At 50.3% G+C, this 67815-nt stretch overlaps 5 protein-coding genes and 1 long non-coding RNA gene across 11 annotated transcripts; 2 read left to right on the top strand and 4 right to left on the bottom strand.

Moving 5' to 3' along the window:
* Window positions 1-14884: 14884 nt before the first annotated feature.
* LOC127671692 (uncharacterized) lies at window positions 14885-25048 on the bottom strand. Of its 3 annotated transcripts, none has more exons than XR_007974782.1 (4): window positions 24401-25048; window positions 21807-22743; window positions 18749-18991; window positions 14885-15569 (listed from the first exon to the last, which is right to left on the bottom strand). It is a non-coding gene; the product is annotated as an uncharacterized LOC127671692 (long non-coding RNA). The 3 variants fall into 3 exon arrangements; XR_007974780.1 differs by having other exon boundaries at window positions 18806-18991; XR_007974781.1 differs by lacking the exon at window positions 21807-22743 and having other exon boundaries at window positions 18806-18991.
* Window positions 25049-25091: 43 nt separating this feature from the next.
* Window positions 25092-28357, top strand: Tyrobp (transmembrane immune signaling adaptor TYROBP). Its single transcript, XM_052166573.1, has 5 exons — window positions 25092-25241; window positions 25700-25726; window positions 25862-26008; window positions 26516-26559; window positions 28104-28357. Exons 1-5 carry the CDS (start codon window positions 25181-25183, stop codon window positions 28167-28169), a joined length of 345 nt encoding a protein of 114 aa, XP_052022533.1. The 5' UTR covers window positions 25092-25180; the 3' UTR covers window positions 28170-28357.
* A 117-nt stretch (window positions 28358-28474) lies between these two features.
* Hcst (hematopoietic cell signal transducer) lies at window positions 28475-30926 on the bottom strand. Of its 2 annotated transcripts, none has more exons than XM_052166564.1 (5): window positions 30770-30926; window positions 30295-30494; window positions 29385-29408; window positions 28879-29010; window positions 28475-28643 (listed from the first exon to the last, which is right to left on the bottom strand). In XM_052166564.1, exons 1-5 carry the CDS (start codon window positions 30841-30843, stop codon window positions 28606-28608), a joined length of 468 nt encoding a protein of 155 aa, XP_052022524.1. In that variant the 5' UTR covers window positions 30844-30926; the 3' UTR covers window positions 28475-28605. The 2 variants fall into 2 exon arrangements, with proteins under 2 accessions (XP_052022524.1, XP_052022521.1); XM_052166561.1 differs by having other exon boundaries at window positions 28475-28646; window positions 30770-30894.
* Window positions 30927-32408: 1482 nt separating this feature from the next.
* On the top strand, window positions 32409-41405 carry Nfkbid (NFKB inhibitor delta). 2 transcript variants are annotated; one of them, XM_052166540.1, is made up of 12 exons: window positions 32409-32561; window positions 34137-34237; window positions 34389-34449; window positions 34998-35212; window positions 35971-36167; window positions 36259-36364; window positions 36466-36612; window positions 36727-36778; window positions 36873-37021; window positions 39563-39679; window positions 39918-40082; window positions 40744-41405. In XM_052166540.1, the coding sequence occupies exons 4-12, from the start codon at window positions 35207-35209 to the stop codon at window positions 40795-40797; spliced, it is 993 nt and encodes a 330-aa protein (XP_052022500.1). In that variant the 5' UTR covers window positions 32409-32561; window positions 34137-34237; window positions 34389-34449; window positions 34998-35206; the 3' UTR covers window positions 40798-41405. The 2 variants fall into 2 exon arrangements, with proteins under 2 accessions (XP_052022500.1, XP_052022510.1); XM_052166550.1 differs by lacking the exon at window positions 32409-32561 and adding an exon at window positions 33202-33336.
* A 4165-nt stretch (window positions 41406-45570) lies between these two features.
* Aplp1 (amyloid beta precursor like protein 1) lies at window positions 45571-55624 on the bottom strand. Of its 2 annotated transcripts, none has more exons than XM_052166518.1 (17): window positions 55397-55624; window positions 54425-54568; window positions 52991-53123; window positions 52701-52813; window positions 52425-52558; window positions 52101-52291; window positions 51571-51701; window positions 51009-51083; window positions 50114-50272; window positions 49905-50033; window positions 48770-48869; window positions 47409-47516; window positions 46760-46786; window positions 46563-46633; window positions 46336-46398; window positions 46067-46210; window positions 45571-45977 (listed from the first exon to the last, which is right to left on the bottom strand). In XM_052166518.1, the coding sequence occupies exons 1-17, from the start codon at window positions 55541-55543 to the stop codon at window positions 45879-45881; spliced, it is 1968 nt and encodes a 655-aa protein (XP_052022478.1). In that variant the 5' UTR covers window positions 55544-55624; the 3' UTR covers window positions 45571-45878. The 2 variants fall into 2 exon arrangements, with proteins under 2 accessions (XP_052022478.1, XP_052022487.1); XM_052166527.1 differs by having other exon boundaries at window positions 46760-46783.
* Window positions 55625-57643: 2019 nt separating this feature from the next.
* On the bottom strand, window positions 57644-66278 carry Kirrel2 (kirre like nephrin family adhesion molecule 2). Its single transcript, XM_052179583.1, has 15 exons — window positions 66044-66278; window positions 65648-65797; window positions 64642-64791; window positions 64341-64501; window positions 63738-63888; window positions 63472-63577; window positions 63247-63395; window positions 62871-62998; window positions 62647-62779; window positions 62281-62381; window positions 61919-62138; window positions 60731-60829; window positions 60292-60392; window positions 59745-59810; window positions 57644-58415 (listed from the first exon to the last, which is right to left on the bottom strand). The coding sequence occupies exons 1-15, from the start codon at window positions 66093-66095 to the stop codon at window positions 58080-58082; spliced, it is 2103 nt and encodes a 700-aa protein (XP_052035543.1). The 5' UTR covers window positions 66096-66278; the 3' UTR covers window positions 57644-58079.
* Window positions 66279-67815: the final 1537 nt, after the last annotated feature.

Here is a 67815-nt window from a genome sequence, read left to right as displayed (position 1 = left end):
GCTTACAGTTAAAAACCTATGCACAGGTGATCTTAATTTGCTATAAAGTGCTATATATGTGATTCAACTCTGACTTGGTGTGTGCTGTAGATGTAACTTTAATTCTACTCTTGTTTGAAAATTTTGATCTGGTAGGAAAACATGTTTTAAACAGCACTCGTGTGGCTCTCCCCCATCTTGGTGTCAAGATGGAAGCAACCACGTGACTGGCAGCCATCTTTATTGAGAATGCCATGTGACTTCACTATCTTAAGATGACCATGTTTAAGTATTGTTATGGGGTCTAGATTTCTGCCTCATAACAGACTACTCTATCTCAAATAGCTTCCAAATAGATGACTCAAAAACCTGATGTTTTATTTGCAAGTTCCATGTGAGTCTTCAAGGTGAGCTTCTCTTTCCCACGTGCTCATGGTCCATCCTGTCTCATGGTGACCCTCTTCTTCCTTGTTCTTTTTAAACCCTTCTCCTCATGGTCTCTACCTGAGACCCCCTAGTCCATCTCAAGTCCCGCCTTCCTCTCTCCCCTACCCAGTCACAGGCTCTAGCCTTTTATTACCCAATCAGAGATCATCAGGGAGCATTCTTTGCAGCGCATTGGTCAATACAATGCCCACGTCCAGACTGCATAGACTCGGCTTCTGAAGTGCGCAAGACCAACCCAAACATGACCATGTGGCATAAAGCAACAATTACAAAACTTCTCAGCCCCACTGAGCTGTAAATCTATCGTTGGCTCTCTTTTAGACTAAGAAAGCAACAAGTCTTTAAATTATTTTGATTGGTATGGATTTCTGTAAGATGATAAAAATTTAAGGTTATAAAAGTCTACTCAGATTAACAAAAGCTGATTTAAGAAGTATGACTTGCCGGGCAGTGGTGGCACATGCCTGTAATCCCAGCACTTGGGAGGCAGAGGCAGGCGAATTTCTGAGTTCAAGGCCAGCCTGGTCTGCAGAGTGAGTTCCAGGATAGCCAGGGCTACACAGAGAAACCCTGTCTCAAAAAAAACAACAACAACAAAAAAAATGTATGTCTAACTACATGTCTTTGTTAAGTGTTCAACACCAGGCTTCTAGAAAATTTAGAAAAGTTACAGCATATGTTTGAAAAATAAGATTTATGAATTCCTAGGGTCTACTCAGGTTCACAGTAATATTTTTCTAGTATCTTTGTCTTTGCTTGCTTTGTTAAGCTTTATATATTTGGATAAACAAAGTCATTTTTAAAAACTGTTATGTTCTATGATGATACACTATGATTAATAGTTTTATTATGATACAAAAGAGTTTCAATTCAAAGGTAGTTATTTTTAAAGATGAAACAAAATGAGGATAGAATGTAAAGTTCTAGTCTTATAAAAAGACTACTAACTTATTGTAAACTGTTAATGATAATTGCAACATGCAAGTTGATCAAATTCTTTAAAGTATGTAGAACCATACATGTAGTCATGTTAAGTAGTAATGTAATTAATTACAAGAATAAGGTTTATATAGCCTCCTGTGTATGTTTTTAAAGCTAAGCCTAAAACAAGTAATTAACAAAGTCTGTTTTGTTTTGTTTGGATATATGTAACAAGTAAGGTTCTCAAAACATTTCAGAGATCTATGGACTGCAGCAATTAAGGCGATTAGTGGGAAGGGGAGCAGGGAAAGATAGAAATGAGATGTGCTAGCTCCGGGCAGCACCCCTAATCTTCTCCAAAGAAGATGAGGGTACAGAAGAACTCCACCTAGAACTTGCTTTAAATGTGGCAAAGGCAGCCACTGGGTGAAGAACTGCCCTCCACCTTGTCACTGCCAGGACCCTGTCCAAGCTGTGGACAAGGACACTGGGAGCTGACTGGGCCTCTGTCTAGACAGGTAGGCAGATCCCCAAGTTCCTCCTCCACAGGGATGTCTGTTGGATCTTCTGAGCCTGAAGGCCGAAGCCTGCCCTGCCCTGCGACCTCTGCCCACACTGAAATCAAAACGACCACGAAGGAGCACCTGAACAGCAAGCAAAACAGCCTGTTGCTTTCAGACATGGCCGGAGTTCCAGCCTTTTGGGGCCCCAACAAGGACGTCCCGTCCTCAGCCGGGAAGAAGTCATAGAGGAGTTGGAATCATTGATTGAGAAACAACAAAAGGCTAGGATGTTAAGTCCCAAACCCTGAGACAAAAGCCACAGGTACATATTGAACAAATCAAAGTGGACCTGGCCTCCCTGGTTCTCCTATCCCTCAGTCCCTACAGGGTGTGGCTACAGGGTATGGCTGGCACACCTCGGCCTGTCCCCTACCCTAAACTTCTCCAGCTCAGAGGCTAAGCTTCCCTCCCCTACATAATCCAGCCATTTTGGATTCCACCCTTCTCCCTCCCTCCCTCCCTCCCTCCCTCCTTCCCTTCCTCCCTCCCCCTCAGGCCTTCTGGGTGCTGCATCTAGTTCCCCTGTCTTCCCTCTCCCCCAGTCCCCCACATGGCCTGGCTCAGGGTCATGGCCACACTGTACTCTTTCAGATGTGTCTGAAATGCCTCTGGCTATGCTCTCCCTTTTATCTACAATAAATATTCTCTACACTATACCCAAGAGCAGTCATGTTCTTTCCTCCCTCCCTCCCTCCCTCCCTCTCTCTCTCTCTCTCTCTCTCTCTCTATCTCTCATTGAACTACATGTACACGCCTAGTGCCTTCAGAGGCCAGAAGAAGGCAGTGGATCCCTACAGCTGGAGTTACAGACCATTATGAGCTACCACATGGGTTCTGGGGATTGAACCACGTCCTCTGGAAAAGTAGCCAGTGCTCTTGAGTGCTGAGCCGTCCCTCCATCCCCTTCGCCTTATTTCTGAGGCAGGTTCTTTCCCTGAGCCGAGAGCTCACTGTTTTGGGAAGCCTGGCTGACCAGTGAGCCCGTGGTTCTGCCTGTCTCTGTCTCTCCGGTGCTAGGGCTACAGGCACACGTGCTGCCCCCAACTTTTTAACTGACACTGGGGATCCGAACTCAGAACCTACTCAGAACTACCACAGTCCCCCTGTCCTCCAGAACTGCCTCCCTCCCTCCCTTCATCTCAGACCTGCCTTTGTGTTGCTAATCAAGGCTCAGCACCCCACAGCTGTTCACATAGGCACCCCCCCCCATGTTTCTCAACTGTTTGCTTTGTTTTATTTTTGAGTCAGAGTTTCATATAGCCCAGACTAGCCTTTATAGCTGAGGGTAGCCTCAAACTCTTGATCCTTTGGCCTGCAGCTGCCGAGCACTGGGTTTACCGGACTGCACCACCACACCCAGCTAGGGCGTGTAAATTTAATTAACCTTACATTCAGCATAGAGCTCTTTCCCAGAGAGTAAAGTTGGGAGAAATCTACCACAGCAAGAGGCTTTTATTGAAGAAGGGTAAGTCTTAGAGCAGAGACAAAACAGGGTAACTGAAGACCGAGGACTGCGCGATAAAAAAACGCATGGAGAGAATTTAGCAGATCCCTGATGCCTGGTTCTGAGTTGATTAAAAATTGTCTCTGGTAAAGGAGGATTTATGTTCTGCCTTGAGGCAGACAGATGACAAGGACAATGAGGAAAGTCCCTCCGCAGTCTAACCTTCCTCAGCTCTGCCAGCCTCAGCGTTTGAGGGAGAAATATTACCATTTCCTTTGGGCCAAGTAGGAGCCGGTGAAGTAATCGGAAATGAACAGTCACAGGAAATTGCTGCCACCAGGGCTGGAGGAGCAAAGAGGTATGTCACAAGAGACCGGAGAGGAAGTCACCCAGGAGAAGCTGAAATGCGCGCGTGCGCGTGCAGACAGACAGACAGACACACACACACACACACATTCACACTCACCACACACACACTCACCACACACACACTCACACACGTACTTACACTCACCACACACTCACACATACCACACACACTCACGCATACACACACTCACCACACACACCATACACGCTCACACACACATACTCACACACTCACACACACACACACAGTCACCATGGCCACCCACTTCCTCATCCTCCTATGCTTCCCAGCTGAGGGATAAACTGTAGCCTGTGACACAAGAGGGGCTGAGGCCAGGTCTCAGGCAGATGCAGCCCAGGGTGGCCCAGGACCATTCCCTGATAAGCCAGAGGTCCGACTACATCTGCTCTCCCAAACCAGGTTCCCGATTTACATCCTCTTGTCGGCTCCCCCCTTTAGGATTAAGTTAGGTTTGCAATCACAGTCTGTGGTTGCCTATGGCAACTGAGCAATTTGTCCCCCAAAGTAGCATCTTGAGACCTGCTTTTATTTTCCTCTTATTAAAAAAAAAGTTTTTATTTTATCTTTAAAATATCTTATTTATTTTTATTTTGTGAATATGAATATTTTTGCCTGAATGTATGTGGTACATGTGGTATCCATAGAGGCCAAAAGAGGGCATCTAATATCTTGGGATTTTGAGTCAATGTGTGGGTTCTGGGGAGCAAACCCTGGGCCTCTGAAAGAGCAGTGAGTTCTCTTAACCACTGAGTTGAGTGATTGATTGATTCATAATTGATTGATTGATTGATTGATTGAGACAATATAGCATGTAATCCAGGCTGGCCACAAACTTGATATATAGCCAAGGGTGATGGTTTATATATGCTTGGCCCAGGGAGTGGCGCTATTTCGATGTGTGGCCTTGTTGGAGTAGGTGTGTCACTGTGGATGTGGGCTTTAATACCCTAGTCCTAGCTGCCTGGAAGCCAGTATTCTGCTAGCAGCCTTCAGATGAAGATGCAGAACTCTCAGCTCCTCCTGTGCCATGCCTGCCTTATCCACCATGATGATAATGGACTCAACCTCTGAAGCCAGCCCCAAATAAAATGCTGTCCTTATAAGAGTTGCCTTGGTCATGGTATCTGTTCACAGCAATAAAACCGTAACTAAGACACCAAGCATGATAATTAACAGAATTAATTACCTCCCAGAGTCCTGGAATGACAAACACGTACCAACATACTCTTCCCACCCGCCATTACTACTCCAAGGCTCAAAAATGTTGTCAGTCTCTTTGTGCTCTGGTGTCAAATGCCAGCACTAGGCTGAGGTTCACAGTGGCTTGCTCACATGACTGACACATGTGACTAGCTGCTGCTTGAGAGCTCTATTGACCACTACACTCGGCCGCTCCAGCATGAAGAGCCTGCACAGCGGCTGGCTTTCCCAAGCATGTGTCCCCAGTCCAGGCAGAAGTGCTCGGAGCTTTGTCTGGTGTAGCCTCGGACTCATGTGGTGTCAGTTAGCTTCTTTCAGATGGACAGCTGTGAACTCACCCAGGACGAAGCGTCACAAGATATGTCAGTGTGGGGGATGCTTGGCCACATCCTGCTAGGAAAATGGTGTCGTCATACATGTAAAAGTTCTCCATACTATTGCCTGGGCTCTCCTGGAACTCAAGGCAATTCTTTGGCCTCTGCCTCCCAAGTCCTGGGGTTTACAAGTGTGGGCCATAAAACTTTTTTTTAAAAAAAAAAGATATTTATTGAGCTGCTAGAATAAATTATTTTTCTCTGTTGATACTAGACATTGTCTTCAGATGATCTTTTCCATAATTGTTGTTTCCTTTTTAGAAAATTATGCTGGGGATCAAATCCAGGGTCTTAGACAGGATAAGCAAGTACTCTCCCCAGAGGCATAACCAGCCCCTCACTGGGGGAATCTAAGCAGGGGCTCTACCACTGAGCCACACCCAAGCCCCTCACTGGGCGGGGGTGTCTAGGCAGGGCTCTACCACTGAGCCATGCCCCCAGCCCCATTCTTAGAGCTCTGATGAATGTTTACTAATCATACAACTATAATTCCCAGCTCTGTTCTCATTCTACTATGCCTTCCTACACTATCTAACTGGTCTCTGCTGATATATTTTGCATGTGCCTTCCACTTAAAAATGTTATTAATTTTCAATTTCTTTGTGATGATTGTCTTGTCTGCATGTGTCAGTGCACCAGGTCTGTGCTTGGTGGCCATGGAGGCCAGAGAGGAGCGTCAGATCCCTTGGAACTGTAGTTGCAAGCTATGATCCACCTTGTACATATGCTGGGAACTGAATCTGGGTCCTCTGCAATAATAACAAATATTTTTAACTGATGAGCCATATCTTGAGTCTTCTCTTTATCTTCCACTTGAAGAGATTTCTCGTTTTAAAACCCGTATGAGGGGCCTGGCACGCTAGGCTACTACTGAACCACACCTCCAGGCTCCAAATTCTTGAAACACAGCTGTGGTGGTTTGAATAGACCCATGTGTCTGAATAGGTTTGCCCGTAGGGAGTGGCACTGTTAGGAGACGAGGCCTTACTGGAGGAAGAGTGGCTTTGCTGGACACAGTGTGTCACTATGTCGGGGACTCCTATGCTCAAGCTCTGCCAAGGTGACATCAGAGTCTCCTCTTAGCTGCCTTTGGATCAAGATGTCGAGCCCTCGGCTGCTCCAGCACCATGTCTGCCTGCAGGCCACCATGCTTGTCACCAGGATGATCATGGATGAACCTCAAACTGTAAGCCAGCCCCAATTAAATATTTTCCTTTATAAGAGTTGCCTTGGTCATGGTGTCTCTTCACAGCAGTAAAACCTTAACTAAGGCAACAGGATAGTGAACCAAAAAAAAAAAAAACAAAAAAACAAAAAAACAAAAAAACATGTATACTATTTTTTTTAATTTTGGGGCAAAACAAAAAACAAACAACAAAAAATTCAAACAAACAAAAATGTTGGGGCAAATGACTTAACCTCTGGAGCCATCTCACTGGCCCATGGACGCTGTTTAAACCACGTGTTTTTGAGTATTTCAGAATGTATCAAAAGCCACCTGATACAGGAGGAGTAAACTGTTTTTATCTTTATCTGTGAACTTCACAGAAGGGGAAGACATATTTTTAAGATTTGTTTTCTAATTTTATGTATATATGAGTACACTGTGGCTGTCTTCAGCTATACCAAAAGAGGCCGTCAGATCCCATCACAGATGGTTGTGAGCCACCATGTGGATGCTGGGAATTGAACTCAGGACCTCTGGAAGAGCAGTCAGTGCTCTTAACTGCTGAGCCATCTCTCCAGCCCCAAGACTGTCTTTCTTAACACGAGTATGATCATCACCCATATCAAGGCTAAGATGCTGTAGTCCTTTGTTTGCTGATTTATCCATTCCTTCACCTATCCATCCATCCATTCATTCCTCTATCTATCCTTTCCTTCATCTATCTATCCACCCATCCATCCCTTCATCTGTCTATCCATTCATCCATTCATTTATCTATCCATCCTTCCCTTCATCTGCCCATCCATCCATCATCCATCCATCCATTCATCTACCATCCATTCATTCATCTACCATCCATTCATTCATCTATGCATTCCTTCATCTATCCATCCATCCCTTCATCTGTCTATCCATTCATCCATTCATCTATCCATCCATCCCTTCATCTGCCCATCCATCCATCCATTCATCTATCCATCCATCCCTTCATCTGCCCATCCATCCATCATCCATCCATCCATTCATCTACCATCCATTCATTCATCTATGCATTCCTTCATCTATCCATCCATCCCTTCATCTGCCCATCCATCCATCATCCATCCATCCATCCATCATCCATCCATCCATTCATCTACCATCCATTCATTCATCTATGCATTCCTTCATCTATCCATCCATCCCTTCATCTGCCCGTCCATCCATCCATTCATCTATCCATCCATCCTTTTTTTTCACCACCCATTACTTAGGCTCTCAGTGCCATACATATACACACAGGTTGTAAGACAGTGAAATCAAGAAACTCAGCTAGACATAGTAGCACATATCTGTAGTTCCGTTTACTCAAGAGGCTGAGACAGTAAGATTGCTTGAGACCAGGAGTATGAGGTCAGCATAGGCAGTACACCCAGACTTTATTGGGAGGGGGGGCTGGAGAGATGGTTAATTGGTTAATTAATTAAGAGCACTATTTGCTTTTGGAGAGGACTCAGGTTCAGTTCCCAGGACCCACATAGCTGCTCACAATTGTCTAATTCCAGCTCCAGGAGATCTGATGCCTCTGCTGGCCCCTTTGGGCACTACACACATATGGTGCACAGACATACAGGAAGGCAAACGCTTATACACGTAACATAGAAACACATAAATTTAAAAAACAAAAAGATCTCATCCAAAACAAGATGGATCTCATATAACCTAAAGTGCAGTTTTAGCGTTGGAATAGCCGTTCTTGATAATAAGGTACGGAGAAGAATGCACTGCCATGCCAGTTGGATTTATGTCTGAGCCGTTTGGGAGAACAGTATCAATTTGGAGCTTCATCTTAACATGATAAATGAAAATAAATTCCAGATGGACTTGGGTAAAATGTGGGTAGAATATTGCACAATAAAAGCACTGAAGATGAAATAAATATTTAATAACCTCTGGGTACAGAAAGAGTTTCTGTACTACAAAGTGTGAGAATGAATTGCTAAAAAAAAGATGGATGCATTGGACTGTGTGAAGAGCTGACTCTTCCAAATGTCTAAGAAGAACATGCTTAACAATATAAAGTTAATAAATAATAGGAAAACAAGATAGGAAAAAATGATTAACCCTCTAAGTATAATGAAGATGTTAATAAATTGATGTGAAATTAATAAAAAAAAAAAAACCACTAACCCAAAATAAAAATGGACAAAGGTAGGAGATCACAAAAGAAATAAATAATTTTCCCATGCCCAGATCTTCAAAATAGTGATTGCTTGGATAGAGCATAGACCAGGGTTGTCAACCCTTGGGTCGCGACCCCTCAGGGTCCAGGAGCCCTTTCACAGGGGTCGCATATCAAATATCCTGCATACTAGATATTTACATTACAGCTCATGACAATAGCAAAAATATTATTACAAAGCAGCAATAGAATAATTTTATGGTGTGTGGGGAGGGTCATCACAATGTGAGGAACTGGATTAAAGGGTCCCAGCATTAGGAAGGCTGAGAACCACAGACATAGATGAAAAGGTCGAAATTGAGTGTAACCCTCTGTGATATTCAAATAAGGGTTACACAGATACTGAGATAATCCTTTGTCACTGGCAATGTGGTTCCCGAAGCCCAGGTTGCAAGATACTTCTTATCCATTCACACGGAGGCAGTGAAAGGCCAGTGATTGGAGGGGAGAGAGGAGGAGGAGCTAAGGGAAGCGAGGGGCAGAGAGAGAAAGAGGGAAAGGGCTGGGTGGACCAGACAAGCCAGGCTGAGAAGGAGGCGCAGATATCCAGATGGCTTCAGACTTATTTCTGGTGTTTTGGAGAGGTTAGAAAATTAGGATAAGACTTTATCATTGTAAATTGGCATTATGTAATTTGGAGTTTTATATACATAAAGATATTTGGTTAACTATTGAGGTTTAAGAGTCACGCTTTACCGGATACTTGGAAGGAGTGGTGCAGAGGCCTGGTGGGGTGGAACTCTTTAACTATTACCCACTACACTGCCGAGAGTGAGACCCTGCTCCCACGGCTGGGTATGAGTGGGCTGTTTAAGAGAAAGACAACAAAGACTAAAGATGTGTGCACCTGTCACTCTGTTGTTCGTGTTTGCAGGAAGCCAGTCTCTGGGAGCAATTTCCACACAAATGGAAAGATCTCATTCAAAGACGTTCATATATCATTTTAAAATGAAAATATTTGATATGCTAAAAATACAATATGATTTTTAAAACAACGTATTTGGACAGAACAGGACCCAGAGCATGTGTTTACATATAGTGTGCATATAATATATCATAAAAGGAGATTTATTCAACAGTAGCCATTTCCACACAAATGAGGCAAGAACCAGGCGGCTATTCTGTCCAGGGAGCCGGCGATTTAGGAGTCCTAATCCGGAACTGAAGGCTTGGATCCCCGGAGAGTCACTGCCTTCGAGTCTGAGCTGGAAGCTGACTGAACTGGAATCAAATGGCAACAACAACAGATGCGATCACTCAGGGAAAAGAAGAGGCGGCCAGGACGCGCCGCTTCCTTTAGGACCTCTCTAGAGTGGGCTGCCCGCCCGTGGGTGCTGCTGACCGAGACGGCGATCCTCCAGCTTGTCCCACTTTGATCCTGTTGCTGAGATAAGCACCATGACCAAAAGCAGCTTGGGGAAGGAAAGATTTACTCGGCTTGTGCGTCCTGATCAGTCTGCCATACAGGAAGGTCAAGGCAGAAACTCAGGTAGGAGCAGGCAGAGGTTGGACCACGGAGGGAAGTTGCTTGCCGGCTTGTGGCTTGTCCGCAGGCTCACAGACTGCCCGCCCACCCAACAGTGCGCCTACAGTGGGCTGGGCCCTCTCTCATCAACCATTAATCAAGAGGTTTTCTCTTCCCAGGTATCCCCATACACTCACAGACACACTCACTGATACACTCTCAGACACACACACACACACACACACACACACACACACACACACACACGGGGGCGGGGGGGAGGAGGAAAGATTACATAAACTGCAGAGTTTAATACTATTTCAGTTTCCAGGCATCTACTGGGGACTTGGAAAGTGTCCCCACATAGACAAGAGAGACAGCTTCAGGGCAGTCGAAGCATTCGATAGGAAGTCCACGGAGTCAGTGGTCTGCCTGGTCTGTGTCCCTCTCTGGCCCTGCCATCCCTAGCGGAGTGTCCAGGCCGGTCTGGTCTGGTCTGGTCTGGTCTGGTGTAGGATGGCTCTCACCGTGTCTGTGTTGCGGGAAGTAGAAAGCGAAGAGAGAAAGTGGATCCAATCAACTCTACCGCTTTTCTAAATACAGATGAACTGAGAAATGAAATCTTAGCCTTAAGTGTATTCTGCCCCAAGGACTGAAAGGGTTGCCTCTCTGGTGACTTTCCAAGACAGAACCAATGTAGGACAGAGACGTCGGCTCATGGAGGAACTCCGAAGAGGATGAAGCTGTATTTTCAGGTTAGCACAGTTGGTCCGGGGGGGGGGGTGTGAAATACAAAAACAAAACAAAAGAAAACAACAAAACAACAAAACAAAAACAACAAACTCAAGCCTCAGTAGATAATGTTGCGCGCCCCAGTGTGCACCTGTAATGCCAGTCGCCTGCACTAGGGAGACCCAGGAAGGACAATGATGAATTTGAAGCCTTTCTGGGATCTATTCAGTGAGAGCCCAGCTTAAAAAACTAAACCAAACAACCAAAATGGAGGTGGTGGTGCTGATGGTGGGTTTTGTTTTGTTTTGTTTTGTTTTTAACCAGGATTCTCTGTGGAGCCCTGGCTGCTCTGGAACTCATGCTGTAGACCAGGGTGGCCTCAGTCTCACAGAGATCTGCCTGTCTCTGTCTCCTGAGTGCTGGGATCAAAGGCATGTGCCACCACCTCCTGGCCTAAAGTCTGCTTTCATTCAACATTACCTTGGAGAGGTAAATCCAGTGCTCCATTGTGCGACTCTATCACAGCATGTCGTCATCCTGCAATGGTTGTTGGACTGGACGTCCCGTCTGCAGCCGTCCGTAGCGTCCGTGTATCTCGGGTACAGAAGAGGCAGAAGCACAATGTCAAGTTGGCTTTGAAAGTGGCAGGGGGTTGGGGAGATGGCCCAGTCAGCAAACTGCTTCCTGTGCAAGGCTGACGACCTGAGTTCGGATCTCCAGCATCCACAGAAAAGCAAGGTCTGGGGGCGCACGCATGAAAGTCTAGTGCTGAGCAAGTGGGGACAGACAGATCTCTGTGGCTTAACGACTAGCCAGGCAAGTGCCAGGTTCAGTGAGAGACTGCCTCAAAAAATAAGGAGACATCTGACATCAACCTCTGCTTCCACATGCATGGGAGCATGTGCACACACACATACATGCATACACATATATACATGTACACACATATGTATGTGCACATATATACACATGCATATACACATGTATACCCACATACACATGTGCATGTGCATATACATATACATACACACATACACATGTGAGAGTGAACATATACATGAGTGAGTACACACATGCATAGATACATATACACATGTACACAGATGTATACACAAACACACATGTGCATGTGTACACACATGGGTGAGTGCACATATACACACATACACACATGCAGATACACTTATGCACATATACACATGTACATACATGTACATACTCACATGTATACACAATCACACATATGCATGTGCATACACATATATACACATGGGTGAGTGCACATATACACACATATACACATGACACATGTACATACACACATATACATGTGCACATGCACACATGGGTGAGTGTACACATACATACATTCATGAGTACACATGACACACATACACAGATCTGCTCAAGTGTACATACACACATGCACACACCTGCTCGAGTGTACATACACACATACCCACACGGGTGAGTGCACACACATATATACACATACACATATACACACATGCACACATGCATACACATGTGCATGAGTGCACATTCACACACAAACTTGTAAGTGCACACATACACACACATGTGCTAAGCTACTGATGCTCTTCAGCCTTTTGTGGCTGTTCTGTCTTTGCATCTTTATCACACCTGATGTTATCAGACCACACAATCTGCCATCTGTAGGGGTAGAAGGAAGGGTGGGACTGGTTCTGTTTTCCACTGAAGTCAAGCCTCTTTTAAAAAATCATTTGAATTCATACTTTGTGTGCATACTTTTTAATAATACACACTGGGATTAAAAATACTTATTTTTATTATTTTAAATCAGATGTGTGTGTGTGTGTGTGTGTGTGTGTGTGTGTGTGAGAGAGAGAGAGAGAGAGAGAGAGAGAGAGAGAGAGAGAGAGAGAGTATATGCATGAGTATAAGTGGCCCAGGAGTCTAGAAGAAAGTGTTAAATCACAGGAAATAGAGTTACCGGTAGTTCAGAAGCCTCCTGATGTGGGGCTTGAATTCAGACCCTCTGCAAGAGTGGTATGTTCTCTTAACTGCAGAGCCATCTCTCCAGCCTGGAAAGATTAAGTTTTGAGGCTGCTCAATTGATAGCGTGTATCTAGCATGTGCCAAGCCCTGGGACTGATTCCCAGCCACATATAAAGTTAAGCATGGTGCTGCCCCCTTGTAATCTCAGCACCCGGGACAGAGAGGCAGGTGGATCTCTGTGAGTTTGATGATGGCTTGGTGGACATAGAGAGTTCCAGGCTAACAAGTGCTACAGAGTGACACCTTGGCTCAATAAATAAAAATAATAAAATGATTGGGACACATGGTTCAGGGGCGGAGCCCTTGCCTGGCGTCCAGAAGTGGAACTCCCATAGACTTGACAGGAGCTGCAGTAACTCCTGGCCATTTGTTTTTTGAGACACAGTTTCACTATGGATCCCAGGCTGTCCTCAGACTCACAGCAATCCTCCTGCTTCTGCTGGGGTTATAGGCATGTATATAATCCTGGCCAGCATAGAAATAATTTTTAAAATTACATTTATTTTAAAATATTTATGTATCGTGGGGTAGGGTGTTAGCATGCGCGTGAAGGCTCATGGGAGTGTGCATGCTCCAGCACGTATGTGGAGGCCAGAAAACTGCTGGAGTCAGTTCATATCCACTCTGTGAGCCTTGAAGCTTGGACTCTGGTTGTCAGGACTTTCTCTCTCTCTCTCTCTCTCTCTCTCTCTCTCTCTCTCTCTCTCTCTCTTTCAATTTCTTTTTCTTTTTTTTTTTCCTGAGGCGGGATCTGGTAGCCCTAGGTGTTCTGAAACTTGCCTTGTAGACCAGGTGGACCTCCAAACCGGAGGTCCGCTTGTGCTGTGGTTAGAGGCATGCACCAGTACACCCATCTGTGAATTCCCAATGCTAGTCAATGTATCGATTATCACTTTATTATAATCAGTATGGCGGGGAGTTGACTCAGAACTGATTTTCTTCCTTAATGTATTCTACATTATCCTTAATTGCTTCCCTGTCATGTCCGGGGACATGAATACAATCCACCTATAATTAATGTATGTTTTAGATGCACATTGGCCACAGTACATGCATGGAAGCAGAGGACAGCTTGCAGGAGCTGGTTCCCCTTTCCACTGTGTGGGTCCTGGGATTGAACTCAGGTCCAGATCCTCAGACTTGGTAGCGAGTGCCTCTACCTGTTGAGCCATCTTGCCAGCCCCAGAGTCATTTTTAACCATTTGTCCAAATTAGATTAGCCCACTGTGGTGGTTTCAATATGCTTGACCCACAGGAAGTGACACTATTAGGAGGTGTGGCCTTGTTGGGATAGGTGTGGCCTTGTTGGAGGAAGTGTGTGACTGTGTAGGCCGGCAGAAGAGTCAGTTTCCTGCTGCTGCCTTCAGATCAAAGTATAGAACTCTCGACCTCTCTACATCTGCTTGCACACTACCATGTGCACACACACATTTCCCGCCAACATGGTAATGGACTAAACCTCTGAAACTGTGAGCCAGCCGCAGTTAAATGTTTTCTTATATAAGAATTACCTTGGTCATGGTATCTCTGCACAACAACAAAACCCTAACTAAGACACTTACTTACTGAGAAGACCATCTTCCCCCCCCCAGGTCAGGTGGCCAAGTATGTGTAGAGAGACTTCTAGACTTTATTCTGTTCAAGGTCACCCACAACCATGTTAATTCCCATAGCTTTACAGTAGGCTTTTTTTTCTTCTTTTTGTGAATGTGTGTGTGTTTGTGTATGATACATGTATGTGTGTGTTCATGCATGTAAATGCCCTAGGCATACACACACTACAGCACACATGTGAAAGTCAGAGAGTAACACTGGGTGTCAGTCTTTGCTTTCTATCTTAAGACAGCATTTTTGTTTGTTTGTTTGTTTGTTTGTTTGTTTGTTTGTTTGAGACAGGGTTTCTCTGTGTAGCCCTGGCTGTCCTGGAACTCACTCTGTAGACCAGGCTGGCCTCGAACTCAGAAATTCACCTGCCTCTGCTTCCCAAGTGCTGGGATTAAAGGTGTGCGCCACCACTGCCCAGCCAAGATGGCATTTTTAAAGATGTATTTATTATTATATGTAAGTACACACAGCTGTCTTTGGACACACCAGAAGAGGGTGTCAGATATCATTATGGATGGTTGTGAGCCACCATGTGGTTGCTGGGATTTGAACTCAGGACCTTTGGAGATTGTTTTATTGTTAAGTATGTATCTATGTGTGGGTGTGTGCATGGGAGTACAGGTCCCTACAGAGGCCAGAGATGTTGGGTCCCCAGGTCCTAGATTTACAATTGGTTGTGATGTGGATTCTTGGACATGACCACTGGTCTTCCACAAGAGCAGTCCACAGCTGAGCAGTCTCTCCATCCCCCTGCTTTCTTGTCTATAGACTTCAGGGTCTCTTCTGCCTCTGTCTTCCATGCCTCCGTAGGAGACCTGGGATTGGGGATGCATGCTGCCTCAGCCGGCTTTACATGGGTGTGTGGGGGGTCTGACCCCAGGTCTTCACACTTGCGCGCCATGATTTTCCGCCAAGGAGTCTTCTCCCCAGCCCTCCAGAAGGTCTTGATATCAGGTAGCCTGAGACCTCCCGCCTTGTTCTTTCTTCCAAGCGTCTTTGTTTCACTTGACTCTGTATTTCTGTGTAAAATACAAGTTCCAAAGAGAGAGGAGAAAAGTTTTCTCATTTGGATTACAAAGCCACCAAGTACATAGATTGAAACTGACATCAACCCAATAAAATGATATATCACACTATTTATTTAGGGTTTTTAATTTTAAAAGTCTTTTTTAATAAAGTTTCTTTGTACAGGCTTTTCATCTAGTTTATTAGATTTATAACTAGATATTTGACCATTTATAGTCATGTAAGTGGTTATTTTTCTTTGCTTTCGTTTGGTTTGTGGCCAGTACATAGCAATAAAATTGATTTTTGTAGATCGATTTTTGAATTTCATTAGCCTACCTAAATTCTACTATGAATTTTTAAGAAGTTAGTTTACTGAGCCTACTGTAAGTTCTTCTAAAACCCAAACCTTATTATCTCTGAATAATGCTGCTGATAACTTTCACCTGTTTTTATTTTTTATTTTACGTGTGGGGGTATTTTTGTCTGCACATCTGTCTGTGCATCACATGTGTGGGACCCAGAAGAGGACAAAGGATCCCCTGGGAATGAAGCTACAGACAGCTGTAAGCTGACATGTGGGTGCTGGGAATCGAACCTGGGTCCTCTGTAAGAACAGCCAGTGCTCCTAACCCCTGAGCCATCTCTCCAGCCCTTACTTTCACCATCTTGTTTTGTGGCAACCTTAAAGTGTTCAGGATCAAATCAACAGACACAGCAGACCTCACTCCGATTCTTAGAAGAAAATGCCTCAGTGTTTGCACAGAAGTGTAAGCTATAGCTCTCAGAATACTGGTCATCAAGTTAAGAGGTTCACATCTGTTCTCTCTTTGCTGATATTATTTTTGAAGCAGGGTCTCAAGTATTCTAGGCTGGACTCAAACTGACTATGTAGCAACAGGAACCGTAAAACAATCCTCCTGTTTCTCTCTCTGGACTGCTGGGCTTGCAACATATGCTGTCACACTCAGTTTCATGAGGTGCTAGAAATCAAACTGAGGACTTTTGCAAGTCCCTCTATCAGCTGAGCTCAGCCCGTTTGCTGGGAATTTTAATCACAAGTGGATGTTGAATTCCTCTGATGCTTTTACTTCTCCGCATCTGTTGAGGTAAGCACATGATTCCTCTCATTATGCTGATAATGTGCTGATTTACATTCATTGGTTTTCCAATATTTAACCAAGCTCCTACTGTTTATAAAAAGCCTTTATTATAGGGCTGGAGAGTTGGCTCAGCAGTTAAAAGCCTACTTACTTACTGTCTCAAAGAGGATCCAGGTTCAGTTCCTAGCACCCGCGTTGGGAGGTCAGGAGGCTCACAACTGCTTGTCTATCCCGCTGTAGGGGAATCTTCTGACCTTTGGAAATACTGCATTCAAGTGCCCAAGCCCATATACAGATATACATGCATGTAAAAATAAAATGTTTTGGTGGCTGGAGAAATGGTTCGGTGGTTAAGAGCACCGGCTCTTCCAAAGGACCTGGGTTCAATTCCCAGCACCCGCATGGCTGCTCACAACTGTCTCTGATTCTTATTCCAGGGGATCCAACGCCCTTTGCATCACCCTTGAGTGCACTAGGAACACACATGTGCACAGACAAGATCACCACACCCATAAAATAATTAAAAAAATAATCGTTTGTATTAGGTGTATTAATTGTATAAGACAGTGGATTTCATGATATTTTCATGTGTATATCTAATGAAATCAGCCCACTCTCTCTTGCCTTCCCCCATTCCTGCTGACCCTTTTTCCCAGCTAGTTCTTCTATTTTATTTTATTTTTCAAGATTGATTTTGGCAGGGCAGGGAGATCCACAACCTTCACCCCGGTACCTGAAGGATCTCTATAGATGGTAATAAGAGTAGTGTAGTGGGAGATCTGCCCAATCTAGGCTTATACCTTGTTTTGTTAACTGATTGAGTTGAGATTTCTTTTACCGGAGAATTGGGTTGGAAACAAAGTAGCAACAGATCTCTGTAAGTTCAAGGCCAGACTGGTCTACACAGGGAATTCGAGGGCAGATAGTCCAGGGTATGTAGGGAGACCTTGCCTCAAAAGAAACCAAAAGAAAAATAAGAAAGATTTATATTATTTTATATTTTATGTGTACGTGTGCTTTTCGTGTGCTGTGTATGTGTGTGTGTGTGTATGTGTACGCATACATGCATACATGTACCTGATACCTGTGGAGGCTGGCAGAGGGCATTGATGTTACAGATGGACTGAAGTTACCACACGATTATAATTCATTGTGTGTTTCTTGGAATCAAACCCAGGTCCTCTGTAAGAGCAGCAAGTGCTCTTAACCACTGAGTCATCTTTCTAGCCCTCTTCCACCTCTCCCTTCTTCCCTCCTTCCCCATTTCTCTTTCCCTTCCCCCTCCTTCCCCCTCCATCCTAGATGAGTTTAACTAGGGTTCCTCACAGGAGCCTGGGTGCGGGAGTTATTTACAGGCACCTTACCAGAGGCTACAACACTGAAGAAAGAGTCTCTCCTTTCCCAGTAACCATTAACTGCCCTGAGATTCTCAAAGAGGGGCGGAGTCTCACAATCCCTCCCTCTTTCAGAATGGAATGTTGTTGGGGCCAAATACTGTACAAACCCTGTGCAGGTAATCTAAGCAGCGGAGAGTTCAAGAGCTCAATAGGACACTTCCGCCGTGGTTCCACCCCTTCCACTCCCTCTTCAGTAAAGTTCTCTGAGCTTTGACGGGGTAATATAGGCTGAAAATTCAGCAGTCGACTTATTCTCAACACTTTGATCAGTTATGAGTCTCTTCAGTAACCTATAGCCCAGCACAAAAGGGAAGGTACTCTGACCCCCAATTTGTGGGCATAGACATAGTGATCTAAGAGGGGAATCTAATGAGCACATAAAGCCCACTCAGCAAAACAGCAACAGTGCCTGACTTAGTACAGCCCTTGTCCTGATTTTGAACAGTTTTTACAGTGTGAATCCCCCCCCCAGGAGTGGGTATCAAATCTAATCAAAAAGATATTGGTTACTCACAACATAACATTCGTGCCACTATCCCACGCGCGTGCGGCACGTTTTGTCTGGCAGGTCTATAGTATAGCATGCCGGAGGCACAGCTGAGTGAGACCCCTCTATCCTAACAGCCTAGAACACAATACTCTCTGGCCCTATGAAAGCAAGCCAGCAGGGGGAAGCTCCCAACTTGTTCTAACCTGGTCTCTCTCTGTCCTGCAACCAAGCATGTGGTATCTTCAGCAACAGGGTCTTACCACACAGTTCTGTTGGTCATCCTGGAGCAATAGTAGTAAACTGTGTTGTTTTGTGGGGCCTCCGGGGGCTTCCGTGGTGAAGAACTCATGGGGTGGGGTAGCCCAGTAGCCCATTGCAGCTGTGCAGTCTTGCTGTGACTTGAGTCCGATCTATTTGAAGATTGTAGGTATCCTCTTCTTCTGGATCTGTGAAAAACCAGTTAGACATGCTCTTTTATCCTGAATAGCTTTCGTATTTTTATCTCTACTGAATTTCAGACTAGCCTTTTTTTTTTTAGAGCTTTCATTTCTGTTAAATATATCCATTGAATTTTAATTTTGGTATTGTACTTTTTGTTTCTAGAATGGCTTTTTTTTTTTTTTGCATTTCCTCTGCTTTTTATGGTTTCTAATTCTCTGCGAGACCTTTTATTTTTTTAAGGTTTATTTTTATGTTCTAATTATGCATCTCTATGTACATCTGTGGGTATACATCTTTTTTAACCTACTTTTAATAAGGGTTCAACCTCTCCTCTAGCCCACCACCCACAGCAGAGGTTGTGGAACAGAAAAGTTATTAGGATGTCGGGGATGGGGACCTGTTCAGCAATAGCTCTTTGGGGGTGCGCTCCATCTTCTTGGGCAGCAGTTTAGTTTTGTAGCAAACACCAAATACAACTCAGCAGCTGCAGAGCAGTACTCTGGGCGGGCAGACACCAGGCACGAACCGGCAGCTACAGTCCAGTCCTTCCAGCAGGCAGACCCCAGGCAGCTGCAGTTCAGTCCTGAGGAATCCACCAGGTTCGCCAATCAGCCTGAGGCGAGGCTGCAGAAGTGGCCAGCTGCCGCAGGAACCTCATGAGCAGTTCTTGGGAGAGCTTCTCTCAAAGATGGCGTGACCACACGTTGAACTCAACGTCGACGTAAGGTGAACCAATACATGTGTGTAGTTAGGAAAGAACAGTGAGGTGGAGCAAATCAGACCGATGCTCGGTTCTCGTCTCCCATGATCTGTGGGGCCATATTTATACTCCTTCACCATGGGTCCTTTCACATGTTAGCTGTATCAAAATGTCCTTTCACCCGTGTCTGCTTTAGGAAAACATTCTTTCACGTGTTTGCCTTAGGAAGACATCCTTTCACCTGTGTGATACAAATGGCTTTCCAAAGAACCCGTAAGTCTCTACTTCAAGTATCTGTGTGTATTGTGGAGGCCAGAGGTGGGCGTGGGATCCCGGCAGCTGGAGCCGCAGACAGTTGTGAGCTGCTGGATGTCGTAACAAACATGGGTTCCTTGCAAAAAAAAAAAAAAAAAAAAAAAAAAAAAAAAAAAAAACCGTGTGCTCTTAGCCAGAGCTGGGCCATCCCTTGAGACCCTTGACAGGGTTTTTGGACTACTGGTCTGTTGTTTGTCTTGAGACAGGGTCTTGTGGCTGGCCTGAAATTTGTGAGGTAGCCGAGAGTAACTTTGAACTCCTGACCCTCCTGCCTTTGATTCCTGAGGTCTACTCCACCTCTCGAGTTGGTAGTGCTAGGCTCAGAAGCAAGGCTTTGTAACTGTTAGGCAATCAATTAACCAACATTCCCAGCCTGTGACATCTCATTCCTAGTGTCTTTAGTAATTATTGCTTCCATTTCCTGTTGAGGCAAAGTCTCCCTATGTAACTCACACTGTGGGGCCCAACTCTCAAATCCCCTTCCCTGCCTCCTTGGATTACAGATGCTTGCTGTGGCACCCACTGACCAGGGAAGCAAATACTTAACTTTATTTTAAAAAGAGAGAGAGAGAGAGAGAGACAAGCTGGGCGGTGGTGGCGCACGCCTGTAATCCCAGCACTTGGGAGGCAGAGGCAGGGGGATTTCAGAGTTGGAGGTCAGCCTGATCTATAGAGTGAGTTCCAGGACAGCCAGGGCTATAAAGAGAAATCCTGTCTCGGAAAAACCAAGAAAACAAAACAAACAAAACAAAACAAAAGACAAAATCCTCCTAAGCCATCAGCCCTGCCCCCTCTGGGCAGTGTTAGCTCTCTTTCCGTTTCCTGCCAGCGTGAGACTTCCAGTTCCACATCTCTGCTGCCCCAGAGTGGGCCAGCTTTTCAACTAGGGGTGCGGTGGTGTCCCGTGTCCCGCTGACCTCTCACATGAATTTCTCTAGTGACTAATAGCTGGTCTTCGCTCCCGCTGCCTGCCCACCAGGGCCCCTTGGCAGATACGTCCGCTGCAGAGTGAAACCCTGTCTCAAAAAACCAAAAGCCAAACCAACCTCTTGTCCACTCAGGTAAAGCCAGGCTCCACTCCTGGCGTCAGAAGCAGGAGTGGGATGGTCAGCATAAGCCTGAGGTTATCTTGGGCTGTGTAGGTTGAGATACTGACTCAAAAAAAGAAACCAAACCAGTATGTAGGCATTTGGTGCATGCTGGTAACTCTGGAATTCCAGACGTGGGGACAAAAGGATCAGAAAGTTCAAAATCATCTTGGCTACATAGTGAGCCCAAGGCCAGCATGGGATCCTTGAAAAAGAAAATCAAAGCCGGGTGGTTGTGGCGCACGCCTGTAATCCCAGCAGTCTGGGAGGCAGAGACAGAGGCAGGTGCATTTCTGAGTTCGAGGCCAGCCTGGTCTACAGAGTGAGTTCCAGGACAGCCAGGGCTACACAGAGAAACCCTGTCTCGAAAAAAACCAAATAAAAAAAAAAAATTCGGGTTTTCTCTTTCTCTTTCTCCTCCTCCTCTTCCTCCTTCTCCTCCTCTTCTTCCTCTTCTTTCACCTCCTCTTCCTCCTCCTTTCTTCACCCTCCTCCTCCTCCTCCTCCTCCTCCTCCTCCTCCTCCTCTTCTTCACTTCTTCTCTTCAGTGCTAGAGACACAATCTTGGGCCTTGAACATGGTTAACGAGCACTTTACCACGGGGCCACAGCGGTGGGCCTGTTTTTCTGTTTTTCAAAGCTTCACGGGGCTGCTACAGGGCAGATAGATTGTGGCCCCTGCAGACCCAGCAGAGTGCTGGGGTCTGTGGGTTTTTACCTTCCGCAGCTCTTGGTCTGCTACCGGGAGAGGTTGGTCATCTAGACCTCAGCCCAGCTTCCTGCAGCAGGGCACCATTGTAGAGCACAGCCCATCAGAAGATGTCTCTCACCACATCTTCTTTCTTCATCCAAAGATAGAACCTGAGCATCATCTGGCCCAGAGACCAGCAGAGGTCTGCTTTCTGTGGCTTGGGCCTGCAGATGTATGCACTGTATAAATATTGCAAGATGCCGTTTCTGAGCCGGCCGTGGGGATTCGTGTCTTTAACACATGAGAGGTTAAAACATGAGGACCCTGGGCTCGAGGCCAGCTGAGTTACAGAGTCCTGGGCCATCCTGAGCTACATGACATAACTTTATCTCAGAAGGGGGAGGGGGAGGCAGGCTATAGAGATGGCTCCGTGGCTAAGCCTCATTTGATTCCCAGTTCCCACAAGGCAAGTCCAGGGGCTCTGATGGCCTCTTCTGGCCTCTGAGAGCACCAGGGATACATGTTGATTTAGGCACTCAGACGTATACATAAAAATAAAATAAATAAGGTTGGAGAGATGTCTCAGCAGTTAAGAGCGCTGGCTGCTCTTCCAGAGGTCCTGAGTTCAATTCCCAGTAACCACATGGTGGCTCACAGCCATCTGTAATGGGATCTGATGACTTCTTCTGGTGTGTCTGAAGACAGCTACAGTGTACTCACATACATAAAATAAATAAATATTTAAAATAAAATAGAATAAATCTGAAAAAAAAGGGAAAGCAACATAGATGGGTGGATGGATGATTGGTCTTTTGTGTCCTTGGGTCAGGAAAAGTTCCTCAGTCAGCAAAGTGCTAGACCCATGTAAAAGACTGGGCCTTATAATCTCAAAACCATGATGACAGAGTTGGGAGGATTCCTGGAATAGGGGTGCCCAGCCTGGCCTACTTGATGTTTTTCAGACCTGTGAAAGAAAAAAAAAAGGTAGATAATCCTTAAGAATGACACCTGAGCCAGGCAGTGGTGGCACACGCCTTTAATCCCAGCACTTGGGAGGCAGAGGCAGGCGAATTTCTGAGTGCGAGGCCAGCCTGGTCTACAGAGTGAGCTCCAGGACAGCCAGGGCTACACAGAGAAGCCCTGTCTTGAAAAACTGAAGAAAAAAAAAAAAGAATGACATCTGAATTTGTCCTCTGGCCACATACCCATGCTCAGCCTGTCCTTGGCTTGTACTCCACAAATGTCCATCAATACCTCTCCCTGGGAACCCCCAAACTTCCCACGTCTTAGCAACTAAAGAGGACACCAGAGCTCCAAGGACAGCCCAATCGCTCTCCCACAGGCCACGTTTGCTCTGACTTGGACGGTGCCCTGGTATCTTGGCTGTTCATTGCATGTGTTCTAGAGATAGGACGGGCGTGGCTGGGGTTGGAGGAAGGGATCAGAAGGCTCATGGTGGGAAACTGGGAAACAGGAGAAAGACTTAGAAAGGGGAAACCATAGCTCACCTCTGGACATGCTCATACCACTCCAGAGAGAAATTAGCATGTCGTGAGTACCTACTATGTGTCAGGCAGAGTTTTAATCATCCGCACAAAGTCCTCTGGGGATACTGACCTTGTGTCCTCTGATTCAGGTCCCCATGCTCTACCGCTATTCATGGGTAGAGGGAACCTTGACCCCCCCAGCAGGGCCAGGTCCCTCACTTCCTGTGGCCACACAAAGGTCCTTAACTGACTTAGCTCAGGCTAGCTAGCTCAGGCTTGTATTAAGACGTCTACTGTGCCCAGGAGGCTGCTTTCCCCACCTCTAGCTCTAGACTTTAGAAAGAAACTTTTGGGACCGGAGAGATGGGTCAGTGGTTAAGAGCACTGACTTCTCCCAGAGGTTCTGAGTTCATTTCCCCGCAACCACGTGGTGGCTTACAACCATCTGTAATGGGATCCGATGCCCTCTTCTGGTGTGTCTGAAGACAGCAACAGTGTACTTATATAAATAAAAATAAATAAATAAATCTGAAAGAAAGAAAGAGAGAAAGAAAGAGAAAAAGAGAGGAGAAAGAAAGAAAGAAAGAAAGAAAGAAAGAAAGAAAGAAAGAAAGAAAGAAAGAAAGAAAGAAAGAAAGAAAGAGAGAGACTTTGGGATTCTTTAGGAACCAGACTCAGCTTGATGGGGCAGTAGTGACTGTGATTATCAGAGCCACCTCCCCCACCCCCAGTTCTAGAGTCCCCTCCTCCCAGAGTGGCATTAGCTTCTGTCCCATGACCATCATCCGGCTTCCCCTTTCTCTTGCACCCAGGGTGCTACAGGGCGTGACACGCTGTGTGTGTGTGTGTGTGTGTGTGTGTGTGGTGGGGCTTCCTGCATCTGGCTCTTGCCTAAGGGCTCCAACCTCAGGTTCCTCCTTCTCTAGTCCTCGATTAGGCTCCCACTGGGGACTAAAATAGTCCCAGCCACCTCCCTGTGAGCTCCGCTCTGTCCTGACTCCCGGCTGCCACACCCTCCCCCACTCACCAGCTTAGCCCAGCTTGGCCTAGTAGCCACCACATGGTCACCACCTGCCTCCCCCCAAACCCCAGCTCTGTCTCTGTGGCCTGCACACCTGTGATATGAGTTCTCACCCTTTCCTGTGGCTGTTTTCTCTCTGTATCTTTCTTTCTTTTTCTTCTTCTTCTAAGAGCAAAGCGGCCATCATTAGGTCCTGGGTCTTGTCTGTTTTTCTTTGCTGTGTGGCTGTGGGCAAGTGTCTTTACCTCTCTGTAAAATGGGAGAAAGGCATCAACCCCTGGTGAGTACTGTGAGGATCCAGCGACTTCATGCTTGGGAGCACTGTCAGGAGTGCTCCTGCCGGTGGAGCACTCTCTCCTCCATAGCCTGTGACCATAAGAAGGTAGATATTGAATAATAACTACAGCTGATAGTTACAAGGCTAACGCGTGTCGGACCCTGCTGTACTAACGTCAGTTGGCTGAGACCCCTTGGCCCTGCAATGAAAGTATGATTTTATTCTCCATCTTGTGGATGAAGAAATCGAGGCCCAGAGAGGCTAAGCGACTTGCTCAAGGTTGCCCAGCCAGAAAGAGGCTGAGCTGATTTCTATTATTAACACGCACAGTCCCTCCTGTTACAAGATCTGCCCTCTATTTGGAGATGAAGATGAAGAACTGTCGTGCGTAGCTCTTGTCCTTCTTGTTTAGCCCATTGGGACCATGGCACAGCCCCCCCTCCCCACCTCCCCGCTGCATTCTTTCTGCGGCCATGTCTATGTGTCCCTCCTCCCTGCTGCTGTCCCCTCCTCCTGCTGCCAACACCCACCTCACACTTCCTCCTTCGCTTGGTTGGACGACACACCACGTCCCACCAGCCCCTGGACTGTGGTGTCCAGTGCACATCTGGCCACCATGGGGGCCCAGGAGCCCTCCTCGCGCCTTCTGTTCCTGCCTGTCCTCCTGACTGTGGGAGGTGAGTCGGGGGCTGGGGGGCTTCTGTGGCTGACTCCTGCGTCCTCAGCTCATGTTGGGGCCAGCGCTGGGCAGAGAGCAGGAAGGGACAACACAGATAAGGAGAAGGCTGGGCGGAGGAAGAAGGGTCCTCTAGAGCCTGCGGGTCTCTCCCTGAGCTAGAGGCCCCAAGATCTGGAACCTGGTAGAAACAGTCGTGGGGACATTGGAGCTCACAGATATAGCAACCGTTGGTCAGTCGCCTCTGCACCGGCCCCTGCGTGCTGTGAGACAAGCCCTATCCTACCTTCTCCAGCTTCTATACCCACTGTGTGTCTGTGCCTCAATTTACATCTTTCTTTTGAATATAGAATCTCATATAGCCCAGGCTAGCTTCAAATTTGCTATGTAGTTGAGGATAACTCAACATTTCAATTCTCTGCCTCTACCTCTCTGTTTACCTATTTTTTTCCTCCATAGGATTAAGTCCCGTCCACGCCCAGAGTGGTAAGCCATAACACCCCCGGTCTTTCTCTCTTCCTCTCAAAGACCTCCTCAGACCCCCTTTTCCTTCTAACTCTCTCTCTCTGCTAACACCCAGCCCCGATGGTTAACCCGTGTCCCCCTCTTCATCCTCCTGAGACGCTTTCCCCAGATGCGAATGTTCTTCCCTGAGCCCGGGTGTACTGGCGGGGATCGTGCTGGGCGACTTGGTGCTGACACTGCTTATTGCCCTGGCCGTGTACTCTCTGGGCCGCCTGGTCTCTCGAGGCCGAGGGACCACAGACGGTGAGTGGGCTGGAGGGGGCTAGCCTGTGACACTCTAAGACCTGGTGGGGGATGGACACAGTGGAAGCTTCGAGGTCACGGATAGCAAAAGGCTTGGGATGGGAGGGCTGGCTTGTAGTTACTATTTGTTTTTGTTTCTTTCCTTAATGCTAAGGATCCAGACAGGGCCTGCAAATGCTTCTACCAACTGAGTTACACCTTCAGGCCAGAAGGGCGGTGTGTGTGTGTGTGTGTGTGTGTGTGTGTGTGTGTGCACTTAAGTGTAGTGTCCACAAAGGCCAGAAGATGGCACCAGATCCTCTGGAACTGGAGTTCCGAGTGATCCTACCACTGGTGCGGATGCTGGGAATCGAACTTGGGTCCCCTGCAAAAGCAGTACCTGTTCCTAACTGCTGAACCATCTCTGCAGTTTCTTGGAGGGCTGTTTTAAAACAAACAAACAAAAAATAGTCCCAATTCACAGCTTAGTGCATCTTTACACCCTATGTTATCTCTATCCCTCTCCAGGGACCCGGAAACAACACATTGCTGAGACCGAGTCACCTTATCAGGTAAGAATGCCAAATTCTTCTCCACCTTTGCTCCTGCCCCATCCTAGCTCCCCCAACACAGACACACAGACACACAGACACACAAACACACACACAGATATATACACACCCATAGATACACACACAGACATATACACACACATAAATACACACAGAAAGACACACACACACACACTTCCCTTCCCAGAACCTTAAAGTCCCTTTCTCAGGAGCTTCCCCCAATCTTGAAGGCAAGGGACATATTCGATGGCTAACCATGACTTTATTCTCAGCTTCAGATGAATTTCTTGTCGAGATTCTATTCTGCTCTCTCTCTCTCTCTCTCTCTCTCTCTCTCTCTCTCTCTCTCTCTCTCTCTCTGTGTGTGTGTGTGTGTGTGTGTGTGTGTGTGTGCAGGTTATAGGAGGACATCGAACCCCATCTTTACCTGGGTGTGTATGCGTTGGCAGCCATGTGGGGGTCAGAGGACAATCTGTGGGCACTGGTTCTCTTCTTCTACCTGTGGCTCTCTGAACTCTAAATTCTGGTTGTCAGGCTTGGCACCGACTGCTTTAACCACTGAGCCATCTTGCCAGCCTCAAGACTCCTTCCTAACCGTTGGGATATGGGTGAGCCTAAGAAACTCCGTCTCTAGGGAAGCCCACGCCCAGGCTGGTCTCTGGAATATGCGCTCAGAGAGCTGCCCTTGGGAGCCACAGACACCCTCTCTGTGACCCCTTCTCTGGAAGATTACCCTGCTCCCCGTGGCCAACGTTGCCCATGCGACTACTCCTTGCCAGAGGAAAGTTGTCTTTGAAAAGTTGTAATTCTCTTGATTCTTGTTTTGAGTTTGGTGTGGGGCAGCAGTGGCACACACCTTTAATCCTAGCACGTGTGTGCCAGAGGCAGGCAGATCTCTGTGAGTTTGAGGCCAGCCTGGTCTACAGTGTGAGTTCCTGGACAGCCAGGGCTACACAGAGAAACCCGGTCTCCAAACAAACGAAACAAATAAAAAAGACTATCAGTATTAGCCATCTAATGCCCAGAAGACCCTGGGCTGTCCAGTCTCCGAGAGCCAGGAAACTTTAGGGCAAATGTCGGCCTGGTTCATTTATCCTTCAGTGGCTTGGCTGAGGCCTACGTGAATCAACACAGTCCTTCAACTGGAGAAGCTTATTAGAAGCAACTTAACAAAATCATTCGGGGTTACATTGTGAAGAGACTGAAGTAAGCCAATATAATGGTGGAATAAGAAAGAAACTAAAGATGGGGAAACCAAGACAGGTCCAAGGCTCAAAGGGTGAGCAGGTTGAAGATCTGTGGGCTTGGTGCTCCAGGCAGCGGGAATTGCACGTGCAAGGGCACGGGGGCAGGCTCATAATGTCCACGCCGAGAACCCAGGGGAACGCTGAGTGCATTTGAATAAAATCTGGACCTTTTCATGATTTTAAGTTTGAAAAAGCTGCCAGAGACCTTAACGGTCGTTAGGAAACTAGATTTGTTTTTACTTGCTGGTCTGCCTCCAATGATGGCCTCTGTTTTGTTTTTGTTTTTGTATTTTTTAGGAGCTTCAGGGTCAGAGGCCAGAAGTGTACAGTGATCTCAACACACAGAGGCAGTATTACAGATGAGCCCACCCAGTGCCCATCAGCAACCGGATACCTGAATCCAGTCATGCCAGATGCCTACTCAACAAGCCGTCCCTGGGACCGTCCCTGGGATCGGGACTCCCGCTGGAATATAGAGCCACACGGGGCCTCCCCGAGATATCTGACCTTGTACCATTTCCATCCCCAAATAAAAGATGGAACAAAAACAACGGCTGAGTTATTCTAGACTGGGCTGAGGCATTGGGTAACAGTGGGGCCTCAAGGACCGTCTTAAATCAGGAAACCGCTACACTGCTTGGGAGGAAGTCAGACTTTGGGAAGAAGACTAGAGGTATTTTAATCGCTTTATTCCAGTCCGAAGAAGTGCGTCCCCAGTCCCCATGCACCCCACCCGCACCCCGACTCCTCCAGGATGAGCAGGTCAGAAGACGAAAGTGGAAGGTGGTGCCCGCCGCTGTCAGCCTCTGCCAGGCATGTTGATGTAGACTCTACCATCTTCTGGTGGGTGGAGGAGAGGTAGAAAGCGTGAAGCCTGACCACCCACTGCTCTTCCCACATCTCCACCTTCTTGGGAGACCCCCCTGCCTCAGTAGGGGCTTCCTCAGGAGTTCCCCAGACACCTCCACCAGGGTTTCCCAAGCACCTCCTCCAGGGCTTCCCCGGGACCCCCTTCTTCCCTAGGGACTGCTAGGGGACCTACTCTTCAGGCCCCGCCCCAGTGTTGGCTCACCTTGGGCAGGCCTGCTGTGTGGGCGCATACATACAAACACCACCCCCACAATTAGGAGTGACATGACCGCATCTGCAGCCACCAGGCCTGCCAGGAGTGGCAGGGACAGAGGCCCACATCCGGAGCAGGAACCTGGGGGATTAGAGCCCAGACAAACAGGCAGCTGAGGAGACTTCTGACTCATTTACAGGGAGCCCCTGCCTCCCTAAAGATCCCTGAGACAGGGGTGAGGGTCGGGTGGGGAGGGGAGCAGTCGGGTAGGGAGCAGAGGGGTGGGGTAGAGGGAGTGTCGACTCCCAGATTCTTTGTGCCCTGAGCACACTGGAGAATCTGTTACAGAGAGTCTCGTGGTTCCCACCATTTCAACTGGGTGGTAAAGAGTTGAGATATGACCTGGAAAGGGATGAGATTAGGAATCTAAGGAGCCAGGCGCATGCTGTGGGACAGACTTCAGGGCTGCAGGCGCTGCTGAAGTTACAAGGTCAAAGGCTTCCTTCATTTCTCACCTGCTGACGTCTGAGTTGCAGCCACTGTGGAAAGACCGGAGAAGGTGGATGGGGGCAGGAAGCACAGGGAGCAGACCCCGAAACCCAGACTTAGGGCAGGAGGGATGCTTGCATGTAGTGCGAATTTTGGCTTCTTAAAAAAAAAAAAAACAGTTATGTTATGTGAATGTTTTGTTTTAATCCCGGGTGTGGCATATAGGGCTTCTTAAGATTGTCCACGGCAGCCCTAGGGGCTGTGGCTGCTCCTCCTGCTGCATTGGCTGTTTGCTGGATCTCCAGCGGTTGATTGCTTTTTGGCTACTTTATTGGGGTCTCTTTCCTAGCACCCCTTCTCCACCCCAGTCCCTTCCACTCCCACTACACTAGTTAGGCAAGAAAGAAGGTTAGAGGGAAAGGGGGTGTAGATCTCTTAAGACTACTTCCTGCTGGTTAGGGGTGTTAAGTTCTAGGGACAAGTCCTTAGGATGTCTCCAACCAGCAAACCAGCAGCCGCTGCTGCAGCCTCTGGGACTCTGGCCTCCTTATACCTCTCAAGAGTTCCCAGGATTCCAAAAGTAAACTATCTTCTGCTGGCAGAATCACGCCCTGCCAGAGCATGAGACAAATCGTAGTCAGCTGCCATGGACAGTTCTATGCAGCCCCATATCCCACTCCTGGGATTAAAACAAAAGCACATTTAGATAACATAACTACATTTTTAAAGAAACTAAGCGGAGAGGTAAACTAGGAGGAGAGCTGCCTCCTGGGTACAGAGACCAGAAAAGGGAAATAGATGTGACTCAGCAGGGCTCCAGAATCCCACGCCCAGCCCCCAAGGACCCAGAGGCTCAGGGAGAACGACTTCCTCTCTGCGCCCCTGACAGCAGATGGCAGCCTTTCAGTCCCCTCAACCCCTGCGCGCGGGCTTCACCTGGGAGCAGAAGCAGGAACAGGAGGCAGCCTGGGGGCACCATGCTGGGCTGGGAGCTGAAGGGATCTGGCCAAAACTGTGGTCCAGGGAAGTCCTCGGAACAGTAGAGGAGCAGAGAGGCGTCTAGGACGGATGTCACCCCGATGGTGACAATGACACCTACTTCCTGTGTGTGGGTACATGTGTGTCCTGAAGACGTCCTTTGGAGAACAAATATGGGGGAGTCAGAGCTCAGAGAAGCTTCTGTGATTATCTCAGTGGAGTGGCAAAGAGGATCTCAGTGTGGGCACCAGGGAGATTATGGAAATAGGTTGGAGGTAGAGCGTTTGGGAAAGGGGACTACGGTGATGGTGACAGCAGTTTCCGGGCTGGGTGAGATTAGAAAAATGGAGAGTGGGTTGAAAGAGAGTTAGAAAGAGCTGGTTAAGGAAGGAGAGAAGGCTGCCCATGTTTGGGCACACTGAGTTGAAAATACCTAACGGAGCTCTCTGGAAATGTGAATGTCCACAGGTGGGGTCCAGAGTCTAGGGACAAGTCTGGTCCTGACATTGAATCTGAGAGGGCTGAGGGCTGAAAGTCATAGACTGGGTGAGATCATTAAAGAGGTATACACACACACTGACAGAGGAGAGTGGGAACCAGAGACGAGCTAGGGAAGCAGAGAACAGAAGCAAGGGAGGGGGAGACCCCCCTGCAGTGTTGAGAGAGAGAGAGAGAGAGAGAGAGAGAGAGAGAGAGAGAGAGAGAGAGAGAGAGAGAGAGAGAGAGAGAGAGAGAGAGAGAGAGAGAGAGAGAGAGAGAGAGAGAGAGAGAGAGAGAGAGAGATTTGGTCATCACAGTTCAGTGCCAAGGAAGGTCACCAAGTGGGAACTGAGAATTGCCGGTGGCCTGGTGGCCTGGTGGCCTGGTGGCCTGGTGGCCTGGGAATCCCTGTTTGGCTCACACCTCTCTCTCCCCGGCGCCCAGCAAAGTGTCTCCTTTGTGCTAACAGGGTTTTTTAAATGGTGAATGAGTAAGCAGGGCATGGTTGCCCAAGCCTGTCTGTCCTGCACTAGGGAGACAAGTGAGAAAAATGGCTGTGAGTTCGAGGCCAGCCTGGCTGATTTAGCAGGGGCACGGCAGCCCGCCTACTTACATGTAGGAAGCCCCTGTCTCAAAAACCAAGTGTTGGTGGGGAGATGGTTTGACAGATAAAGGAACTTGACTTGTGTTAGAGCCTCATAGCCCTCACATAAAGGCCGGTATCTACAGCAGGCTTCGGAGCACACATTCGTCTACCTCCAGGGGAATTCACACATTTTTTTTTAATGTAAATATTGGAACCGGACATAGTGGCACATGCCTTTAATCCCAGCACTTGGGAGACAGAAGCTGGCAGATTTCTGTGGATTCCAGGGCCAGCCTGGTCTACATGGTGAGTTCCAGGACAGCTAGAGCTACATAGCGAGACCCCATCTCCAAGAAGGAAAAAACCTAAAAAACAAACCAACAAAAAGCCAATATTGGTAGCTGATATGGTGCCAATATCTGTGACCAACATTTGGGAAATGGAAGCAAGAGAATCAATTAGGAGGAGTTCAGGGTTATCTATCCTCAGTTACCTCAGTTCTAGGACAACCTGGGCTACATGAACTTCTCCTTCCCCTACACACACACACACACACACACACACACACACACACACATTCAAATCAAAACTGAAACCAAAGGGGGATAAAAAAGCTTTATAAATGAAAGTTAACTCTGAAGAAAGGAACAGCCACATGGAAAGAGATTTAAGGCACCTATATGACCCTTGCCTAAGGACTTCTCCGAGAGACCATGGGGTCTAGACTCATGGTCTCCCCCGCCCCCCCCCCCCCCCAAGGACCCAACAGTACTGCTCTGCTTATGCAGAAGCAAGTCAAGGCCTCCAGTATCCCCTTGGCCAGAGACTCAGAATTCCATGTCCCCATGTCCCCCTCTAGGAAAAGGCAGGACCCCCTAAGCACCTATTTCCAGGAAGACCAGGTGATGACACTCTTCAAGGTCAGCCCCTCCCATCCAGGGTGTAAATTAGCTTTACAGCTTCACCCGGGACTCCCGGGACTGTGGGCGGGACTCCGCCTTGAACCGGGCGTGGCCAAAAGCCGAATTTAAAAACTCGCGGGGGACCTGACTTTGGAGCGGGGGACCCGGCGGCGATTCCGCGGGGGAAGTAGCGAGGCTGGCGCAGCGCCGAGGCCGCGGCCCTGGGGGCCCACAGTCTGCATCCAAGAATCCTCGAGGTAAGGGTTGGGTGTAAAGTGAGGAACGCGCCTTTCTGGGTGCTTTGAGGGTTGGCTGGAGCGTAAAGCTGGGCACTGAGAGTTGGGGATTTTCGACGTTTAAGGGAGCTGGCTGAAGAGAGGCTGTGATCCTGGACTGCTGAGTCCTTGGGAGTGTTGGACATTAAGAAAGATATCTGGAACCTTGGGGGTTGAGGTGCAAGGACTGGGAGGTCTGATACCAGAAGCTCTGTAAGAGGGCCAAGTGACCCGGACTCCTTCACACAAGGAGGGGTTGCATTGCATCCTTGGAGTTGCGATTTTGGACGCAGGTTTGGGTCTCGAAGGTCGGGCGCTGGACCTCAGGGGTCCACTCTGGTTGAGAGCAGCCCCGCCCTGGGACTTCCCAGAGCACCACCGGTGCAGGGTGCCGGGGCCGAGGAGGAATTCCCCGTGCGCGGGGATTCCACGGGCGCCGCGCTTCGCTGCGTGCCCCGCCTCCGAGCCAGACACCTGCGGTGAGCGCGTGCGGAGCGGAACTGGGAGGTGGAAGATTCCCTTGCGTGAGCGCCGTGACGTCAGCGCGCGGCGTCTCGTCTCGAGGGTTTCCGAGTCAGTTCCCCCCCCCCCCCCCGGCTGACTTTAACCCTTCTTGCGCTGGAGTCTAAGCTGGGAAGTCTGAGCTGGGGATTTGCTCTTCTCGGGTCGAGGGACCCGGACTTGCAGGTCCCAGAGGAGACTGAGGGTTCTGGATGAGTGGATTGCGCCTATGGGATACAGGGGCATCTCCGGGATGGTGGGTTCCTGCTGGTCCCAAGTCTGCCGAGGTGGGGGCGGGAGCTTTGCGACTCCAGATCCCTGGATCACTGAGGAATTACTCCGCTACTGATTTCGTGGATCCTGGCAGAGAGGATGGATCAAGAGTGGTGATCCCAAGGACTAGTAGAGTAGTGCTGAGGACGCTAGGTTTACCTTCTACCATCCACCCAGCCTTGCGCCCAGTTCCACGTGTCAGAGTCTAAAACAGAGAACTATTTTGTTGTTGTTTTGTGACTGAGGTCTCAGGTAGCCCAGGCTGGCCTCTTACTTAGTATAAAGATGAATCTGGCTTTAACACCTGACCCTCCTGTCACCACCTCGCAGGGATTGCAGGGGAGTGCCTCTACTCCTAGGGAACTTGGAAATGCCTTTTCAGGAAGTCGAGATTAGCAAACCCCAACCCTTCACTCCAAGTGTTTGGACCAGGTAGCCTAGGCTGGGATTTTTTACGGATGTGGTAGTGCTTCAGAAGAGTGGGATGTCTCCGGAGAAGATAGATGCTTCCGAGAAGTGCTAGCCTCCCCACTTCCTCAGTTTCCACTACGGTGGTGGAAAGTTGGTGCAGAGGAATAGCGTGGAGTAAAAGGAAGGAAATGGCGGAGGCGGGCCCTGCGCTCAACATCTTCTGTTGGCTTTGTAGTTCTCCAGTTTTTCCGCGCTCGAGGGAGGGAACAGAGGGCGCCCACATCCACTCCCAGCCACCCACCACTGCCGCGGAGGGTGCATTCGGGTGACTTAAACATTCCTGATAACTTCCTTCTGTCCTCCCACACACAGTGAGTCGGCCTGAGCGTAGTCATTGCCCAACACAGACCGTAAAGAAGCTTCTGGAAGAACAGAGGCGCCGACAGCAGCAGCCAGAGGCTGCTGGGGCACCGGTGAGTCTCTGGAAGTCCTGTTTTGGAGTTGAAGCCATGTGCGCTGGGGGAGATGGGAGTTGTAGTCCTGACACTGATGCTCTGCGTGGGGAGGAGGGACTGACCTGGAAGAATCTTCCAGATTCATAAATTCATTTTCTTTACATTGCAGGGACACTTCTCCCCTCCTCTGGTCCAGCCACTGACCCCATCTGTGAACGAGGCAGAGACAGGTAAGAAGATAAGCTAGCTCCAAGCCCCAGCTTCTTTTAGACTCAGACATCCCGGCTCTTAGAATTTTGGGGACCGACAAGTAAGGCAGCTCCCATTATTGTTGACATATGGGAAATTTTGATGTCCAGCCTGCCTGTATAGTTCACATACTGTAGGTTGAGAGGGGAGGATTGCCATTGGGTTTGGGACCACGTTTTTTTTGGTTTTTTTGTTTGTTTGTTTGTTTGTTGCTAGCAGGTTCCAGGCCACTTAGAGTTATCTAAGACACTTTGTCTTCAAACCAAAAACAGAACAGAAACCACTGGAATTTGATGTGGGTTTTCAGTAGTCCATGAATATTGTCCTTCAAGGACCTAGGGTTCAAGACTTCAGGAATCCAGATCCCAGTTTCTTGAGATCCAGCAGGCCAGGCACACTAGCTTGTTGGTGTCCTAAGATTGGAGTACCCAGCTCCTCAGTGTCTCAGGACCTCGGGAGACTCCAGGTTTACTATCCCTGGCGGTATCTCCAGGCTGTAATAACAGGCTAGTTTTGTCCACCCTCCCAGTTTCAGGCCATACTCACTTCCCTGCCTTCCAAGAGACTGTGGATTCCGGACCTGGCAATCTGGCTCCCCCTTCAGGCTTTGCAGACTGGGACCCTAGCATCCATGCCACTTATGCAGAGGGCTCTTTTGCACACTCTGCTTCTGAAGGCTTCCTGACTCCTGATTTCTACCCATCAGACCAAGGCCGGTCAGGCCCATTTCCCCTGGCGATGGAGGTAAACTATAGAGTGGGGACAGATGCTTAAGGGCCCCTAATGGTGCTGAGCCTGGCGGTGCAGGGTTGTCACCCCAGCTACTTGGGAGGCAGAGGTAGAAGGATTGAGACCTGCCTGGGCTACAGAGTACGTTCAAGATTGCCCTCGGCACATTAGTAAGACCTCATCTTAAAAAAAGAAAAAAGTGGAAAACAGAAACACTATTGTGGTCCAGCGCTTGCCTCGCATGGGTGAGGCCATCGGCTTCGATCTCCATGAGGTGTAGGGATGGAGAGTGGGGAATCTCGGGATTCTGAGATGTCAGAGACTGGTTTGAGATCCCATCCCTGGCCACGTGTGCTGGCTCATGCCTGTAGTGTCAGCACCTGGTAGGCAGAGACAAGGAGACCATCATTTTAAGCCAGTTAGTTAGTTCTGAGTTGAAACTAACTAAGTTAGGTAGTGTGGTAGAGCAGAAACTGAAACGGGCTGGGTATGGTAGCGCGCCCAGCTGTCAGACTGCCCCAGAAGGGGCAGAGTTGCTCCAAGTTCAGGACTAGCCTGGGCTTCATGGTGTGATCCTCTTGTAAAAGACAAGAACCAGCCAAAAGAGAAACCAAAATCCCTTCTCCCTTGTGGCAAAACTGAAGTCCTGCGGTTTAAAATCAGTTGTCACACATGGGTTCCTGGTCTCTCCCGTTTGACCAGGTACTGTGTGTTACGTACGTGTGATGAGAATTCTCGGGTGACTGACTTGTTCCACCCCCTCGACCCCTCAGGACTCTCTGGATACCCGGCTGTATCCTGAGCCTTCCCTGTCACAGGCAGGAACCTGGAGAGTCTCTGGTCTCCTCTCAGCATCCCCACAGTTTCCTCCGCCTGCTCCGCCTGCTGGACCCTCTCTGGAGACAGCCCGAGCTCACATACTGGCTCTGGGGCCCCAGCAACTGCTAGCCCAGGATGAAGAAGGAGACACGTGAGTGTGGGGGAACGGGACGGTCTAGAGCCCTGGCTTGCCTGCAGGTGAGGGCCGTTCTCATTGCTGTCCTACCCCGTTCCGTCCCCAGGCTCCTGCACCTGTTTGCTGCTCGGGGGCTGCGCTGGGCAGCGTATGCTGCCGCAGAGGTGCTACAGATGTACCGACAGCTGGATATTCGTGAACATAAAGGCAAGGTAAAAGCCAGGTGTCCGGACTTCTGCAGCCGGGGAAGAGGGCTCCTGATTCCAGAGGGGAGGGCTCCGGGACTCCAGGCTCATTTTAGTGTGACTTACAGACGCCGCTCCTGGTGGCAGCTGCTGCCAACCAGCCCCTGATTGTGGAAGACCTGCTGAACCTAGGAGCAGAGCCTAATGCCACCGACCACCAGGGCCGTTCTGTCTTGCATGTGGCCGCCACCTATGGGCTCCCAGGAGTCCTTTCGGTATGTCCAGTTGGCAGATCCAGGGTGTCTGGGACGGGCTGGTTATCCAGATCCTGGTTTCCAGGATTGTGTTTGGGCAGATCCTCCCACAGCTCTCTTTCCTTCTTCTCTCAGGCTGTGTTTAAGTCAGGCATTCAGGTGGATCTGGAAGCCAGAGACTTCGAAGGTGAGCTGGTTGTGGCCAGGGCTGGTGTGGCAGGCAGGCTGGGAGGACAGGGTGGTCACTCAGGTGCAAGTCCCTCACTGCGTGCATTACACAGGCCTCACCCCCCTCCACACGGCCATCCTGGCCCTCAACGCCGCTATGCTCCCACCTACTGTGTGTCCAAGGATGCTGAGTTCCCAAGCCCGAGACAGGCTGGCTTGTGTGCAGATGTTACTGCAGATGGGTGCCAGTCATACCAGCCAGGTAAGCTTGGCTGGCAAGCGGGGGGACTGGCACACACACAGGGAAGAGTGTGTAAAGGGACGCGTGCTGAATGCTGACCTCATGACATCCCACTGTGAAACCCTCAGTATCTTTCTCCACTTCTCTGAGTCCCGGTCATCGATGTGGTTACCGCCGACCTTGGCTTAGATTTATCAAGCACCGAGGGACTTAAATCGGCTCTCTGCCCCCCTCCCCACCTCTTCAGGCACTCTGATTCTATATTCTGCTGATAAGGAAACAGAAAAGCCCTATAGCATTTGTGCTGGAGAGGGAATTAGAACCCAGGGAGAATTCTGACCCTAGAACTTGGCTCTCAATTCTATACTTAATCCCCCTGCCCTGTGATAGGGGCACCCCCATAGGCAAGCTAGGAGAATTAGAGAAACATTAGTTTTCCAGTTTGAGGGTTTTGAACATAGGATGGAGGTTGTGCTGTCATTACTGTCCAGCTCACTGCCACTGTACCCCATACGTGATAAACTGTCTCCAAAACCAAATTTGAATGTGGAATAAGTACAGAGATTGTTATAATGCCCCCTGTGTACCAACGTTACATCAGTAAGCAGCGCTTAGCATGTCTTATCAGCCCCTTCTCGCGACCACTTTTCCTTTGGTTTTAATTTGTTTTGTTGGTACTGGGGGTTTAGCCGAAGGTCTGGGGCAGGCTAGAAAAGCTCGGCACAAACCCATATTATTTGCTTATTTATTTATTTGTTTCATTATTATTATTTTAAGACACAGTCTCTTTATGTGGTTCAGGCCGACCTCAAACTCAGCATCTCCTACCTCTGCCTCCCAAGTGCGGACTGATAGCACTGGGTCCCCGGGGCCAGTCCCTCTCCTATGCTATTTTTAAGCAAATAGAAACATATGATTATTTCTATAACTGTCCTTCCTTTCTTCCCTCTTTTTTTCTTTTGGTGCTAAGAGTGGAACCTAGAACCTCCTCATGCTTATTGTAGAGGTAGAACTCCTGCCTAGAATCCCCCCAGTGAGGGGCTGAGGGCGTGGCTCCATGGTAGAGCCCCTGCCTAGAATCCCCCAGTGAAGGGCTGGAGGTGTGACTCAGTGGTAGAGCCCCTGCCTAGAATCCCCCAGTGAGGGGCTGGGGGTGTGGCTCAGAGGTAGAGCCCCTGCCTAGAATCCCCCAGTGAAGGGCTGGGGGCATGGCTCAGTGGTAGAGACCCTGCCTAGAATCCCCCAGTGAGGGGCTGGGGACGTGGCTCAGTGGTAGAGACCCTGCCTAGAATCCCCCAGTGAGCGGCTGGGGTGTAACTCAGTGGTAGAGCCCCTGCCTAGAATCCCCCAGTGAGGGGCTGGGGGCGTGGCTCAGTGGTAGAGCCCCTGCCTAGAATCCCCCAGGGAGGGGCTGGGGGCGTGGCTCAGTGGTAGAGCCCCTGCCTAGAATCCCCCAGTGAGGGGCTGGGCGTGGCTCAGTGGTAGAGCATTTGTTCATAATGCACCAGTAAAGGGCAAAAAAGCTAGAGATTCTAGGCTCCTTGAAAGCATGTAGTAAAGTTTCAGTTTAGAAATCTATTTCTGGGGCTGGAGAGATGACTCAGTGGTTAAGAGCTGCTCTTCTAGAGGTCCTGAGTTCAACTCCCAGAAATCACATGGTGGCTCACAACCAACTATAGTAAGATCTGATGTACGTGCCGTTAGAGTACTCATATATGAGTTTAAAAGTTTTTTGAATTTTAAAATTAAAATAAATTTAATTTCTTCTTTAATTAAAAAGAAAAAATTATTTCCCCTCTAAAACAGCAGTTCTCGACCTGTGGGTCATGACCTCTTTGGGGATCGCTTATCCGATATTTACATTACAGTTCATAACAGTAAAATTATAATTATGAAGTAGTAATGAAATCATTTTAAGGCTGGGGGTCACTACGACATGTGGAACTGTATTAAAGGGTCACAGCATTAGGATGGTTGAGAGGCACTGCTCCTAAATACGATTGTCGCACTGTATGTAGACTTGTCTGGTGATTAACACCACCCAGCTCCTGTACTTACGACACGGTATCCTCCGGATGAGACAGGGTGCATTTTAGTGTGTACAGTAGGGTGCCAGGTGACCAGGACTACTTCTAGGCCAGAAAGTTCCTTTGAGGGATTGGAAACAGGGCCTTTCTTCTCAGAGACACGTGAGAGAAACTTGTCATAGTGAACATGCAGTTCTGTGACACACATATTACATATAGTTTCCCTTAGCCATGCTCTTCTTACATAGTAAGTATATAACACATCTGTGTAAAGCGCCCCTGATGGCCACCAGGCGCGGGTGTGGATGGATGGGTGGATGGATGGGTGGATGGGTGGATGGATGGGTGGATGGATGGGTGGGTGAGTGGATGGATGGATGGATGGATGGATGGATGGATGGATGGATGGATGGATGGATGGATGGATGGGTGGATGGATGGATGGATGGGTGAGTGGATGGATGGATGGATGGATGGATGGATGGATGGATGGATGGATGGATGGATGGCCCGACCTCTTCTATTCTTCTCCTAGGAGATCAAGAGCAACAAGACCATTCTGCACTTGGCCGTACAGGCTGCCAACCCCACGCTGGTTCAGCTGCTCCTGGGACTGCAGAGGGGAGACCTGCGGGCCTTTGTTAATATGAAGGTAGGACAGCCGGAGATGTGCAGATAGTCTGAGATAGAATCACAAGGTGGCCGTTCGCACCCTGTGAGCTGTGGGTGTGGGGAGGGAAATACTCAGGCTGTGAAAGGAGTACGCACCACATAATGTGGCGCATGGAGGTGGGTGAAGGGGGTGTGTGAGATACAGATGAGGCAGCTCCAGGTTTAAGGACCTGGCGCTTGGGTCTGGGTCCCCATCAGTCCCCGCCTTGCGGTTTCAGGCCCATGGGAACACTGCCCTCCACATGGCCGCTGCCCTGCCCCCTGGGCCACCCCAAGAGGCCATTGTGCGGCACCTGCTGGCAGCCGGAGCAGACCCAACACTGCGCAACCTGGAGAACGAGCAGCCTGTTCATTTACTGCGACCTGGGCCGGGCCCTGAGGGGGTGAGCACTGGCTCTGCGCTAATGGGGGGGGGCTCCCCAAACTGCACCCAGGTCTCATGTAGAAAATGACATCTAGTCTCAGAAGGTGACTCTTCAAAGAGTGACCTATGCTGAGTACTACCCTCCTGTCACCACAGCACTTGGAGGACTTGAAGTTTGAGCTAGCCTGGCCTACATAGTTAGCACTGTGGATCCTATGACTTCCTCACTTTATACTCTCAACCCTGACTCTTGAGCTGAGAGTGTGGCCTGTCCCCCAGTGAGGCCTGTCCGTAAATCTTAAATGTAACCTCTGACCCTTGCCTCTGCCCTTCGACTTCCAACAATGCTGACCCCAACCCCAACTAGCCAAAACCTTCCCGACTCTCTACCAGAGTCTGAACAAAGGTTCACCCCGAAACCCACAGGGGTTTCAGTGTATAGCCCAGGATGACCCCTGACTTCCAGTTCTCTTGCCTCAGCCGTTCCGAGTAGTGGGGTGGACCACCACACGTGACCTCAACCCCTAGACCTGTGACCTTCCAGCCCAGCTGACCCCACTTAGTTTCTCCCTTGTCAGTGACTACACCGGGGCACCCCTCAACCTCCACATGTAACTCCAGTGCCTGGAATGCCCTCCCCCAGTCTCCCCCATATCTCACTCCACCCTGTTTGTCCGTAGCTCCGGCAGCTGTTGAAGAGGAGCCGCACGGCGCCCCCAGGCTTGTCCTCTTAGGACCGAAACCTAGAACCTGGACTGATTTTTCCAGTCCCCACCGTCCCGTGCGTGGGACAGTCAGCGTATGCTCATGTCGCAGATTCATGATAATATATGTGTAATATCCTGCCATTAGGGTCTTACATTAAAACTCCAAAGTGGCACCGGCGGAGGTGAGCAGTCTCCAATATTTGGGGTCCGTGACACCTCCTCCCCCTACAAGGGGCTGTCTGGATGATTTCTGTGAAATCGAGCCCACTTGATTGTTTCTGTGAAACACTCTAGAGACCTTTAACTCTTCTACCTGGATCAGTCATGATCGCCTCCCCAGACTGTCTTACACCCCAGAATCCCCCTGGACCAGTCATGATCGCCTCCCCAGACTGTCTTACACCCCAGAATCCCCAGTGGAGCTTCCATGGGATTTGAAGCATCCCTCCGATCAGGATTCCTACCCAGGACCCATGCCCCTGAGATGTTGGAAAGGCCCTCTGAGATTGCTGTGCCCTGAGTTCTGGCTACATTATAATTTAGCACTCAATGTCTCAGACGCTAGCATTCCCTGTGAGTTGTTACCCTTGGTCTGTGTATCCCTATAGCTACCAATTAAATTCAATTTTGCCTCAGACTGTGTGGTGTCATTCAAAATGCGGGGTGGAGGAGCATTGGTTCAGGAGAGCGGCTCTGAGGGGCCACAGTAGGAGGATAGAAAGGCTAGGAGTCAAAGGTCACGGTGCTGTCGGATCTAACGCCTGAGGAAGACACTTTTCTGTTCAGTAGTTGGCCATCACTTCCTGATGTGCATTTAGTCCTAGCACTTGGGAGGTAGAGGTAGACGGGTCTCTGAGTTCGAGGACAGCCTGGTCTACAAGGTGAGTCCACAATAGCCAGGGTTACAAGGAGAAATCCTGTCTTGAAACAAAGAACAGAAGGAAGGAAGAGGGAGGGAGGAGGGAGGGAAGAGGGGTGGTGGCACAGTCCTGTAACTTCAGTACTCAAGTTTGAATCAAACCTGGTCTGACAAAAAAACCTTAGCCTAATTTGTTGTTATTAATTAAAAGGAGAGGGAAAGAAGGAAGAAACCGTTTGGGGGATACTAAGCCCACTTCTTGCTCTAACCTAACAACAACCCTCAACTAATGACAGACCGGAGAGGAGAGGGAAAGAAAGGAAAGGAAACCGTCCTGGGGATATTATTCCTGCTCTAACCTAACAACAACCCTCAACTAATGACAGACAGGAGGTGGTCCAGAAAGGCAGGTAGGTCTCTCCACCTGCTGCTGTGATGAAACACCATGCTCAAAAGCAAATTAGTGAGGAAAGGGGTCATTTGGCTTACAGTTCCAAAGCACTGTTCATTATCCGAGGAAGTCAGGACAGGAACCTGGAGGCAGGAGCTGCTGCAGAGGCCATGCTGTTTGGGGCAGGGGTGCTGCTTGCTGGCTTGCTGTCCATGGCTTGCTCTCCGCCTGTTTTCTTGTAGAACCCAGGACCACCAGCCCCTGGATGGCCTCACCAATCACTAATAAGAAAATGTCCTGCAGGTTCTCCTGCAGCCCAGACTTTCCTGAATTGAGCCTCCTCCTCTCAATTACTCTAGCTTGTGTCAAGTTGACATAAAACTAGCCAGCACAGTACACACAGAGTAAAAACAAGGAAAAAAAATCAAGCATTGGCATTAAAATGTAAATTTAATTAATTAATTAGAGACAGGGTCTTACTATGTAGACTTGGCTGTCCTAGAACTAGCTCCGTAGACCAGGCTGGCGGTGAATTCAGAGATCCACCTGCCTCTGCCTGTCAAAAAGATCAAAAGTGTGCACCACCACGCCTGGCTGAAAATGTAAAGTTTATTAATCTCGGGTGACCATGAGTTTTCTCCATTCTGGCATTAGGAGAATGTGCATCTACCTGCTCTGAGTGTAATAAAGGTGCGACCACTGTCGGACAACGGTACAAACCTGGTGCTCTTAATGGACTGGGAGGGTGTGCAACCCTCCCTCATCATCCATTTCAGTGTGTGTGTGTGTGTGTGTGTGTGTGTGTGTGATGTGACCTGTGTTGATGGGGATATTTCATGAAGAGCCTCTGCTAGCTTATAAGGCCTTTGGGAGAGTTAGAAATAGATATTCCTTCTGTCCGCCCCCACCTCCCTCCAAGCCATCTGTCAGAAGATCGTGACTCACCGTTGGATGTTAGAGATCAGTGCGTGGCTGCCATCTGCTGGACAGTTATGTTAGAAAGCGAACTCCAAAAAAAAAAAAAAAAAAAAAAAAGCGAACTCCAGCCAGCCAAGGGAGCCTTTCTTTCTTTCTTTCTTTCTTTCTTTCTTTCTTTCTTTCTTTCTTTCTTTCTTTCTTTCTTTCTTTCTTTCTTTCTTTCTTTCTTTCTTTCTTCCTTCCTTCCTTCCTTCCTTCCTTCCTTCATTCTTTTTTTCTTTTTTTTCTCTTTTTTAAAAATTTATTTATTTATAAGCAAGTACACTGTAGCTGTCTTCAGACACACCAGAAGAGGACATCCGATCTCATTACAGATGGTCGTGAGCCACCATGTGGTTGCTGAGATTTGAACTCAGGACCTCTAGAAGAGCAGTCAGTGCTCTTAACTGCTGAGCCATCTCACCAGCCCCTTTCTTTTCTCAAATGGAGCAATTTTCTGACACAGAGAGAGCACCATGGATGTTTGTTTCCAAAACATGGTCTGGCTTTTGTGTGTGTGTTGATATTTGATATAAGATTGCATGACGTCCAGGCTATTATCAAGCTCATTACATAGTATAGAGAATGACACTGAGCTTAAAGAAAACTTTTGGGGGGTTTAAAGAGATGCCTCATCATCTAAGAACACAGCTGCTCTTGCAGAGGACCTGGGTCCATGAACCAGCGCTCACACGGTGCTCACGGCTTTATATAACTCCAGTTCCAGGTGATCCAGTGCTTTTTTGGCCTCTGCTGGCTGACACCAGGCACAAATGTGGTCTTCACACAAACACGAAGGCCAAAGATGCATATAAGCAATATTCAAATAGATACATCTTTAAAAATACTTACGTACTTGTCTTGGGTTTCATGTACTCTCAGTTGTCCTGGAAATGGCTACTTAGCTGAGGTTGGCTCTGAAATTCTCTCTTTCTTGTTTTGGTTGAGATAGGGTCTCACTACATAGCACTGGCTAGCTTTGAACTATGTAGACTAGACTGACTTCCAACTTACATAGATACTGTGTCTCTGCCTTCAAAGTGCTGGGCCCAAAGGTGTGGGCCATCTTGAATGTCTTCTTGCTGTTGCATATATGTATGTATGTATGTATGTATGTATGTATGTATGTATGCATGTATGTATGCATGTATGTATGTACTTATTTGTGTCCGTGTGTGATGAGGAGTGACATAAAAGCCAGCTTCTAAGACTGATTCTCTCTTGCCTCGTAGTTCTGGGGGAGAAAACATCAGGCTTCCGGGCAATCACCTCTACCCACTGAGTCCTGTCCCCTACTGAGCTTGAATTTGTAATCGTCCACCTCCTGAATGCTGGGATTGCAGTGCTATCTCCATTTTGTACAGTAATGAAGGCTGAACTCAGGGCTTCGTGCGTGCTCGGTAAGCACTGAGGGGCTGAGCTGTATTTCCCAATCTCTCCCTAATGTTTTAAAATTCCCTGAACGAGACCCTGATAACAGCTATCTTAGGATAAGTAACAGCATGTGGAGAGGCCCGTTTTACCTTTAGGTAGGTAACCCTGACATGTCACAGCTGGGATGTGAGGGTTGGGAAGGTACTGCTCATGTTAGATGTGTTTCATCACCAGGGCCTGGGAACGTGGCTCAGTGGCAGAGTATACAACTAGCACGGGTAGCTAGGCCTTGCAATATCCCCGTAGGAGGCAAAAGAAAGAAGGTCTGTGTATCTGAGGACAGCCTGGTTTACCAAGTGAGTTCTAGGACAGTCAGGGCTATATTTTAAAACCTTGTCTCAAAAATAAAACAAACAAACAAAACACATTTTTTAAACAGAAAACAAGCATGCATGTATGCCCAGCCCTTCATTCCCAAGGCTGGAAGGTTGCAGTGGTGTGATGTTGACTGTAAAGAGAAGGCTGGAGAAGGACTTTGAGATGGCTTATTGGGTCAAGGGCATTGCCTCCAACCGGCCCAAGGAGCAGACCAACTTGTATCCCCAGGACCACACGGTGGAATGCAATTTCTGCAAGTTGCCTTCTGACTTCCACTCCCACAGTGCAGCGCGCATTCCCGCCCTGCCCCAGTTTAAAAATAAAATCTTATCTTTTTTTTTTTTTTTTAAGTTTAGGGGCGGGGAAAACAGAGCAGAGAGAGGCGGGAGAGGTGGAGGCTGGTCCTCAGTCCAGACACTCTCGCGAAGCTCGCAGCAGCGACCCGTTCAGCACCACGGAAAGCTCCTAGGCAGGCCAAAAAAAATGCTCAGCCTCTGGGCCCCGCCCCCTAGGCGGTATTCCTTCCCACCAGGCCCCACCCAGATTTAAAACACCCTCACCCAACTTCCGTTCAGTTTTTGTTGTTGTGGTGGTGGTTTGTTGTTGTTTTTGTTTGTTTGTTTGTTTTTGTCGTTGTTTTGTTTTGATTCCAGGCTGTTCTGGAACTCTTATGCAGACTAAAGTCCAGACTGGTCTCGAACTCACAGAAATCTCTCTGCTTGCCTCGGCCTCCTGCATGCTGGGACCACATCCACCCCTCACTCAGTTTAAAGACCTGCAGGAAGCTTGGGCTGGTAAGTCTAGTGTTTACACACAGTGTCTCCAACAGAAACACGTGATGGCCGGGTGGGAAAGAGGACTTTATTGGGATGTTAGTGAAGAAACGTGAGATGGTGAATTCCAGGGAGTGACATACACTGGGACCCAGGTCACCTTAAGGAGCAATAAATTAATGTAAAATAAATTAAGGTGAAGAGGTCCCTTGTGGGACAAGAAGTGGGAATTTCTAAAGGTGTGGAATTTGGAACTCGGAAGGGGAAACAAGAATGAATTTGTCAAGATCTCCCTCCCCCACCGGAAGCTGGGAGTTGGGATTGGGGGACCGGAAGAAGGGCAGTAGGGCTCAGCTGAAGGCAGCTAGGGTTGGGGTCAAGGTCGTCCTTCCAGGAAGCGGTAGGTGGGGTTCTCATAGCCATGCCTCTGCAGTTCCCGGAGCTGCTGCTCCTCCAGGGTCAGCATGGGGTCCACCTGCAACAGGGACAAGGGGGGGCTCAGGGTGTGGGGGGGCAGAGCTACTTTTAACTCCGACCACCACCACCATGATGTCTGCCCCTCACCTCCACCACACCGTGACTGATAGTCCCATAAGGTTTCTTCTTGCGCAGAAGCAGCAAGGATAGGACAATGAGGGAGCCTCCTCCAGCTCCCATGATCAGCAGACCTGACAAGGCCTCTCGGGACACTCCAGTCCCGGAAGGCGCCTGTAGAGAAAGGACGCGGGACCAAGAACATCTTTGAGGCTCACCAGGATCCGCTGTGGCTTTGGAGGCTGCCAGAGCCTGCACGCCAACCTCTGACCTCGCCCCCAGGATCTGCCACGCCTTACCAGTTCGTCCCGCTGGATATCTGACGAGTGGAAGGGGAACCCCCTTGGGGCAGACGCATTCACCTGGGGAAGCAGATGTCAGATACCACGGACCCAGGGCTTAGACGGGTACCTCCCAGCCCCGCATCACTAAGTCCATGTACCCGGTAAGCTCCTTCCAGAAGCTGAGGAATCCAAGCCTCCCGAGCCTATCCTCCACCCAGGGTTCAGACCCCCCACTTTCTTACCTTTTGCTCATACTGCTCTAGTGGAGTGAGCTTCTCTCTCCCAGAGGAGGAAGAATCTTGATCTGTGGACCCTACCCCACCCAAGTCACATCAGAAAGGGGGCCGGATTCCACCCCAGGGGGTGTGCAGCCCTGTCCCTTCCTGGTTTAGGGTTCAGTGGGATTTGGTGACCGGGGTCTATGCTATATGACACTTACCTTTTGGAAGGGTCACTGGTGGATCTGCTGACAGAGTAGACAAGATGACAGGCGAAATGGTGAAGAGAAAGATAAGGTAGAGAACCCCACCAGGACTGAGGACCCCACAGAAGCCCGATACCCCCAGACACCCCTCCTTATTCCTTCCCACCCGTTATGGTGGCACAGACACCCCCGGACCTTAGAGAATTAGAAAAAAGGGTGTATGCTGGGTGTGGTAGTAAACACTTATATAATTTCAGCACTTGGAGCTACAACAAGAGCATCTGGAGTCTGAGGCCACCTGAAGTTAAATAGAGAATTCTAGGCTAGCCTGAGCTACAGAGTGAGACCCTGTCCCAACAACCTAAGGACTGAGTTAGGCCTTGCAACGCTTGCCTGTAATATGAGCTACTCAGGGTGTGGAGTTCAAGGCCAGCCAGGGCTACCTACCTAGACTGTCTTTAAAAAAAATGAAAGGAGGGATGGGAGGAAAAAGAAGAACTAGGGCTAGCGCTGAGTGGAGGAAATCTTCCCTAGCGTAGCGTGTGCAAAGCCCTAGGCTCCTCGACAGCCTCTTCCTTCAGGCCAAGGAGTCTGACCGACATTGTAGAGGAAAGGGAAAGAGGCCCGGCTGCTCCTAAAGGCGGGCGGATTCTGATTTGCTCACCGTCCTTGGATTCGGGAGGCTGAAGGCTACCCTTGTCCTCACTGCTGCTCCCGGGCACAGAGGCTTCCAGTTCACTGGGACCCAAGTGCTCAGCGTGGAGAAGCTCCTCTGAGGGACACACAGAAAGATGGCGGTGAGTGCGCGACAGCCACAGCAGGCCAAGCCGGCCAAGGGCAGGGGGCCCTCGCAGCAGGCCAAGGGCAGGGGGCCCTCACAGGGAATGGATGGCACATTAGAGAGACAGCAGAGACATGCCAGGCGCGCCAGCAGGAAGGATGGAGGCTGGACCTGCCACAGCCCTGCCTCTTCCAACAGGAGGTTGAGAGCTAGGCCTGGGCTGACTGGAAGGAAGTCACAGCCAACTGGGGGCTACGCAGGCTAATACTGTCTGCTTCTCTCTCTCTCTCTCTCTCTCTCTCTCTCTCTCTCTCTCTCTCTCTCTCGTGGGCGCAGTGTGTTGAATCCAGATTTGACTCGTGACTCTATTCTAACCAATAGAACCTGGGCTCAGTAACCGAGGGGTGTGGCTCAGTGCTGTATATATGCCTAGCATATAAAAGGCCCTGGGTTTGAATTCCCGGTACCACCCAACTTTTTCTTTTCTTTTGAGACAGGGTTTCTCTAACTGTCCTGAAACTGCCTCTGTAGAGCAGGCTAGCCTCAAACTCAGAGATCTGCCTGCCTCTGCCTTCCAAGTGTTGAGATGAAAGGTGTGTGCTACCACAGTGGGCACTACACAATTTTTTGAGGAGAGTGGGGCCAATGTATGGCTCTATCCTGACACTGGGGAAGCAGAGACAGGTGGACTGTGATTTGAGGTCAGGCCTGAGGTACGTGGTTCCAGGCCAGCCTCAGTTACCGAGGAAAAACCTTGTCTTAAGAAGCCAAGGCTGGGGACATGGGGACAGTGAGGCACTTGCCCATCAGTGCGCAGTCCTGGCTTCATCCCTGGGACCATAGAAAACATCTAGCCAGGTGCTGGGGCACAAGCCTGTCACCCCAGCCCTTGGAAGGCAGAGGCAAGAAAGGTTGCTCAAAGTTCAAGGTTAGCCTGATCTAACACAGTGAGTTTCAGATCAGCCAGTGCTGCAAAGCAAGGACCCTGTCTCAAAACAACAAGCAAACAAACAACAACAACAATGACAAACCACAATTAAAATCAATCTATACAATTAATTGACTACTAGTCACACCCCCAAAGGAAGCAAATCCAGACCAGACAGAGGAAAATGACTCAAATCAATTGAAAAAAAGAATTGGCTCTTAATCGGAACTACCAAGTTCCGGGGTGATTTAAATGAAGAATGGGAAATTGAGGCTTGGGAGAACTGAAGGTCGGGACAAAAGTAACGGGCACTCACGGATCTGCGGCCGCAGCTCCTGAGCCAGGTGCGGGTTCTGGTCCAGGAGCCCCAGGCTCTGATTCATTCGCTCGTCAATCACCTGAAGGTGGGTCTGGACCTGTGGGGAGCGAGGAGAAGAACGGATGAGAAAAGAACTCAGCAGGCGCCGTGGAAATGGAACGTGGAGCATGGACAGGGAGTTGGGCACAAGGGTCAGATACCCAGGCACAGGGGAAGGAAACCAGGGCAGGAGAAGCAGGATCCAGAGAGAAGGAAGAGGGCATGGGTATAAGACCAGAAGTTCAAGGCTTGGACAGAGGAAAACAGTACCAGAGGCAAGATGGTGGGAGAGAGGGGAGAGAGAGAGAGAGAGAGAGAGAGAGAGAGAGAGAGAGAGAGAGACAGTGCCAATGGAGAAAGTAGACTCATGGGTCACAGGGAGAAAGCAGGGCTGGAGGAACCCCTGTGGGGCCGTGGGGGAGACAGGACTTGGTCTACAGGAGTCACAAAGGAGCCATAATGGCTCTTGGGCGAGGCTTGCCATCCAGGAGCACAGAGGAGAGCTTCTATGGACCAAAAGAGAATGCCCACAAACCAGAAGTAGAATTAGTGCATACAGGAGAGGTTCTGGGGAAAACAGACGGGGCTGGGCTGAAGGACAAACTCCAAGATCAGGGCAAAGGATTCTGGGAAAGGAAGTAAAATCCAAGGGCTAGGAAGCAGGAATCCAAGGGCTAGGAAGCGGGAATCCAAGAGACAGGAAATAGAATTCCAAGGTACAGGAAGTGGGAATCCTGAGGTCAAGAAGGAAGTGAAAAGAACTGTATGAGAGGTGTGTACTCCTGTGCACGTGTGAGGGCGTGTGCATGGGTGTGTGCATGTTTTGGGGGCAGTGTTCCAGCATCGAGAAAGTGGGATTTGGGATTGGAGCGATGGCTCAGCAGTTAAGAGCACTGACTGCTCTTCTAGAGGCCCCGGGTCCAGTTCTAGGAGACTCAACACCCCCTTCTGGCCTCCTCACAGACCAGGCATGCATGTGGTGAACAGATGTGCAAGCAAAACTACTCATGCACTTAGCATTTTTTTTTGAGAGAGGGCAGGTGGGAGGACAGGAGGCGGGGTTTGCATCCGGGGAACGAAAGCACGCGTGTACCTGAAAGCGCATCTGCTGGGCCTTCTCAGGATCCACAGCAGCCACGTGCTGGTAGTGCCTCAGGGTGTGCCTCTGCTCCTTCTGCTCTGCACGCAGGTAGCGCCTCAGGGCCATCAGAACTCGCTCGGCCTGTGGAGGGACCAGGGCTGTCCAGGCTGATCCTAATCCTTCTCAACTGGTGTTTGTCCCCAACCTGGACCTCCCCATACCTGAGGCGGATCGCCCTGTAACGCTGCCAGGAACCCTTCCAGGGCGGCTCGGCGCTGGTCGTTGATCAGAGCGATGACTCTGGTGGCGTGGGTCTCCACCAGGCGCTGTCGCTCGCCAGACACTTGTTCTTCCAGGGTCTGCAGAATGGACTGGAAGTGCTAGGGAGAGGTGCGGAGGTGGGAGAGAGAGCAGGTGGGTGAAAACCTGAGTGCACCAGGAATCTAGAACAAAGAGGCTGGGCTTCAGTAGGTCTCCTTCTCCACCCGACCTGTGCCAATCTGGGACAAGCTGCAGGGTCAGGTGGAGTTGGGGCGGGGCCTAGCCTGAGGGTGTAGGCTGTAAGATTAGGTGGGAACAATCTAAAAACAGAACTGGTCAGTTAAAGGGAAGGCAGGCTTGGGCAGCTCCAACCCAAAAGACAGGCTGAGCCTCCACAGAGCTAATGGAGTGAGGCTCAGGACTGGGGGCTGATCAGGAGGAGTCTGGGTAGGTGGATCTCCCAAAGGCAACCACGGAGAAGTGGGGCCAAGAGTTAGGAAGCTGGGTTTGTCAGAGAGGGAGCAGAGGGACAGGACCAGCCGACCACAACCAGGGGCCGGGAGTCTGGCTTCCCAAGAAAGTACTGGCCACGACTCCCTGTTTGAGAGAGGATTCCAAAGTCAGCCCATAGGGGGCAGTGCTCGCTCAGCAGCAGGCACCAAGCCCTGGGCTCCATTCTGAGTAGAGGCAGTGCCGAAAGTAAGGGTGGGACTGGGAGGGGACCGGTGAGCAGAAAGGAATTGAAATGGGTGGCGTGGCCCCCGGAGGTAGGAGGCGGGGCATGAGGGGGACTCGGAGGAGGGTGGCCCCCAGTAGTAGGCGGGGCATGAGGGAACTCGGAAGAGGGGGTCCTACCTCATTCAGGGCCTGCCTGTCGGCTTTTGGCAGGTTCTTAGATTGGCTGTCAGCCATGGCCCATTCACGCATCACCTAGGGGTGGATGGGGACACTTGAGGATCCCACGATCTCTCCTGCTCGAGTCCCCCTACCCATCTCCAAGGCTTAAGAGGACGAAGATCACCTAGTACCACTGAACTTCGGGTTCCCAAGAAGGAATAACCAAATGATTTATTTGATTTTATTTCTTTAGAGACAGGTTCTCATGCAGCCAGGCTGGTCTCAAAGTCATTATATATTTGAGGCTGGCCTTGGCCTTCTGATCCTCTGGCCTTAGCCTCTCAAGCATCCGGATTAAGGCATATGATAGTACACCTAGCCAGCTCCAAAGGAATTTAGAGTGGATTGTGCCATTGTGAAATCTGGTGGCGTTTCAGGGGTCTGCTGGGCACATCAGTAGCCCATTGCCTGAGTATGGGCTCAGGTAGAGGATGCTAGGTCACCCTTTAGAGGTGGTGCCAATAAAGAATTCCCCTGTATTTGTGGAACTGCGGGGATGCTGGTTTCCCGGTCTCATCACCTCATTAATCTGACGCATCCTGCGCTCCTCCAGGTCCATCTTGGCTCTCAGGAAACCCTCATGCTCGCTGATCTCCCCAGGCATGCCAAAGTAGACATCCACGCCATCCGTGGGCCTTGGGGTGGGAGTGACTGCAAGGCAAGGGGTCAGGCAGGCAGACAGGTCACTTTCCCTCCCTGAGATGTACATTGCCCAGGATGCACTAGAGACCAGCATGCATCCAGTTTAGCCACGGTTGTCGCCTGGCATCATGGTGCCAGGCCTGACAGGCATGTGCAAAACTATGGAATCCATCCTATCATCCTCAAAGCAATGTCTGCCAAACGAATCCTCTTCTGGGCATCCCTTTTGGAGCCCTCCCCACCCCTTTAATCTTCACAGACTAATCTACCACATCCAAAGCCACAGCTGTCTCCTCCGTTCCCCCAGCTGTGCCTCTCCCCACTAGGTCACTTCTAAAGGTACCCCCATACTCCCCCAAATACCCAAACCACAAATGCTGGAGAGGTGAACGGAGAAGCCTGCCTCACCTCTGCTGGCCATGACAGGGGTGTGGGAGCTGGGAGGTGGGGCCCTTTCCTCCTCCTCTTCCTCCTCTTCTTCAGCCTGAGGGGGCTCTACGAAGTAATCATCTACTGGCTGAGGGAAAGACTCCACCTCCTCTTCATCCTCACCTCCCTCTGCTCTGCCCCCCAGGGGCCAGGTCCGGGTAGAGGGGTCACTGAAGGAGCAGAAGACTCAGCCAGTAAGATCTCCGGATGAGCTCCCACGGATGAGCTCCCACGGGTGGGCTCCCACGCCCACCTCCAGAGCCTTGGGGTGGGGGTTGTACATAGAAAGAGTCTGTCACTCACCCAGCTGCCATCCCGGATGGGTCGGGAGTTGCGGGAGGCGGGCAGCACACGTACTCCACACCTCGGAACCGATCAGAGCCGCAGGGCAGAAGCATGCCGGAGCCATGCAGGAGGAGGCCCTGAGAGGTGCAGGCCTGTGGGAAGAGGAGGCCCGGGGGCCGGAAGGACCTGGTTGGAGGGTGTGGACAGAAAGCCTCGGAGCCAGGTTCTGGAAGGAAGGGCCAAGATTCCCGGGTCCTAGGGTTAGGAGATAGATGGGCGGGACAAGGCCCTAACCTCCTGAGCCTCCTGATGCCTCCTGGTTGAACTCTCACACTGGTCCATACGCTCCTGGTGCAAGAACCGACAGCCCTCGGGTACCAGCAGGGCCTCACTCACGAACTCGCCAGCTGGGGAACGGGAGACGCCAGAATCCTAATAGCCCAGCCCTGGCCTCCTCAGAGTCCAGGCACTTATAGCTTTCTCAGCCCATCACCCAGACTCGATGTCATCTCTGGGATGTAGACTCTGGGAGATTCCCACATCTCCTCAGTTCCCACCCCCCCACCCCCCAGCGGGTAACTCACGCAGGCAATGGAAGGGCACAACCTCATGGTGGGGGTGGGCACATCTGCCACTCCGGGTACCCCCACACCAGCGCTCCATCGGGATGGCCTGTGCGGCCTGCTCCACACGAGCTATGTGCAGCTCTGGGTACATCTGTAGGGCACAGTGTGGGGGAGGGGTTCAACTTACTGGCTACCCCCAGCCTGTGGCATCTGGTACTGGAGATTGAGTCCAGGGCCTTGTGCATGGCCAAGCAAGTGCTCTACCACCAGCCCTCTTTTTACTTCTTGTTTTGAGACCAGGTCTCCTTACATTTCCTTTTTTTTTTTTTTGGATTTGGTTTTTTTTCGAGACAGGGTTTCTCTGTGTAGCCCTGGCTGTCCTGGAACTCACTCTGTAGACCAGGCTGGCCTTGAACTCAGAAATCCACCTGCCTCTGCCTCCTAGGTGTTGGGATTACAGGCGTGAGCTACCACCACCCGGCTTCTTTTTTTAAACAGGGTTTCTTTTTTTAATTTATTTATTTATTTATTTTGGACTCCTTACATTTCCTAAACTGGTCTTGGATTCATTCTGTAGCTTGCGAGGGCCTTTAATTTGTGGTTCTTCCACCTCAGCCTTTCCAATAACTGGGATCATGGGCCTATGCCACTCTGTTCAGCCTGGGCAGTCCCTTTCTAAGGTTCTCCGTTCCTAAGGCCATCTCCTGGGCCTTTCTCTCTTGTCTATAGAACTAACAGGTTAATTTATAGGCCTCGGATGCTAAGCCTCGGGGTCCACTGGTCATGCCCCCAAGTGGTCTCCCTAGAGTTCGCCATTCTCACGAGGGCTTGGTAAAGGTCCCCTGGCCTGTTCACGCCAAACTCAACTTCTCTGAGCCCATGTTTCAGGACCACCCTGCTCGGAGATCAGATTTCTTTCTCAGCATATCTCGCCCTCTTTCACGCCCCGTCTTTCTCTGTTTAGCTTCTAAGTAGCTCTTCTTTTTGTATCGGCCCGGCCTTTTCCTAGCAGCCACTATCACTGGGCTCCACTGCTCTGAGTCTTGTTGGTTTAAAGGTCTTTTGATCTAAGCCCTACCCCTCCTCGGCCACGCCACTTACACTCCTGCCACTTACACTCCCGCTTTTTCTAAAAGCCACCACAGATTCCTAAACCCTGCCATCCTTCAGGCAATCTAGATTAGTCCATGGCCTTTTGTTGTTGTTGTTTGTTTTGTTTTGTTGTTTTGTTTTGCAGTCTGCCCTTCCCTCCAGCCCCTAACTTCTCAAACTAGGTTCTGCGCCGGCCCCTCCTAGCCTCTTCGCTGACCACAGACCCCAAGCTTCCCCGGGCTTTCCAGATCCTCTCACCTCCCCGGACTCTGCCAAGTCCAGTTTCCTCAAGGGCGACCCTGCCCCAGCTTAGACCTATGTTCTCACTGACCACGCCTCTCCCCGTGGGGTCCCGCCCACCTGTCTGCAGTACTCCAGCACGCGCTGCGGGTCCAGAAGACAGCGTCGTGATCGCTGTGGGTCTGGTTCCCAGCGGCCGGTGCGCAGGTCCCGGTGAAGGGTTAGACGCCCACATAGTCCAGCCACTTGGGCCGACCCCGGAGCCTGGGAATGAAGGCCGATGGGGCAGTGAGGAACCAGAGAACCTTGTCATCTGGATTGTCTGCTCCTTTTATGACTCCTGCCCCTATCGCCTCTAGCACCAGCTCCTTCTAAGCACCTCCTGGATGGAGGGACCGTTCCCCGGGAAACAGATCCCGTGGGGCTGGAGCACCCCAGCTCTCCCGTTGCTATGGTGACCCAGGTTTCCCCCCCCCCCCCCCGTTTCTCGCGGCCTTGTTGCTGAGAAGACAGGCTCCGCCCCCCCGCCCCCAGCGGCTTGGGTCTGGAGCCTGAAGGGGTTAAACTTGAATCGTGTTGGGGGTGGGGGCGAACCCAGGCGTTCTGGCCCCTCCTCTCTCCATCCCCAGTTCAGGTTCCCACTGAGGGGGTGCAAAGACGACAGGGCCCGGCTTCCCAGCAGGCCTGCACATCAGACCTTTAAGGACTACAGGAGCTATATTCGGATTGAGTAGTGGGTGGAGGCCTGGACTCCTGGATGTTTGAGGACAGGGGGTTCGTGTGGGTCCAGAGGATACAAGGGACCTGGGTTCTTAGATCCAAGCGCCTGCTGCCTGGTGGGTCCTACGCTTAGATGGGCAGGGCTTGGGGCTTTGTCGTCTAGGGGTGCTCTGGATTTCTTGGACCAGGGGGTCTTGGAAAGACGGGTGGGAGGGGGCAGGGACGTCAGACGATGGAGGAACCTAGGAAAATCTACGGTTCGGATCGCGCTGGGCAGGCCACCTGGCCAAAGGGACTGCGGTGGCCATCCCGCGTGTAGGTCGAGGCCCGGTCCCGCCCCTTCCCCATCCCCAGGACCCGGCCGGGCCTCACCTCGGCCGCGCTAAGGCTCCCACCAGCCAGGTTCCCGACGGCGAGCTGCGCGCGCAGAAGCAGCAGCGACAGTGGCAGCAACAGCGGCAGCGGCGGCGGGCCCCGGCGGCGACCCTGACCGCGAGCGGAGGGGCTGGTGGGCCCCATGTCCGGGCCTCGGGCCCTCACGTCCCCTGCGCTCCCGCCCGGCCCTACCCGGCCCCAGCGGTGACAGGAGCTCCCAGCGCCACCACCACCGCCGCCGCCTCCTCCTCCCGCCGCCCCCGGGCTGCGCCGGCGCCGCCAGCCCCGCCCCGCGCCGGCCCCGCCTTCCCAGCCAGGACAATAGCGTGGCGGCTCTGCGCAGAGAGGCTCGGGAACCCCGGGAGGGAGCCTGCGCCAAGTCCCAGCCCCTCAAGATCCCAGGTGTCACTGTCTGCGTGAAGGCCGAGTCACTAGGGTTCAATCCTGGGCGTAGCCGCTTTTGGACGTTCACTCTTAGCCTTCTCTTCTGGAAAACGCAGACACGCATCATCAGCGTTGTCCTTCCTCCAAGGATGCCAGAATCCATGGGGGCGGGGGTCCTCCATAAATTCCTCTCTTGAGGTCCCAGGAATATAGACCCCCAAATTTTCCCCAGTCAAGAACTTAGGGAGTGCCGGGCGGTGGTGGCCGCACGCCTTTAATCCTAGCACTTGGGAGGCAGAGGCAGGCGAATTTCTGAGTTCGAGGCCAGCCTGGTCTACAGAGTGAGTTCCAGGACAGCCAGGGCTTTACAGAGGGACCCTGTCTTGAAAAACCAAAGGGGGCTGGAGAGATGGCTCGGCGGCTAAGAGCACTGACAGCTCTTCCGGAGGTCCTGAGTTCAAATCCCAGCAACCACATGGTGTGGCTCACAACCATCCCTAATGAGATCTGATGCCCTCTTCTGGTGTGTCTGAAGACAGCCACAGTGTACTCATATACATTAAATAAATGTTTTTTTTTTTTTTTAAAGAAAAAAAGAAAAAAGAACTTAGGGAGTATAATAGGAATGCTGTAAGTGTTTTCCAGCACTTGAGAGGAGGGCACGGGAGGATAGGAGTTTGAGGCTAGCCTCAGTGCAACCCAGTCTCAAAAGACAAAACATTGTAGTTAGGTAAGGCCTGCTCCCTTCCAGGCCTCTTCTGTCTCAGGACCACAGGCTAAGTCTCCGCCCCCAACCCCTTGCTTCCTCAGACCTAGGAATTCAGCCTTCCTGCCCTGATTGCCAAGGTGTCTGGACCTTCAAATACTCCCTGCAAAAACCCATGACTCAAGCCTTGACAGATGGCTCAGGTCGGAACTGGAGACTATAACCTTCGAAAACCCAGCACCTGAGAAGCACTGTGTAGACCCCCCCCCACCCCCTTCTCACCCACTCTGAGGACAGCCACAAGTCTTCTGCCTAAAGAGTTCACTGTTTTGTCTTAAGTGAGGGTAGAATATTCTATTTTCCCAGGACAACTGAGGCAGCCCAGTTGTGTGTGTGTGTGTGTGTGTGTGTCTATGGACTTCTAGCTGCCTGTCATGTGGGAACCTGACCACATGTGTCTGCCTTTCTGCTTTCAGTGTGAGCACCTCTATGGGTATGGGTGGGGTGAGGTAGGGGTATATTATTAAAAGAGCCTAAAGTGGAATGGAGATCCTAGAGGGCCTGAGACGGCGAGATCAAGAGTTCCAGGCTTACCGCTGAGAAAAGGCTCAGCAGTCAAAAGCACTGGCTGCTCTCTCAGAAGACCCAGGTTCAATTCCCAGCACCCACACTGTCTATAGCTTTAGTTTCAGGCGACCCATCACTCTCTTCTGGCTTCAGGGACCAGGCATGTATATAGTGTACAGTAATACATGCAGGCAAAATACCCACACAATTAAAATAAAAATAACAAATCTTAAAACATATGCATGCACGCGTGTGCGCATACACATACACAAAGTGCCTACAGTAGTAAGCTAATAGCAAGGGACTGAGGAAGGGCTTAGAATGTCATCGCTCCTGCCACCCTGTGCACTAGGGGAGAGGAAGGACTCTATACAGTACAGCCTCTATGGGCCTCTTCAGTCACAGAAAACACCAGGAGACTCTTTCAAGTACATTTACATCTTTGCCCCCCTTTATTATTAAACATATTCTTAGCCCAAGAATCCCCTTTATTTCTTTTATTTTCACCCTACCCCATTCCTTGGATTCAGTTCTTTCTGTATCTTTAAGGAAGGAGTCAAGATAGTGGCCATTCTGGCTCCGAGAAAATGAAATTTTATTGGCCAGGACAGGGTGAGGTGGGGTGGGAGATTATTTCTTTCATCTTGATTTGTCCTATGTTATCTTTCTTCTTGATGCAGATGGTCCTATATCTTCTCTGCTGACTGGAAATGCCTTCCATCTATATCACCCATTCCCACCTTTGTCCCTCTGCAAAGTATTTAGTCATTTAATCGCCATCTTGAATGTCTTTCTCACAGGAGAACAAATAGATATAGTGGCCATACTGCTCCTGCTTGGAGAATCCACTTTGGCTGAACTGAGTGTAGAGCGGCAGTCCTGATGCTCGTAATGATCTTTCCCTCCTTCAGTGTTCAGTTTGGGAGGGGTTGGTCATCAACCTGTTCTGACTCTCCAGAAATCTGGACAGCACACTTTATGGCAAGCTGAAGATCCTAAGACCTTTCAGTTGGAGAGATGTATTCACACGTGAGTCTGGAGACGCTGGTGGCTGGGTGGAGACAAGGTAGCGTATGGGAAGGGAGGAGTCCCAGAGTTCAGATCTGGGGGCCCAAAGGATGTGGGTTTCATGTAGCTGGCGAAGGCACGGGGGTGAGGGGTGGTGAGATAACCCGCCCGAGCCCTGTACAGTCTGCAGGGAGGGACTAAATCCAGGTGTGGCTTGAAGTCATAGTAAGTGGGAGTCCCCGGAAGGCCAATCGGAGAGGGCGGTGGCAAGAAGAGGCCTCCTCCAGGGGCTTCCCCAAGGCTAAGGCTCATGCTGACCCCTCGAACCTTGTAGTAACCATTGGTCGGATCCTGAGGAACAAACAAGATTTGGTAAGGAAAGCGTGTGGGGAGATAAGGGTCCTGGGTGGAAACACGCACTGAGCTACAGCTGGACCTAGAGATGGGCGTGAAGGCACAGAGAGCAGAAGCAGAGACTCCCAGACAGAGAGCTAGACATACATACTGGCATCGAAAGGGTGGGGTGGTGCTGGCTTCCCAGGACAAGTGGGGTCTGTCTGAAGTTGGGGCGGGAGAAAGGTGGGAATGGGAGAGAGAGGGAGGGAGGAAGAAGAGTAGCTCTCAGGCCAAGAGGAAAAACACACTCAGGTGCAGACAAGGTTTGAACTGGGGTTAGGGATGGAGTTCGCCTGTAGAGTGCTCGTCTGGATGGCTCAAGGCCCTTGGTTTGAGCCCCAGCACTACATAAAGTCAATGAGGAGGCACAAGCCTTTAACCCCAGCTCCAGGTTACCCTCCCAAGCTCATGATCATTCCTGCTACAAACTCAGTTTAAGGCCCCCCTGGGATGCTCTTGGGACGGGGACTTTAGAACGGGAGTCAGGGTTGAAACCAATGTGTCTGTCCTAAGACAGAATTCCAAAGTAAGGGTAGGGTGGGACATCGCGAAAGGAAGACCTCTGTCTGGAAGAAAGAGACACTCAGAGGCATAAAACACGGTAGATGGGGGCAAAGAAGGCCTGGAAACTAAGGCAAAATGAATCAGTCACAGAAACTGATGCTGCAGCTGGCGAGCTGGCCCAGGGGACAGTGGGCTTAAGGGCGGGTCTTTGGGGAGGCTCACAGCAGGGCTTCTCCGGCAGAGTTTCTCCATGTAGCCCTGGCCATCCTTCCACCATCTCACAATGAACTTAGGTCATAAAGTTTAGCAAGCGCCTTTACCTGATGAGCCGTCTCTTCCTCCCTTGTTGGCCTTTTTTATTCTTATTTAATTAATTAATTGATTGATTAATTAATTAATTAATTTTTAGGGCGGTGGTGGCGCACACCTTTAATCCCAGCACTTGGGAGGCAGAGGCAGGTAGATTTCTGAGTTTGGGGCCAGCCTGCCTGGTCTACAGAGTGAGTTCCAGGACAGCCAAGGGCTACACAGAGAAACCCTGTCTCAAAAAAGAAGAAGGAGGAGGAGGAGGAGGAGGAGTTGGAGGAGTAGGAGGAGAGAAGCAGAGAAGCCCCAAATGTGGTGTTAGGTCTGAAGCTTGTGACCCCAGCAGTCCAACAGCTCCAGGAGAAAGACTGTGTGGAGTCCAAAGCCCAGCCAGACACTGTTGCCAAAGAATTGTTCTGTCTCTGAGGTGGGGTGAGCCGGAGACTGAGCGTGAACTCCTCCCTCCACACCCACCTTTGTCTCCAGAGCCTCTTTTTCCTCAAGAACCAAATCATTGTGGTCAGTGTGCACAATGGGACCCTGAGAGGGGACAAACAGTGATAAGGCATGGTCAGAAGAAGATCATCTATCTATCCCTCTGCCAGATCCCAAAGTCTTTCACGGCCTTCCTTAGAGGCCAGGCTGAGGACAGCAGAAGGCTAGCCTGACAATAAGGAAGGCTGGGAGGAGACATTGAACCAAAGGAGAACTGGGGGACATGCACTTGCGATTGTGAGGATACCGTGGATCTAGGGTCATCGCGTTTAAGGCTGGAGACCAAGCTGGTTATAATGGCGCACGCCTTTAATCTCAGCACTCAGGAGGCAGAGGGAGGAGGATATCCGATTTGGAAGCCAGCCTGGTCTACATAGCTAGTTCCTGGACAGTCAGGGCTACACAGAGAAACCCTGTCTCAAACAACAACAAAAAAGGCTAGGGCCATACTTGAGTTTGAGGGTGGGCTGCACTGGGTTATTATGCTGGTCTGGAAGCAATAGAATGTGGGGACCCAGAGTCTTACCCGGTCCTCACTGCTCCCTGTCTCCTCCTCGGGGCCACGCGAACTGGAGCCTTCACTGCTTCCTGGGATCCGGACCAAGTTCTTTTGCTTAGAGAGAGAGCCTGAGGCACAGAATGTAAGAGGCAGAGGTAAGGGGGAAGTGACCGGTACTTGGAAACAGAGCTAACTAGACAACGTGGGTTAGGAAGGTTAGAAACCACGGAGAACTCGGGCTTCGGAGAGATGGAACAGAGCTGGGGTGACCCCGAGGAAACTGAGTCAGGGCTAGGGCGGGAACTTGAACCTGGGATAAGAGGAGCCCTGTGCAAGCTTTGGGAGCCAGGAATAGAGCCAGGTCCCGAAGCTGTCAATCAAGGCTGTCAATCAGGGGGTTGGGCCTAGACAGGGGATGGGAGGAGCCAGGGTTGGGACTGAGGCAGGTTCAGGCATTGATACTTGCCATGGCGGCAGCAGCAGAGGACCACCCCAGTGATGACCATAAGGAGAGAGGTGGCTGCAGAAGCGGCACCAGCCACCATCCGGACAGTGGGCAGCAAGTCTGTAAGGGGCACATGGGTGTGTACAGTGGGCAGTAAGGAGCACGTGGGGGTGGGGTGTCCTGAGAAGGCTGATCCAAAGACGGGGTTGGGGTTATCAGGGAAACAGGGGTTCAAGGCTTGGGTTTGGGATCCCTGGGTTCAAAAGGCTGCCAATCTTGAGATTTCTCCAGATTTGTAGTGTGTGCTCTGTCTGATGTCTGAGGATCCATGAATTTGGGGATTCGAAGCTTAAGAGTATATGAATTTAAAAATCCCTTGGCGAGTCACTTCTGTCATCATAGCACTTGGGATAGCAGGGGTAATGCCAGTAGCTGAAGACCAGCTTGGTCTATCTGAGACTCTGTCTCAAAATCAAAACCAAAACTCCAACAACACACAGGGCTGGCAAGATGGCCCAGTGTATAAAGGTGATCACTATCAAGTCTAATGCCCTGGTTACACTGGGTTCGATCCTGGGGACCCACATAATGGAAAGAGAGAACCGACTCCCACAAGTTGTCCTCTGACCTCCACGTGTGCACTGTGTCAGGAACATGACCCTCCATATAAATAAACAAATAGAGGGAGGGAGAGGGAGAGAGAGGGGGGGGGGTAAACAAACAGCATAACTTTAGGGGTGCTTAGAACTTGAGAATCTTTTATTTCACAATATTCCCATATTTGTAAATTCCTAGAATGGAATAGTGTCTCCATTAGGATTCTGTATTTGAGAGAATTGTTGATTTGGTGGTCCTGTGATTCAAGAAATTCATAGGGCTTTTTTGCTTTTGTTTTTGTTATACTTTAAATGCTATCGTATGTGTGTGTATATGAGTGTGGGGTATGAATGGAGGTCAGAGAACAACTTTGGAGTACTGGCTCTCTCCTACTACGCGGGCTCTGAGTGCTAAACACCGGTTATCAGACTTGGTAGCAAGTATCCTTACCTGCCATCTCGCTGTCCTAAATTCACAGTTTTGAGATTCGCTAGGTTTGGGGAGTCTGCACATTTAAGGATCTTTCTCGTTTCATTACTTCAGTCTTGGGAACCACCGTGTTTGTGGTATTTGGAATGCTCAGATTTAGGGGTCTTTGGGTCAGTAACTCACCTCTACGGCCCAGGTGGATCTGGATCCGACCCTCACCTAGACGGTTGCGGGCACTGCAGTTAAAGCCCGTGGTAAAGTCGGACTCCTGGGTTCCGGAAATGTGTAGCACAGAAATAAGGCCTGGGCCCTGTCCCCCCTCCACTTCCGGGGCTGGGAAGGCCTCCACTAGGAACCTGCCCAGGGAACCTGTCTCCAGGAAGCCCTCGTCCCAAGACCAAACCTAAGAACCAGGTTAAGGAAAAAAAAATAATCAAAGTCAATTAGGAGCTTGGGAAAGAAGAGGGGGGCTGGTGGGACGTGGGGACACCAGTGTCAGGTGTGGGAGGGCCGATGTGTCACAGAGGTGAAGGTCCTTTCCTTACCACAGAGTCTGGGGCAGGGGAGGCAAACACCACGCACTGGAGGCGCGCAGGACCCCGCAGGAAGGCCGGAGCAGGGTGCAGGGCTGTCACTACAGGGGGTGCTGGGATGGAAACCATGCACCATTAGACACGGATCTTGACCTCTACAAAATTAATTCTGAATAAAGCGAGTTCAGACCTGGTCACTGTGGTTTCACCCCTAAAAACAAAAACAAAAACAAAACAAAACAGGCCACGCCTCTCCACTGACCAAAATAGGCCAGCCTCTTCTTCCACAGTCCAGCTCCAATACTAGTCCCTATAACTTTCTTTCAACGCCTGCTCTCTCGTCCCACGCCCTGCCCCACGACCCTCGGGTTCTCTCACCGTTCACTGTCAGCCTCGCCTGCGCTGTGCCACCTCCCAGACCAGGTCGCCTCGGCTCAGCCCTGCACACATAGTCGCCCGCATCCTCCAGAGCCACGGACGGAAGCCGCAGCGTGGGCCCGGAACTCAGTACCTAGCACAGGGAAGGGGCATCAGAGACAAGGCTCGGGGAGGAAGCTCCGTCCAGTTCCAGCTACTGTCACAAGCCCCAGATCGGACTCCACCTGAGAGCCACCGAGGCGGGTCCAGGTTATCCGTGGAAGTGGGTTCCCGCGCCAGACACAGCTGAAGGAGGCGTCTTTTCCCACGTCCACGGACACGGGCTTCGGTTTTGCCTGCAGAATGGGTCCATCTGGAGGAGAGGAGTGGGGTGGAATGAGCCCCTGACCCAGGATCTGCTTCTTCAAAACGCTGTAGGACCACGTGTACGTCTCCAGGCAACACCCGCCACTAAAAGTCCAAGGCAACAAGCCCCGCCCCTACCCCTGCCCCGCTTCGATCTTGTAACTCAGCCAAACTCAGCCTTACAGCTGTCCTAGCCCCGCCTTCTGGCACGACCACGCCCACCTTGGTCACACCCACGGCCCCGCCCTTTCTCACACAACACTTCCAGCGCGGTGCTGCGGTTGGCGCTTCCGACCGCGTTGCTGACCTCGCAGGATACCGGCTCAGTCTGGAACGTGGCATCTGCAACAACCTCCAACCTTGGCCCACGTGCCCCGAGCACCGGGGATCCCCCCTTCGCCCACCTGCGGAAACAGGGACCTCAGTAAATGTCGTCCTAGCTCTCCTCTACTGCTAGAGACAAGTGACGTTTTTCCTCACCTGTAGCCGGTGACTGGAGGCTGGGCAGTGGCTTGACACAGGAAAGTCACCTTCTCACCCTCCTGCACAGTCTGGGGCTCAGCAGACAGAGTCACCTTTGGGGGATCTGTGAGAGTAGGGTGTGAATCGCTAGCTCTCTTTCTGAGGCAGAGGCTGGGCATTCAGTTCCCAATACCCCAGCGTGCCGTCCCTCTGCCTTCTCCTTCTTGTGTCACACACAGGAGTTCAGGACCACCCCTGGTCTTTCCAGGACTAACTGCACTCACACTGAAGGCTCAGTGTAACAGCTGTGTCCCTCCCCGTGGGCAGGACTTGGCTTCGAGCTCTGCAGATCAAGGTGGCACCATCGTCATGACTGGAAGGGGTCAGGAATATGGTGTTTTCTATTGTTCCTGTAGCCTTGTCCTTCAACGTGGTCTAGCGGTGATAAATACACAATAATTATTCTTCTTTTCTTTTTTGGTCAGGGTGTCACTGTGGATCCGAGGCTGGAACTCCTGATCCTCCTGCCTTAGACTCCTGAGTGCTGGGGCTACAGGTGTGCATTATTACCACGCTCCACACTGGCAATGATTTTATCTATAACTTACATAAGAATCATGTTGGATACTTTTAGTCTCTCACATGGTTTATTTAATTCTCTATATTATCCTATGAAGTGATTAAGGTTAGTAGTCTTCCCATTGTACAGATAAGGAAACTGAGGGACAAAGAGTTAAACACCACATGCAAAAGCAAATGACTGAGCTCTTGACCTGAATCGCATTTCAACACCAAATGGCTGCCATTTCCCCTAGATAAGCCTGTGCTTAGAGTGGTCTCTGAGTCTCGATAAGGAACAAGGAATGGCAAAGAAATTTAGGCCCAACCTGGTGGAAGCTGGTGCCGTCCAGCCGGATCCCATCTCGGAACCACAGTAGTTCAGGGGCAGGTCGGGCATCCCCACGACTCCGGCAGGTCAGATTTCCAGGAACTCCAGCGACCAGAGACACAGAGGGGCCGCCTAGTACCTGGGGTGCTTCTGGGGGGACTGCATGGTAGATCTGGGGTCAGATTTGAATTCCTCTCAGCTCCAGCCCTCCAGTCCCCTAGGGTTTCCTGACTCTGCTGTTCCAACTCCTCCCCTTCCCCCCCCCCAGCTCCCACAGCGCAAAAGGGTTGGACCCTCACCCATCACATGCAGTTGGGCTGGCCGTGATCGGAGTCCTGCTTGTGACGCCTGGCACTCATAGGATGCTTCATCTTCCAGTTCCACCGGCTTAATGTGGAGGTCATGCCGGCCACTGTTCGAATCCCCTGATATCCAGTACCGGGACCACCCTAGAGACAAAAGAAACCGTGCCTAGTTCTGAGCTCCTGGTCTCACCTCTTCATCTCCAGGCACCCTACCTACCTCAGGGAGCAGGGAAAGAGCACACATTCCACGCTAAAACACTTATTCAAAAGCATGTGCTGGGGCAGGGTATGGTGGAACACACCTTTAAGTCCCAGCATTCAGGAGTAGGAGGCAGGCAGATCTCTTTGAGTTTGAAGCCAGCCTGTTCTGCATAAGGAGTTCTGGCTGCCCAGGACTATGCAGAGAGACCCAGTCTCAAAAACCAAACAAACCAATAACAAGGCAGGGGGGGCGTGTGCTGATTCCAGAGAGATTCTGAGCCTCCTAGCAATTTATAGGGAGTGAAACAAATTTGGGAATGAAAAAGAAAGAAATACAAGAAAACGATTCCCATTAAAATTAGGTTGAGCTTGTAATTCCAACAGCTGAGGCAGGAGGATCTCGAGTTTGAGACCAGCTTGGACTGCAAAAGGAGACCCCAACTCAAACAACAAAACAAAACAACAAACCAAAATTAGATAAAAACAGTACCTTTCGCCTACCACGGAGGAAAGTAAAAGGGGGCGGGGCTTCTGAGGCGCTCACATTAACCTGTGCATTAACTCTCTGACTGTCTATATTCATTGGCAAGGTGTCCATGCATTTATATGATGTTTTAGAATAAAGATGGTAATCCCCAAACACAAGGAATCACATCTCTTCAAAGGCAATTATTTTTAAAACTCAGGATTCCCAAATCATCTTGGGTGTCTGTCTTTCTCCAAAGTTGAAAGAGCTGCAGTCCATGTCCAGCAGCCCCGCGGTGACGCCAGCCCTTCCCTGAGCAGAGACCAGCCTCACCTGGAAGGTCTCTTTCGCCCCCTAGAGCCAGGCCATCCTTAGTCCACTGTACGAGCCCCCTGTATGCGCCCAGAGCGCAGGGCAGCCGGACTTCCTCCCCCAACAGCACCACCATGTCCTCTGGCTGTTGAAGGAAATGGGGCGATGAACCTAGAAGAGGTACGGCTGAGCTTAGAAAAGGAATCTTTTTATGCAAGACCGGGGGGGGGGGAGTCCTGTCTCCAAAGCCTGCCCCCCCCCCGCCCCTTGGTCAGACTCAGAAGCCTTGGCTTCTAGAGTACTTTCTCACACTTAGGACTAGGAACTGTTAGTTTCCTCTCCAACAAGGCCGTAATGGACAAATGGACAAATAACCCTCTCTAAAGTTCCCTGCGCCCTCCGGGGGTGGAGGGGTACCTGCATGTCCTTTGAAACAGCAAAGGAAAACGATGAGGGCGGAGGTCAGCATCCCGAGTGTGTGTACCCCAAGATCTCACAGACTTAGGGTTGCACTGGTTTCCCTCCAACTTCTTCCTCGATAGCACGCCTCTCACCACGCTGGACTGGAGCCCCTCTCTGCACCCCACTCTTCTCTCCGGGCTGGAAGATTTTATGTCTGGCCCAGAGTCCCCGAAATCTGGCTCATCCGCAGTCTCCGGTGTTCTATACCGCTCACGGGTTGCAACCCTAGGACTGCGAGGGACCCACTAGGCGGGAGGGATCCTATTCGCCCCGCCTCCTGGAGACCCGGCCTCTTCCCATTGAGAAACTCCCGCGCCTTGTGTGCGGACCGCTAGAGATGCTCAGGGTAGCTGTCCGCGCGGCAGGCGGGCGCCCCTGCATTATCAGGGGGTCTGAGAGTCGGAACATCTGAGTCCAAGTTGGGGCCCTTGCTCGAGTTGGACACCTGCATCCTGCTGAGGTCGAAGGGGAGGCGGGAATGAGGAGGACGAGGAGGAGGAGATGGGGGCGGGGCGGCGGCGGGGATGGAGGAGGAGAGAAGAGAATGGAAGAAACTTGCTCAGCCCGAGTCCTGGAGGGACTGAGCTGAGTGGAAACCAAGCTATAAATGGGAATCTCTGGGGCTTCGCCAGCTTCCGCGCCCTGGGGAGGCGGAGCTCGGGCTCTCGGGGGGCCTGCGGGTCGGAGAGAGGGCACCCAGGTGCTGAAAGACCACTTAGGAGCCTCGAGGAAAGAGGGTTTCAGCTTCACATTTCCCAAAATTCTCCCTGCTGCCCTGTTACAGCTGCAAGTCATAACATACCCTAAGATCTAGGAATCTAGCCCTCCCCTCCCCTCCAGCTAGAGTTACTCCTTTCCCAGGACCCCGTAATACCCACCCGTCCCCTCTCTCCACCCAGTCGTCCCCGGCCCATCCGAGTGGTTGCCGGGCGACGGGCGACGGCTGGGAGGCAGCAGTGCCCTGGCTGTGTCAGGCAGGGAGGGAGGCTGGGAACCGCACAGCTTGTCCTGACAGCTCCCGTGCAGCCCAGCTGGGCGTTCCCACGCAGCGCAGCTGGCAGAGCAGGTGGGAGGGACCCTGAGCTACTGAAGGGGCTGGGGGGGGGGGTTGGGGGGATCTAAGACCCCGGGTCTAACCGTCCTGGGCCTCTTAGAATTAAATGACATTGGGGCTCAGACTGGTACTTCTAAATATCAGAGGGTTGGGCTTGCCCAGAGGGGATGGTTCAAACCTCTCTGCTGGCTAAGATGTCTTGCAGCCTGCTGTGTGGTGGAGTTGGGCCAGTTTCAGAATATCTGGTCTTAAGTCTTAAAGCTACTGGATTTGACAACCAATCTCGTTCTCACTCACCCCCACGGGCCCCGGAGGATTGGAAAACCAACAGACTGAACAGCTGTGCTGAGTCCTACAGAAGTGGAGGGATTGCAGGCTGACGGCCTGGAAAAGAGAGACCTGGGAGGTCCCACACCTAAATATGAACTCCTGGCTTCTGCTTTTTGAAATAGGACAGGTTTGAGCCCAGGACTCCTGAGTCCCCGGGAGGAAGTCAGGTGATGGGGCTGTTTTTCCAGACACCTGACACAGCTTCCCTTTCCTGGCACTCTGGGGCCACGGGCATGGAAAAATGGAGAGCCTGGGCTCCCCAGGGCATTCAGAGAAGGAAAACAGCCAAGGTTGAGTGTAGAAGGTTTGCACTAATTAAAGGCTCCAGTAACTGACAGCTCTA

Source organism: Apodemus sylvaticus, chromosome 1, assembly GCF_947179515.1.
Source record: "Apodemus sylvaticus chromosome 1, mApoSyl1.1, whole genome shotgun sequence".
NCBI classification, from domain to species: Eukaryota; Metazoa; Chordata; class Mammalia; order Rodentia; family Muridae; genus Apodemus; species Apodemus sylvaticus.
This window is presented reverse-complemented; position numbering and strand designations above follow the sequence as displayed.

Bases quoted from the DNA above. Each gene is read 5' to 3' on its own strand.
- Tyrobp (XM_052166573.1), top strand. From the start codon at position 25,181: ATGGGGGCCCAGGAGCCCTCCTCGCGCCTTCTGTTCCTGCCTGTCCTC. The intron at 25,242-25,699 runs GTGAGTCGGGGG...TTTCCTCCATAG, and splicing joins TGTCCTCCTGACTGTGGGAG to GATTAAGTCCCGTCCACGCC. The intron at 26,560-28,103 runs GTAAGAATGCCA...TGTATTTTTTAG, and splicing joins AGACCGAGTCACCTTATCAG to GAGCTTCAGGGTCAGAGGCC.
- Hcst (XM_052166561.1), bottom strand. From the start codon at position 30,843: ATGTCAGGACCAGACTTGTCCCTAGACTCTGGACCCCACCTGTGGACA. The intron at 30,495-30,769 runs GTATTTTCAACT...TGTTCTCCAAAG, and splicing joins TTTCCAGAGAGCTCCGTTAG to GACGTCTTCAGGACACACAT. The intron at 29,409-30,294 runs GTGAAGCCCGCG...GTCTTTCCACAG, and splicing joins GTTCCTGCTTCTGCTCCCAG to TGGCTGCAACTCAGACGTCA.
- Nfkbid (XM_052166540.1), top strand. The intron at 36,365-36,465 runs GTAAAAGCCAGG...TGTGACTTACAG, and splicing joins TTCGTGAACATAAAGGCAAG to ACGCCGCTCCTGGTGGCAGC. The intron at 37,022-39,562 runs GTAAGCTTGGCT...TTCTTCTCCTAG, and splicing joins GTGCCAGTCATACCAGCCAG to GAGATCAAGAGCAACAAGAC.
- Aplp1 (XM_052166518.1), bottom strand. From the start codon at position 55,543: ATGGGGCCCACCAGCCCCTCCGCTCGCGGTCAGGGTCGCCGCCGGGGC. The intron at 50,034-50,113 runs GTATGGGGAGGT...GTCCCTCCACAG, and splicing joins TACAGGGCGATCCGCCTCAG to GCCGAGCGAGTTCTGATGGC. The intron at 47,517-48,769 runs GTGAGTGCCCGT...TGTGTCCCTCAG, and splicing joins GGAGCTGCGGCCGCAGATCC to AGGAGCTTCTCCACGCTGAG.
- Kirrel2 (XM_052179583.1), bottom strand. From the start codon at position 66,095: ATGCTGACCTCCGCCCTCATCGTTTTCCTTTGCTGTTTCAAAGGACAT. The intron at 63,396-63,471 runs GTGAGGAAAAAC...CTGTTTCCGCAG, and splicing joins CCTCCAGTCACCGGCTACAG to GTGGGCGAAGGGGGGATCCC. The intron at 58,416-59,744 runs GTGGGTGTGGAG...TTTGTTCCTCAG, and splicing joins AAGAGGCTCTGGAGACAAAG to GATCCGACCAATGGTTACTA.